We start from the raw sequence: 56,650 nt of genomic DNA on the forward strand, positions 1-56,650 counted from the left end.
AATCAAATTTCCAGCCGCATTCTTCATTAACTTGTACCTGTCGAACACTTTCTTTTTTAGGCCAGAACATGTTAAGGGCATTTCGTGATCCACAGCCTCATCCCCCCACTTCTTTCAAAAAAAGTTGAATTTTTTATACCACTGGAAACCTCTGGCTATAGGCCTACATAATGATAATGTTTATGTACCAAAAATTTCTTGCAGATTAATTCGTTTAGCGAAAATATCGTCAAATCTGAGTCGTTAATTCTGGTAAACCAGAACGAAATTACAACACTGGCCTATGGAGCAGTGTAATACACATAAATCATACATAACTCGCAAACGCAAAATCGGAATCAACTGAAATTTTGGATATAGGCCTAAAGCTTTTTTCGCTGATATCTACTGAAAAATATCATGAAAACAGGATGCTAGGATCACGAAATCCTCCTCAAGTTTTCCCCCACCAACTTTGAATAGTTGCATTCCCGGGAGTTGCATTGAAGCATATTATCACGAAATTCTCCTCAAGTTTTCCCCCATCAAACAATATCGAATACCAACTTTGAATAGTTGCATTGAAGCATATTATGAAGTCGTAAATGTTATGCGGGCCTGGTGAAAAGTTTCATCCTTCGGAGGCGAGGAGCATTCCGATTTCAATGAAAAGTTTTTGCAAGTGCGCCCTCATGTACCCCTCTCTGCGACTCCACACCACCACACCGCGTATATTGTTGCTAAGGCAACATTCAACTTATCCACTTGCTGACACCGCGGAGTCAATACAAAAGATCATTTCAACTTTCAAGTGGTATCTGGATACAGTTTATTGGCACATCCTTCATGTCCTTGTTTACGAAAACAACAACGGTGTAGAAGTGAAAAGACGAAAAATTGAAGTGAAAAAGGTAAGAAATATTAATTTCTGGTAGTTTTTACAACTTTAAAGATGTTGTTTGGTATAGAAATAGTTTGGTAACTAATTTGAAGGAGTAAAGTTTGTTGAAAGATGGAAATTTGAAGTCGGAAACAACTAAGTTTCAATGCACAGAATGGTCCCGGTGATGAAGATGGTCTACGACAAGATCATGAAGATTTTTGATGAAATAATCGTAAAATATACGTCGGTAGGTTTATTTTATATACAGGTGAATTTTTTGGCTAAAATTAATCTTTTTATTATATGAGCTGTTTTGGGGCACTTGTGCGGTAAGAACGCGTGTGGTATTATTAAATTCCAGAAATACGGTGGGGTCGAATTCCATGGTAACAAAAATATGGTCGAAAATTTTGTTTAAGGATAGGTAATATTACATTAAATCATGTTGCGATTGTATGAAGCTAGAAATGTCTGGAAAATTAAGTTATTTGCGGAAGAAAATGACCAATATATTAACGTTTATCTTCGCTTTGCATCGGGGCCTGAGATTGGAATTCCAGTTTCCTTTCTCACGAAGTAAAGGCTAAGAGTAAAATTGTACAATTGTGTTTGGGAGTGGCCTTCTCTCTTTTCTCTTTTTCCTAGCTATTTTCTTCCATTTCTTGCTTTGTTTATCAAAGCTATCTAGGCCAGCATGCATATATTAGCCTACACTGGCTATTCAGGCTTGTGCATTTGTATGAGCTTGGAACGGTCCATGGTTTTCCGTGGATTAGCATGTGTTCCTCACGGACCAACCTGGGTAAACAAACAAACAAACAAATAAGGCCTATAAGTTGCTGCATGATGTAAAACATTGACAAGACAACTCAACTTCCAACATATTTTGCTCCTTTGATACACATTTTAGATATTGTAACGAGATTGTATTGGATTAGTGTTTACAATCACAATGTGTCCAAAATAATGATCAAAATTTATTTTGATAAATCGAGAATTTTTAGACCTATGTCTATAAGCTACATGTACGTAGTATAGTATTGGTAACAACAACGAAAATATACAATGTTGTTTTGTTTTGTTGTAGGCCTATAATAGGTGTAAAGCCTAGGCCTACGTATGCATGATCGAGTCGATATTTGCCAATACAATATTTTGCCGATCGATACCATTAGGCAATAAGAAATTTATAATAATACAATGCGAACGTGTTTTAAATATAGCTGTATAAAATAATGTTTGGGTTTTAAATATAAATTTTCACGTGTATACTTCATTGCATCTTCTCTGATTAAATACAGGATTTTGATAATTATCCAACATGTTGTAAAAGGTGGTCAAGGTATTACAGTTTGGCACTAACAGTAATTTTGAATTATACATCGTGTATATATTACATGTGATATCAACAAGGTAAAATCCTTAACAAATATCACATTAGTAGATAATAATTAAAACCAAAGTTGGGAACGTGTTGAAGATATAAATCATGTGATAAGAGTTGCTAACTTTATTGCAACAAATTTAATCATTTCCTGTTTCCAAAGAAGATGCAGATCCAATTCTCTGCTATTTCTAGTAATAATCATGTGAAAAGGACGTGGAAAGAGTGCTTTAAAAAAGAAAAAATCTTTTTGGAGTGGTAAAATTTCATTATAAATCTGACATGAGACAGCTAGATTTTCACTTCAAAAGAGTTGGCTCCTTACAAAATGAACTTTTTTAATTCGCTCTTTCAATTCCGAGAGTAGGACTGTGAACCTGAGACGAATATACCTAAAGGTAGGTATATTCGTCTCAGTTGTGAACATTGATATCACAGGCTTCGGAAGCAACCAAGACACAACATAATTTGATGTTCTGAAAGAATTGAAATGGCCACGTTGAAGAAAGGCTAAACATAAATGGATATATCTTAAGTTTACACTATAATTCCATTATCCATATCAATTTCGATGTTATATTCAAATAGGATTGAGTATACTTTTGTACATTAATGTTTGCCTAAATAGGATTGAGTTAAACTTTTGCACATTTAATGTTTGCCTTAATCCAAGTTTCAACACTCTGCCTCATCATAGAGTAATTCTATAACAATAATAGGTAAATACATTTGAATAGACTGTAAATAAAGAAATCTATAGAGGCTTTTGGTTCTATTTATTTTCTACCCCACGTAGCTAGACGCAACTGTATCTAACAGACTAAACTTTGACTTTAAATGGTTCATGCTGAGCTACTACATGTACTTTTAATAGTTTGAACACCAGCTATGAACATTCATAATATCTATTAACAAATTACCGAGTTTGAAAACTTTTCGTGATAAAAACTCGAACGGTTGGTGATGCATAAAATTTGCAATTTGCATAGCTAATCATACACCGAGTTACGCTGCATATTTCACTTCATTTTTGTTTAATCTTAGCAAATTAAAGTCCAAAAAATGAGCAAATAATAGCATAAAATGTTAAAATACAAAAGTCAAATACTTCCTTAGTCTTTTGTAATCTCAGTCCAACAAACTGATCTTTGAAATGGCCCTAGCTGTTTTCAGTCGTCCCATTAAAAAAAAACGCTATCATTTATGAACCGCGAAAGACGGGTGACCGCTATACTATAGACCACTTGGCATTTGACGTCATTGCCCGGCAGTATGCGCGCGCATTATGGCAATTTTTATTGTTCTTTGCCCTGCAGTGTGCGTACGCATCGTAGTCTGCATGCACGTGCATAATCGCACGTGCATTTTAAATCGCCCGCCACATCTTAATACTAATTACGGCGTGTCCGTCCGTCCTCTGTCCGCGCGCTATCGCGTTCGCGTCCCGCGAGTTTCGCGTTCACGCGGTGCACTATCGCGTGCTCGCGCTGCACTATCGCGTGCTCGCGGTGCGCTATCGCGGAGTATCAACGGGAGTGTGCGCGGAGTACAGTCCGCGCATCGGAAAAGCATTACAGTGTGACTAACAGGTGCATCTCATCGGACCAATAATTATAGGCCTTATTTTCAACACATATTTCAATATTAAGATACCGAACACGTGCACACACCAAACACGTGCATGTAGGCCTATTTTTATGAGAACATGACTATTTCCGGAAGGCCTATGAACCGTTTTTGCGTTCACGTTTCTCGCGCCTGATTTCATTACTTTAGTAACGGCCTATATCCACGTCCAGATACTAAATTTCGGTTTCTCTAAATGTGGTAACAGGGCAGGGCTTGGAAGAGGCGAATGATTGGTTTCCAGATTATGGGTAGCCGAAGTAAGCATCACACCTTTAAAACAAACAGAGTTGATTAAGTTGTGTCTTGGGTCTTGATCATTGAGAGACGCATTTCTTAGTAGTTTAAAAAGTCAGGGCAGGTATGGGTAACGAGTTTGGGTAATTAGAAATAGGCCTATCACGAGAAGCGCCCGACCCGAGAACCGCGAAATCTAGTCTTAATACTATTTACAGAGTGTCCGTCCCCCAGACAAACGAGAACCTAGACCAATGACTTTGACTCGCGTGGTGAAGCCGACACTGCTTAGCAACGAATTTGACAAGGACGCATACCCGGACGCAAACAAGCAGACATGTTCGCGTCTATGGAACATGTTGCATTTGACGCGGCGATAACGGCGCAGTAATCACGCAAACGAGCGCGTCAAACATGTATGCGATATTTCTCCACGCCTAGTAACCCCGTCAATCCGTCAATATCACCTTGGATACGGGGCTTCACCTCCCGCTGTGGTAAAGGATGGGCAGTAATAGGTCTAGGTGGTATGTCTATGGTCCGTCCGTCCGTCCGTCCGCGCGCTATCGCGTTAGCGTCCACGCGATTCGCGTTCTCGGTCGGCAGCAGTTAGGTATATGCATAGACATACCACCTAGACCTGTAACTGCCCATCCCTAACCGTGGCAGTAGGTGAAGCCACGTATCCAAGGTGATTTTGGTCGGGTGGTCGGACGCGGAGAAATAAGCGTTCATGTCTGGAACGAAAAACGCGATCGTCTGCGTGATTGCTGCGCCGTTATCGCCCGCGTCAAATGCAACATGTTCTGTAGACGCGAACATGTCTGCTTGTTTGCGTCCGGGTTGCGTCCTTGTCAAAATCGTTGCTAAGCAGTGTTGACTTCACTACGCAAACCAAAGTTATAGGTCTAGGTTCTTGTTTGTCTGGGGGTATATGGGTAGGTCGGGTTACGCCAATTATCAAACAATTATAATAGTTGGGTTTTTTGCCCAAGCAATACTTTTAGTGATTTAATTTTAGAATCAAAGTTCAACCGGAAACGTAATAAATCATGTTCCACACTTTTCTACAAGAATAAAAAGATGAATGATCAGTTTGTTCTATGATTTATAACAGGTCTACTCTTAAGTTTCCGGGATTTTGATGATGCTTTGTTATTGTAGGGGCCTAAAATCTGGGTTAAAGTTTCTATTAACGATTTCATATTTTTCTTAACAGATTGCAAATCACCGGACAATAGTCACAATACTGAACCGATACAATGCGGAGTGAAGTGAATCTCCCCAGTATAAAGCAAATCCCTGCTCCAAAGGAAGGCAAGGACTTTCTTGCATCATCTCATTTCAAAATCGGCAACGATCGTCGTCTTCCAAAAGTGCAACCAAAAGAAGCACTTTTGCAAAAGACTATGGTGCGCACGGTTACTACGGTCGTGTAGCAGCTGCCCAGCCACCAGCACCTGCTGAGGTGATGCACCGTGATCAAGCCGAAGGAATAAGGGAGACAACAGAGACACAAGATAGCTATCAAGGAAGGACATTACCAAGAGTACCAAGATGTGTTGCTTTGACGAAAACGAACTTTAAAATGGACTCCGATGAGAGAGTGGACTCTTTTCATACAACGAATGCTACTCACTTTGCACCGAAACCTATGAGCAGAAGTTTACCTATAGACAACCCTATGAAAAGTTATGTACCTCAGGGTGATCCAATTAAAGAACGTATGCCATTGTCTGATTATATGGAGAACTTTTTAGGAATTGACACACATACGTTTAAAGTACACAAAGCACCCTGTATGCACACAGGTAAGAGATACTGATTCATTTATTTTTTTTGGTTGCCAAAGGTTTATATTTTTGCTAGATTTCACACATATTCCCTGTTTTTTCCCCAGTATTTTCCTGTTTTTCAATGTAATGTGTTGTCTGTTATACATTTCCACAGTCAATTTCTCTGAATCAAACTATTTGATTCACAAAACTTGAAACAAACTTGGCACTTTTTTGACATTTTTGTGAAACACCATTATTTTAGGCTTTGTAGAAATTTTTTACTTTGAGAAATGTGTAAACTATTTTAGTGTACTTTCCTTCCAATTTAACATTATGTTATTACAATAATTCATAAAGCCACAATAAAGCGAATCTGTACAAAGACTTCTTTATGTTGCTCAAATTTTCAAATGACATGATGTAATCAATACTACAAAATAAATCAAAAGATAAAATACTAATGATGAATAATATCAGTGGAAATATCAATAGAATAGCTATTTCATCACCACTGATATCAGCAATAAATAGCAATAATGATCAACGAAGTCAGTTGATCTTTTAGAAAAACATTGTAGATTATTACTTGAACTTAAGTTACTTCATCACCACTGCTATCAGCAGTAGATAGCAATAATGATCCATGATACCAGTCGGGATATCAGAAATAGCTAATTCACAGCTATTGCAAATACATGTACATGTATGATTTTGATGTGATTCTACTAATATTTTTTTCACTCCTTTTCATGCTAAAAAATGGCAAAGTTAAGTGACCTAAAACAGATAGCAGTTCACAGGGGGTGCTAATCAGATCTCATTTCAGTAGTGTAATGCATACTGCTATCTACTGCTGATACTAATCATTTATGTATTTCACCAACAGGTGGCCCGAAGACAATCAATGGTGATGATCGCACACACACTCAGTTTTCTACCTCAACAAATGACCAATTTCCTGGCAGATATCTTCCATATGTAGCAGTGAAACCAGATGTAAGTGTACAGATAATTTATCCTATGGCAAAGGAGTCTACATGCGCCATTAGGCGAACCTTTATGGTTGATATTAAGTAATAGAAACGTTAACCCTAATGATAAAAGTGTTTTGGGCCATCGGCAAGGAAAGAAGGAACGAAAAAAAGGAAAGAAGATGAAGTTGGAGCTTTCCACCGGATTTCGTTGATCCCATGACCCCTTCCGTGCTAAGCACTCCGATGTAAGTTGTAACTACAGCCTGGAACTACAGGTGTTTTGCTGGCCCGGCAAACGAAACCATGCATATTATGGCTTTGGATGATTGCGTCATAGTATCACATGGGATATACAGTGGTTTTGCTTTCTTAGATTTTGTAAGATAGAGTTTGGATTAAGTAATAATAATGAAAACAAAAAACATGTCTTATTGGAAATGTACTAAGAATTAGAAGTTACATCTTAATTTCATTTTGAAATAACAAGACATTCCTTGTCATATATTGAATTTTAAGTTCAACATGAAATCTGGTCCAATTGGTTAATATGTGTTAAAATCCATTGGGCTCATTTTGCTTTTGTTTAAGGAGTTGATACAGTATCCACCAAATAATGTAGGCCTACATGCAGCAGCCCAGACTATTCACAATTACAGGTTGTTGAATGTTATCATCAAAATATTTGCTCCAAAACTTGACATTATTACAAATCAGTCTTCCAGGCTATACAAATCAATAATTGTATTTTTTTAACCTGATCTTAATTTCCCTCTTTCAGCTTCTTGGATCTTGCATCCCCAAAGGTGACCAGGAGAAGTTGGTTCATAGAGACACTACCCAAAAACTTTCATATCCTAGACCAGGCAGTGAAAATTACAAATCATATCAGAGAGGAGATGCATTGACAAGAATAGGGGACACCAATTTCAAGATGGGTCATAGTAACAAGTATGACAAGTTTGGAACTACAGCAGGGGATTGTTATAGTGCAAAGATTAAACCAGGTAAATTAGTTTAAATTGAGATGAAATATCTAGGGAAATGATTTTAATCAGGTCACATATACTGTGGTTCTTAAAAGACTCACTCATTTTTACAGGTCACATGCATATGGACGGCATAGGGGTTTAGAATGGTGAAAGTTTTGTATCCCTCTCACTGCAAAGTGATGCATATACTGGCTGAGTTGAATCCTTACACATTAAATTTTGCCGCCGCACATATCAAACCGAAACCAAATCTTTAACAAAAAACATCTGGATGTCTCTACCTTAAAAACATTACTGTAATTTTCTACACTTAGTATGTGAGAGACCAATGATCTTAGGTCATTTTAGCATTTGTATTTGGTTCAAATAAGCATTTCATAGTTAATAATGATGAGTATGTTGTATTGTTATTTTGCAGTGTACAATAAAAGTATACCATATGATAGTAATGCCAGCAGCTTTCCTGAGGGTGATCGTCATCCAGATAGAGTCAGAGAACTTGTCACAACAACAAATTATGGAACATATCACAAAGGGGTAAGTATCTGCCACTTGACAATAAGTACAATTTGCACCCAAATATTTGCCTTTTGCAGTACAACTTTCAAAGTGGGGTGGAGAATTGCGATATCACATTACACTGACTTCATGTTTTTGACACACACTTTAAACTGCCTTGATTAAAAATATAAAAATAACTAAAAAACAAGAGTTTATACTTATTTTTCATTCGATGTGCACACATTACAGTATCACTATCATATGGTGTTTGTTTGTTTGTTTAAAAATATTAAAATAACTAAAAAACAAGATTTTTCATTTGAGGTGCACGCATTACAGTATCATAATTCATATGTGACCATCCAGCACAACTGAGCCCTTAAGTCGCCAATCATCATTTTTCAGATATTCAACCAAAATATTCTGCTTGAAATTAGCTTTAAAATGATGTATATCATGTATATAGTACTTGACATTTAAGTTGTGAAAAATCAATAAAACAGTCAATAAATCCTTTGTTTTCTATTGTTTATTGTTAAGTTCAATGGCACTGGCGACATCCGGGCTCAGTTGTGGTGGATGGTCACATATGGTGTTTGTTTAAAAAGTTGCTCCGTGCAGAGACTTTCTTGAATCCTGATGGGACCAGGCTTAAACAAAATGCTCAAGCCAGACTAATCAAAGGTCTACAGGAACATTTACAAATACAATGTATGACATTTTGACAACTTGATGACACTTATAAAATCCTAAACTGTTTTATGCAAACAAAAAGAATTATACTTAGTTCTCTGGGTTGATAGGATGAACACATTTTAATCATTACCCACAGCAGTCAGCGCCCATAAACACTGAAAAAATAATCAGACCTTAATACCTTTAGATTTGAATCGTCCATGACATACCTCTGTGGCTCAGCTGGTTAGAGCGGCACACTAGTATTACAAAGGTTGCCGGTTCGAATCCGGCCAGATGCACTGATTTTTTTATCCTAGTTTGTTCAAAAATACTAGGTTTACATTATAAAATTACAATATTAAACTTTTCTATTTCTCTTTCCCATTTACAGTTTCCTAGCAGCAGTTTTCACAACAAGATAGTAACAGGTGCCAACAAACTCACAAAGAGCCGTGTTACATTAGGCAATCCCAGTCAGGCAAATAGTTTCTATTCAACTACTCAGACAGATGCCTTTCCTATATTCAAGGTACCTGTGGAACGTGCTGGTGGTCATCCTGCTAGCAAAGTACCTATGGATTATTATACCGATAGTAAGTAATCAATATGTGTGATGGAATCAAGCAAAATGAGTTGGAGAGGAATGTACTTTGATGCCAACCTGACAGCCATTGGCTGATATCTTTGTATCGATTACTAAAAGTCTTTCAGTCTAGTCAAATTCAACTACATTCTGATCAGTTCGTAATAGGGGGACTCATAACATCGTGGAGTGATATAGAATGGCGTACACGCAGTACCTACGCCAACCGTGCTTTGCGGTTAGCGTGACTGATGTGCGCTTTTGTGAATTTACATGGGCATAAGTTGGGACTTTAATGACTCGCGCAGTAACAAAAACTTAATCATTCTCATCTATTAGGAGCTGATCATAGTATAACCTAGAATTATCCAAGTGTAACACACTTGTTGACCATTAGCGACTTTTGATCAAATGAGGGCATTGTCTAAGGATGGCAACATCCAAATAGAGAAAAAAGATTGCCAGAACAAAATTGTGATCGGTTACTGAGTTGCCATCCTTATACAATGCCCTCACGTGACCAAAAGTTGCCATAATAGTTCCACAATAAAAATCAATTGCAGTAAGAGTTGTTTCATAGCATTTCAAAATTGAAATGTCAGTCTGTAAAATGAACTTTACATACACAAACATATTTATGTCAACACTTCAAATCTTATTAATAACCCTTGATTTTGTTGTAATCCTCTTATTCCAGGTAAAGAAGGTGGTCTAAGAATGTCTACCACAAGAACTGATTTCCCATCATGGGAAGGAACATTCAAACACTCAATTAGCCAAGATGAATTAAACAAGGTAAGCATCTTATTTTATTGAAAAGGTCATTATTACTGAAATATTCTTTCCTCCTCCATTCATACCATAATAGCAAATGTGCTTACTATCAAGCGCTTTTGAAAACATGAAATTGTACCAAAGTCTGGCGCTTTACCAACTGAGCTAATGGGGTTGAGACAGACATTTGCAGGTTTACTTGTTGGTATATAACTATGTGTATCAATGATTTGCTCAAAACCCTTTACACTTTTGTGGATGAGGCTCTTCATATTTGCATGTTTTAAAAGCACTCAAAAGTAAGCACATATGCTAACTATCAAGTTTTTACGTATTCCAAGTAATCATTACTGAATCACTTTACAACTAATATGGGTCAAAATATTTGTGTTATGGACCCCCAAACAACATGCGGTATCGATTACACATATGTATAGATCATTCCTGTAATTGGCACCTTCCTGTCATTGATGGGGTGAACATCGATATCACATATTATAAAACTAAAGTGAGGTCAAGACAAGTATCACATGATTCTAAAATACAAAAATAATCTTGCGATACCCTTCTTTACCTCACTTTTGCTACCCTATAATATGCGACATCAATGTTCACTCCATCAACAACACAAAGGGGCCAATTTACCTGATTGAGCGTATTTCACAAAAACTGAAAATCAATTGTATGTTTGAGTTTACATGTGCCAAATCATACTTAACTTGATTGGAGGTTTTTGTGAAACAGGCCCCTGGTCTGATTCATTCAGTATACATCAGCTGTACTAGAATTGAGAAATAGGCATTGGTTTTCTCACTAAAGATTTCCTAGTTGTTCAGAGTTTAGTGCTGTGCATTGATCATATACGAGCATGATGCAGAAATGATAAACAATCATGCTGTTGGCTGATCAACAAATATGACAACAAGATGGTTGACCCATAATTGGTCATTTAGTACCAAGGGGCAGAGACTTCAACTCTTCTACCTACTTGATGATCACTATCGCATACAGGAACTCTGAACAATTTATAGGAAATTTGCTTCAGTAAATCAACATCTAGTTGCCTGCATAACTTTGAGGATTTTGAGCACATTAATTGTACATGCTTTAGATGATCACAACACAAAGTGTTTGCAACTGTAAGACTGATTGGATCATATCAGAGGTCTATTCACAAAAGCTTGACAAAACACAGGTTAATGCAAGCTTGATAGGCAGATCAAATTTAACATGGCTTATAGCCTTTGTTAAATAAGACCCAGGTTACTGTATTACTGTTCCTAGTATATTTAATTCTCTGACAAGACATGTAAGCCTACATATTGAAACCAACAAGTGCATCATAAGCAAGAACATTGTAAACTATGCACAAACCAAAAAGTTAAACCAATCGGACTACGCAATACTACGCAGCTGGTAGCTCAGGTTGGACCTTCTAGTACACACATGTATTGACACAATCCCAGACACCTGCCTAAGAATTAAATATACCAAGTATGTCTTTTGTCATTCACCATCCATTCGTGTACCCTTCTTCTTGTATCTTGCAGCTGAGGCAATCTAACTGGAGTCCGCCGCTTCACAACACCAGACACTTTGACACTACCAATGTGACTTCCTACTGTGCCAAGCAGGCAACACGCCATCAATATGATAGTGGAAGACTACAGAGAAGTTCTGTACCCATTGGAACGCTTACCATTTAATATGCCCTTCACATGTTTAGTATAGATAGACGGATCCTTATTTTTATATTAAAAAAAATTAAATATTATTTTATACGATTATTGCCACTTTGCCAGGATATAAAGTAATTACAACCAAGTGTATTAATAAATTCCATCTTGAGAGATGTCAGCTGCTGTTACACTGAATGAATTTCAGAAGCTTTTTCTCATTCAAGAAGATAAATTTGCTGGCGTAGTGCACGTTAGAATATGACCGTTGCTAGGTCAACTGGCTCGCGCTTTCTTTCTTACGAACCACTGATCGAAATGATCACAACACAAAGCCTATGGCATATCAAAATTCAGAACAGGTGTATGAGCCCAGGCTTGAACCAGTAACCATTCGTTACTAACGTGCACTACAGCAGCAATTAGATAATTAAAAATAGGAAGAATTAAATTTTAGCATTCATAATGAAACCAATAATTACCTACTTTTTACATATTTATGTATTTTGCTATCTTAAAGCCTGTTACATATATATGTGACACGATCTGCTCCACAGGGGCCAAAGGAGGCATTTTTGACAACTGAGTTACTATAATTATTATCTTGTTATTAAGGTATCATATACTGAAAACACCAAAGGTCTAGCATATTTGGTTCTAAAGTTATGAGGTTTTGTGATGTGTATTTTCTTATGTATTTTATTGTTTTTTACTCCATATTTTTGCCTTTATCTAAATTTCAAATTTGCCACCTTTGGCCCCCATGGACCAGATTGTGTCACATATTATAAAATGTAATTGACATTCATTTGAAAATTATAGTTCCACTGTTATAGTGATGCTTCAAAACCCAACTACTGGTCAACCACTGCACCCTGGTGATTGACCCTGGATTTTTTTGTTCAGAACAAAAGAATGTGGTTCGGCATTGTTGTCAGCGGTTGAGTTTTGAAGCCCATTCCTTACTTATCAAGGGCTCCTATTCATAAATTCAATGAAAACCAGTCAACAGTAGAGTTGGCTTCCTTGAGAGAGTAACATCAGTGCGCGCATGTTATTTAATAGCATGCATCAACACAAAGTACTGATGTCAATCTCTCAAGGAAGACATATGGACTATTCAGACTTCAGAGGTGCGTAAAAGTTCCTCTTTTCAGCTGATTTCCTCTTTTTTTGTTACCAAATTAATGTGTTTTCTTTTATTTTCAGCCCATATTTGGCATTTTTACCCGATTTGACTGTTTATCAGCTTTTTCGCAATTGTCCTCTTATTTTGGTCTGTGGCCTCTCACACCCCTGACTATTGTTATAGTAGAGTTATTTTTCAAAGAATCTTATCCATGCAAGCTGTAATTAGCCATAAAATTGAATTACAATCTCTAAATTATCTCATCAGGTTTCTCAACTTCTTTACACAAAACTTCCAGTAATTAGTCAAAACAACTTGTGACTACTTACTACTTCGGTAGATTCTTCATTACTTTTATGATGGATCTAGTCACAAAGCTTCATTTAATCTGTTCATAATTTGAACGCACAGACTAAAATCCTGCCATTTTGTATCAATTATGTATTATAGTTTTTAATATATTTTGTTAAAACTCAAATTAATGTTTGTCGTAAATACACAGCAGTGCTGTGGAGTGTGAAATAAAATATAATATGTTTTTCATTCAAAATAAGAACTTGTTCTTTTCATTTCATGTTTGTCATTTATTTTTACAATAGTGCACTTGATTGTATTAAAACATTTCTTGATTTCCATAAATCAAAATATTTCTTACTGGACAGGATGGCCCTTTCATTATACAGACAGCAAAAAAAATATCCTGAACAAAGACAATATATGAAGAGCTTCGATTCAAAACCCCTTATATCCACTTGAGCAATTTCGAGAACACATCAAAAAATCATCACAAAAATCACTGATATAAGGAGGTTTTCAACAAAAGCAGTTTTTGGTGGGATGCTCAGCCTACCCAAGCATCCCGCCAAAATCTGCTTTTGTTGAAAACGCCCACATATCAGTGATTTTTTTTTGATGATTTTTTTATGTTTTCTCAAAAGTGGATGTAAGGGGTTTTGAAACAAAGCTCTTCATATGTCAAAATTAAATCCAGCGGTCAATTATACTTGTAACCTTTAGCTCTATAGATTTAAGACCTCAGTTGTTGAAGTTGGTTGAGAATTAAAGAAACAGTGATCAAAAACCCCAGGAAGGAGCAAAATCAAAAGTTGCATTTTATGGTTCTAACCCATGGAAGACAAGGTGCTAAGTTCTCTTGTTCAAAAACACTGTGTGCAAATCGATAGGGTATCTAATGGAGCAAATTGGCAACTTCTGAATTTGCATCTTCCATGGGAATTTTATTTGGATCACCATGTCTTCATTTCTTGACAATTTTTGACTATTGAAGTCTGAAATCAGAGCTTAAAAATGCAGCTATTGGCTGCACCGGTTCTAATTATGACATACCGTAAAACCTCGTCTACAAGCATATATGTGACATGATCAAGGGGAAATGAATCGCATATCGGCAATTTTCAATTTTACATCATTTTATGAATGCTACATTTGGATGCAAACCCCATCAAAATTGGACATCTGGTTACCAAGTTACATGTATGAGTAATTTATCAATGGCTGAAAACAATATAAAACAAAAGAATTTGAACACTGTTTTTGCCAATATCTCAAAAACAATAATTAGCGACATCCGACTCATTCCTCTTGATCATGTCACATATACATGTATGGTGTTTTTGATGAAAGCTAAATTAATACGAAACAGCTGTAAATATGCCAATACAATACTTGTATTTATACGCTGGTATCGGTAATTTATTTGCTCAAACTTTATGTTTTAATTTAGTTGATGGATGGCGCCTGGATAAATTCAGCTTTTATCAAAAACACTATATGGTTGTAGACGAGGTTTTACGGTATATGTCTTTGTTTAGGATATACAGGCTTAAACATAAGTACATAACTGGTACCTTAATTTGTTTGCTGCCTCTATTAGTGCCTATTCTGATCATACTACATTTTAAAGGAGTATTTCGTGATCCTAGCATCCTCTATTTATGCCATTTTTCATTAGATATCCACGAAAAAAACCTATTCCCAAAATTTCAATTGATTCCGATTTTGCGTTAAGCATGAGTTATGCATGATTATGTGTATTACACTGCTCCATAGACAATGCGTTGTAATTTCGTTCTGGTGCACCAGAACGAAATTCAAATTTCACGATATCTTTGCTAAGCGAATTAATCTGCAAGAAATATTTTGTACATAAACATAATGTAGCCAGAGGTTTCCAGTGATATAAAAATCTCAACTTTTTTTGAGAAAAGTGGGGGGATGAGGCTGTGGATCACGAAATGCCCTTTAACAGTTTCTTACCAACTTTCACAGAATTAATTGCTTAAATGTTACAAATTAAATCAGAAAAGGTTTCACATAAATTGGTATTTATAAGGTGCATTTTTGTAAACCTCCATAAAAACCACCAACTTCCAATCATGTTCATAATTAATTATATAACACATCACAAAATGTAATTGCCCCTTTATTAGGGCTCATATTGAAATACCCTACCACGTTTTCACACAGAAAGAAGGCAGGATTCCCCTCGCTAAGCGCCCGCCTCAGGAAAGCTTCGGTCATAAAGCGGATGGATTATATGCATCAGTGATACACCCTGCCCAGGATTTTAACAAAAGAAGGCTAGCACAGGAAAGCTGCAGGATGGTGCACACCTTCCTGTGTAAGGGAATTTCAATATGAGCCCTTATGAGTTATTTTTAAAAAATATATCAAGTATCATATATGTATTACATTTTAAAATCGAGTTATTGTCTCATAATAAAGGGGTGATTACTTTTTGTTCTTGTGATGTGTTTCAGTAATGATTCATCTAATACTGTTTATAATATGAACTATCTTCAATATTAAAATCAATATAAAAATATATTTTCACCAATTTCCACTATAGCTAAAATAATAGTTTCTCGATTATGAGAGCTCAATAGGCACGCAAAGACAATTGCGTCGGCGTACAACGCCTACCACACAGGCTTTGGGTAGCGCTTCATTTCCTGTGCGTGCTCAACTGATCGCGCTATTGTGTCATTCCACTAAACTTGCGACATTACGCAGTGCACGCAGCACATCCATACTCTCATGATCGAGAAACTATTATTTTAGCTATAGTCTTGATATTTTTGCAATTTATACACTACTTTTTGTCATGCGTTGACTTAATGATTCATTTAAAACTGTTTATATCAAATATGTTCAAAATATCAAAATCAATATAAAAAAATATTTTCACCAATCTCTTCTAGTTTTTGGATATTCTTTCATTTACACATTCTATAAGGCTATTCAACTCTTTATCTAAGGTATGTTTATCACCATTGTTATGGAGAGTGAAGTCCCAGCTTATTCCTGTATCCAAGTCACATTCAGATTCAGCATCATCAACACCTGCAATATAACGAATGAAAAAACGTAGCAAATAAATTTAACCCAACAAGTAGGCCCTACATGTAGCAAAAAAAATAAAAATAAAATATGGTCACAGGAATGTACTTTAACCCCATGAGAACTACCTGCCCATTGGCCAAAAAGAAGTTTTTATTATCAATTGGCCCAATCAGCAACATTGTTAGAATAATTTTACCACACAAAAAAAGCTCCATTTTGATTGGTGATTAAAGTGAAAATATCATGTAATTGACCAATCAGAGGCAATGTTAGATCGGCAGGTAGTGCTCAGAGGGTTAAAACCAGCCTGACTGCAAAAGATTGGTAATTTTGTTGTTGGGCTGGAAAAAATGCAAATTACATGCCAGACAATTTTGCTTGTACTGTCCACAGATAAGTTTAATAGATGAGTAATAAACCTCTAGAGTATAACATTTAGTTTTTAAAATGTTTGGACCCGGTAGAGTCTATTTCAGTAAACCTTTAACCCTTCTTAACTCAAGTAACCGATTGTAAGTTACAAATACCCTTTGACTAGACGTAACATTACAAAGGGTCCCTGTAGTAAATCCCTATTATTTACAAAGGGCATTTCAGTAACAAAGCATTTGTGAGTGTAAATTTAAAATGGACTCCAAGTTACCTTTAGTAAAAACATATCCTCGGCATTCCCTCACTTTTAACTTGGCTTCAACTCTGACTGTCAAAGTCTCTTTTGTAAAGTGTTCCTTAAAATATTTGACATCGGTTTGTCTCCTTGCATCACTTATGATCCACACTTTGAAAGACGCCGGTACGTCGGTAGTGGTTAGTTGACAGAAGTACCCTGGATCTTGGTTGCGCTTCTCCTCACCCCACTTGATCATATCGGCTCTGTATTTCTCTTTGTATTCTGTGGCATCTAGTAGCTTATCAAGCTTCAAATTGTGATCCTGTTACAGTAAGAATATAAAAAAAATGAAATAATGATACATTTCATCAAATTAAACAAGGAGAAATCTTTGTAGATATCTTTTCACTGACATTAACAATGACACACAGTCTATCCCCAAATTAAGCAAACAAACCAAACGGAGGATAAAAAAGCCCTTTGAACAAAACTAGTTTATTTCGCAACAGCAATTTCTGATCCTACCTAACCACAGCTATCAAAGTTGCACTTATTTATCTGACAGCATAGTTCAGACAGGCTATTCACTTTCACTTTAAAAAAACCCTGAAATTGATGAGAAAAAAACCTGAATAAGAGCAAGAATTTTGCTTGAAAAGTCCCCAAATGGGCTAAAAATAATTAAAATAACACTGACATATTGACTGGCATCTCTTATTGAAATAATTACCTTGGCATATTGGGCTTTCAAAGGTCCTGATAATCTTAGTATGGTGCATACATCTTGCCCAATCCTGCAAAATAAAAAAGATGTTATTTTAATTCATGAAACGAGATGGGGTTCAATATACTTGTTCATGACGAAGCGATTAAAAAACAGCCCTCGTACAAATGTATATGTGCTTTTTGCTATTGCAAATCATGTTCCACATAAAAGTATGGGTTATCTTATATTTTATAAGTATAGCAAATACCCTATAACTTATAAGCCCTATGTATTGTTGTTCCTCAATTCGCACATCATTTTCAGTTTCTAGACAATTTTTCCAAAAATGTTAAAAATTACTTGCACTTTTCCCAACTTTTGGCAATATAACTAGAGCCCTAACTGCCTCTTACAACCTGCATAAGCAGCCACTGACAGCCAGTGATGTATGGCTAAACGTGAAATACACACCATATATATGCGTTGCTAATCACATAGTGCCCTAGTACTGGCAATGAATTCCCAGCACCCATTAGCATCCCATGCACAGCTCCCACATGTGTCAAATTTGTGATTTGCAGCACCTTATTTTCAGGCTCTGTAGCATGCAAATTTGGCTTGTCCCAAGTTTTACAGTGGGGACCTAATATAACATGATACTATAAAACATACTTTCATTTCACAATGTGTACACTTTATGTTGGTACTAATACTATACAATGCAGTAATTAATGGCATTTTCTTAAATCTGCATGCAAAGTTTATATTTTCTTTCTAATCATCATCAATACCAGACCTAATTACCTTTGTTGAAGAATATCTGTAACAAAGTCTTTCCCTGACTTCCGCTTTCCACTGAATAGTAATACTACACTTGGTTGTTCTGAAGATTCTTTATCTTGCTGGGAGCTCTTAGGCTTTTTGATGAGGTCAGTAGCTTTTTCTTCATTATCACCACTTGATTTTCTTTTCTGTGATTTTTTAACTTCTTCCATGATTAATAAAAAAAATTAATGTACCTGGAGGGTATTGAAAGAAAAAGAATGAAAATCAAACAAATGAACAATCTTCCACTGAATCAGGGGTAGCGCTAGAACTAAACACTCGAGTGTCCGCAGGGACCCCCGAACTTGCAAAAAATTAAAAAGTAGGGGGTCCGGAGTAGAGTTTAGTGAGTCCCAGTTGCACAAATGCAGCATAAATAGTATATCTGCAATAGCGCTAGATTGAAAAACTGGGGGTCTGCAGGGACCCCTGAACTTGCAGAAAATTTAAAAACAGAGGGTCCCAACTTTATTTTGGTGGGTCCGGGACCCCAAAAAGCAACTTAGCGCTACCCTTGCACTGAATACACTAAGATTATGAGTATATTTCTATTTTATGTGGATCCAAAATTATGGCGATGAAATCAGCACAGGTATCACACAAGAAACACTGAAGATTACAAGATCTATCTAAACACCGAGTTTGCTAAAAAAACCCAATAAGAACTGTCAAGCCAAAAAAAAGGAAAGAAAAAGAGGCCTACTTCTTCAGGGACAGACAACAAAATGGTAGTGAACTTGCTTCCATTGAGTTAAGACACAGCTTATTTTGCTCCGAGTTTGCTGTCTTGTTTGCTACTGAGTTCGTTTTGAACTTGCCTTCAGAAATTTGACTTGAATTTGTTTTTAAACTACAGCATGTAGTTTTCATTGTTTGCTCCTATATTTTGTTGTCTGTCCCTGAAGAAGAGCAGTTTATCTGAGTGAAGGTTGTTTTTTATCTGTTTGGTTTTGTTTGTCTGCTATGTACATCGATTTTCATCACTACTTTTGTACTGCTTTCCTTAAACTTCTGTGGCCCCTGGAATTCACAAATTGGCCAATTTTTGGCAATCACACTTTGTCTATTTTTGTGCCTACATTGGTTGTTTGGTTTATCGTGTCTGTTTATATGATTGCAGTGTCAGTGTACAGTGATTTGTTCTAGTGCACTTTTGACCTTTTGTATTCCCATTGATTGTTTTTTGTTGTTGTTGCAGGTTTAGCACTTCTGTGGGCCTTGGAACTGGTAATTTTTGGCTATCAAACTTTGTCTACTTCTTTTCTACATGTCTAATACTATTATGCCTACATTTGATTTGTTATTTTGCCCCCCCCCCCTGTATACTGTTAAAGTTAAGTAGTCTGTATTTTATTTTACTTGTTTCTCACATGAAGTTGGTGTATCTTAAGTGCTCTTCTTCTTTCCTGTTGTTCATATTCAAGGTATATCCTCTTGATCCTTGATGTGTTTTGTGTCCTATTGGATTCACACATGGACATGAATGATGGACATGATCCATGGATCAGTTATTGATATCAGTATACCCACTTTTTAAGCTTACCTAATTTGTTGAATTTCACCTGTTGGATATGAATGCAAATGGTGAGTATCAGTTTTATGTCTAAAATACTACAACATAATGCGAAAATACAGTTGGGTAAATGAAAATAAACACAATAAATACCTTATTGTTGACAAAACTTGTTGCAGACGGAGAACGTCGTCTGCCACAGGTCCCTGTCATAGCAATAAACTGAATCTCGACCTACTCCCCTAAAATCCTCACACGCTTTGCGCATGTGCGAGTACTAGTCTGTGTTCAAGACTTTGCGTGTATTCATGATGTGTGATGTATTGACCAGGCGAGCACATTATATTATTTGCCGTGCTCAGGGGCGGATTTAGGAGGGGGGGGGCGAGATCACTCGGTAGCCTACAACTTATTATAACAAGTGTGCTAAAATCATGAAAAATAAACTGTTACTTTTATGATAAAAGAAAAATGTCTATAGGCCCCTATCCATAGAAATATTAATGCTTTATGCAATCAACTATCAATCATCATAATAATTGTCATAATGCCGTGAGTTGGTTATAGGCCTATGCCCGGGCCTATGCCTAGCCCTAGCTTAGGCTCTTTAAGATTTTTTAAAAGGGCGCGATGACTGTTAATTAGGTAGGCCTATTAATTATTAATTTTAATTAAAAATAATAAGTAATTAAAATTACTTATTATTTTCTTTATTTTGAAACGAGTGGTCACATCCCAATATCAACGGTAGGCCTACATTTTGGCACTGCATGCTGCAGATATATAATTATTGCGATTTATATGGTTGATTTTATAGGTCTACATTGATATCTAATATAATGCAGGGGTGTTTCAGTATCATAGTTAAGAAGTAAAAAAAAATGTAGCAAATTAATATAGGCCTATGTCATTTTGAGAAAATGACAAATAAAGATCAAATAGGCCCCTAGGCCTAATTAAATATTTTGCAATTCTCATTTTTGGACGCGGGAATTATTAGGCTAAATAAATAAGAAATAAGTAAATAAATAAACATGTTTCACGTCTCCCCTGGCTTTCTTTTTTGAGGTTTCTTCGATTTATAAGCCTATATTATTATTTTTTTGAAATTCAGTTTAATATACCGGTAGGCTAACTTTTCAAAACATATCTAGGCCCTATAGGCCTATGTCTAGGAAGTTGAGATGCTTTCTATAGCCTAGCTAATATAGGTCTACAAGAAACATTTTTGGAAGATTTTGTGATAATTAAAGAGGTCTTACCGATACCTCTCAGAAAAACAAATAAAAGGCTTACTCCTTTTTCCAGGCATTAGGCCTGTTGTCAGTGCAGTGGCGGCGCCAGGAATTATTAAAGTGAATTTCAGGGGGAGGGGCACAAAATAAACAAATTTTGAGCAAAATTGCCGCAAAAAGTGGAAACTTTCATAATTTTGAGTTTTTACTGGGTATTTACCAGCAATTTTGCGATAAAAAATAAAAACTCCCCTCTTCCTCCTCTTTTTTTCAAAAACCCGGATGTGAAACATGTTTGTTTATTTTGTTTGTTTAGGCCTATAATTTTGTTTATTTATTTGTTTATAAGTTTGTTTATTTGTTTATTTAAAACTTTGTTGTTATTTGTTTATCTTTGTTATTAATTTTGTTTATTTGCCTGTATTTTGTTTGTTTTTAAGTTTGTTTGTTTATAAGTTTGTATTAATTTGTTTAAAACTTTATTCATAATTTCTTTGTTTGTTGATCTTTTTGTTAAGGGAAGGGGTATGAACGTTTGGACAGTATTTATTGTGGGACATTAGAGCACATCAGACATATCGAATTGCATTCTGAATACGAAGGATATCCTTCTGATATCAAATAATTTTGATTTTTTTTAAATTCGCAATGTAATACACATTTTATGGCAAATCATTAAAAATTGATATTTTTGATATTTAACAGTACTCGAAGTAAACTTTATAAATCTGATGATTTATACTTAACGTGTATGTAGGTGGGATGAAAAGCCGACGATCAATTGAAAAGTTTGACCTTTCGTATTGAAGATATGGATTTTTTCCCCACCCCCCCCCAAAAAATTAGGTCTTTTGGGGAAAAAATCCATATCTTCAATATGAAAGGTCAACATTTTCAATTGATCGTCGGCTTTTCCTCCCACTACATACAATTTAAGAATATATCATTAAATTTATATAATTTACTTCGAGTACTAATATATCAAAAATTTGAAAAATATCAAATTTTGATGTTTTGTCATAAAATTTGTATTATATCGTGATTTTCAAAAATGAAAATTATTTGATATCAGAAAGACATGCTTCGCATTCAGAATGCAATTCGATACGTCTGAGGTGCTCTCATGTCCCATAAAAAAATACTGTCGAAACGCTCAAAACGCTCATTCCAGATCCCTTAATTATATTGTTTATTTGTTTGTTTATAAGTTTGCTTATTTGTTTCTTTGCTTATCTTTTGTTTATTTGTCTGTATTTTGTTCAAAGTGTAAGTGTTTATTTATTTATTTGTTTATAAGTTTGTTGATTTGTTTATAACTTTATTGTTAATATGTTTGTTTATCTTTTTGTTAATTATATTGTATATTTGTTTGTTTATTTGTTTTTTGCTTGTTTGTTTATTTGTCTGTATTTTGTTTAAGTTGCAAGTTTGTTTGTTTGCTTAATTGTTTATATTTTGTTTATTATTTTGTTTATTTGTTTGTTTAAAAGTTGTTTATCTTTTTGTTAATTATATTGTTTATTTATAGGTTTATTTATTTATTTGTTATTTATGTTAGTTACCTTGTTTATTTGTTTATTTATTGTTTGTTGATTTGTTTGTTTATTATTTTGTTGATTTTTTGCACATTTGTTTATTCGATTATTTGTTTGTTTATAATTATGTTTGTTAATTTGTTTATTATTTATACGTTTGTTTGTTTATAAGGTTTTAAATTTATATATCTATGTATTTGTTTGTTTATAGTTACTTCCAGAGTGGTGCAAAGCGTTTTCATTTAATAAATTAATAATTGCTAACTGCTGCTTTCCTATTTGTTTGTTTGCTTGCCTATTTGTTTGTTTGCTTGCCTATTTGTTTGTTTGCTTGCCTATTTGTTTGTTTACTTGCCTATTTGTTTGTTTACTTGCCTATTTGTTTGTTTACTTGCCCATTTGTTTGTTTACTTGCCTATTTGTTTGTTTACTTGCCTATTTGTTTGTTTACTTGCCTATTTGTTTGTTTACTTGCTTATTTATTTGTTTACTTGCCTATTTGTTTGTTTACTTGCCTATTTGTTTGTTTGCTTACATGCCTATTTGTTTGTTTGCTTACTTGCCTACTTGCCTGTTTACTTGTTTGCCTACTAGCCTGTTTTCTTGTTTACTTATTCGCCTACTTGCCTGTTTACTTGTTTACTTGTTTGCCTACTTGCCTGTTTACTTATTTGCCTACTTGCCTGTTTACTTGTTTGTTTGTTTACTTGCCTGTTTACTTGTTTGTTTACTTGCCTGTTTACTTGTTTACTTGTTTACCTACTTGCCTGTTTACTTGTTTACTTGTTTACTTGTTTGCCTACTTGCCTGTTTACCACCTTTTACCTGTTTGCCTACTAGCCTGTTTACCTGTTTACTTGTTTATTTACTTGCCCTTTTACTTGTTTACTTGTTTGTTTACTTGCCTGTTTACTTGTTTACTTGTTTGTTAACTTGCCTGTTTGCTTGTTTACTTGTTTGCCTACTTGTCTGTTTACTTGTTTACTTGTTTGTTTACTTGCCTGTTTACTTCTTTACTTGCCTGTTTACTTGTTTGTTTACTTGCCTGTTTACTTGTTTGTTTACTTACCATTTTACTTGTTTACTTGTTTGCCTACTTGCCTGTTTACTTGTTTGCTTGTTTGCCTACTTGCCTGTTTAGGCCTACTTGTTTGCCTATTTGCATATTTACTTGTTTACTTGTTTGTTTACTTGCCCGTTTACTTGTTTATTTACTTGCATTTTTACTTGTTTACTTGTTTGCCTACTTGCCTGTTTACTTGTTTGCCTACTTGCCTGTTTACTTGTTTGCCTACTTGCCTGTTTACTTGTTTACTTGTTTGTTTACTTGCCTGTTTACTTGTTTGTTTACTTGCCTGTTTACTTGTTTACTTGTTTGTTTACTTGCCTTTTTACTTGTTTACTTGTTTGTTTACTTGCCTGTTTACTTGTTTACTTGTTTGTTTACTTGCATGTTTACTTGTTTGCTAGTGCCTGTTTGTTTGTTTACTTGTTTGTTTACTTGTTTACCTGTTTGTTTAATTGTTTGTTTACTTGTTTGTTTGTTTACTTGTTTGTTTACTTGTTTGTTTGTTTACTTATTTACCTTTTTACTTATTTACTTAGTTGTTTACTTGTTTATTTATTTATTTATTTAATTAATTAATTATTTAAAAGTATATATTTATGAGTGAAATGAATGATTGAGTAAGACGGGAATTGAGTGAGTGAGTGAGTGAGTGAGTGCGTGAGTGGGTGGTTTGATTAGCTTATAAATGATTGATTGGTTGATAAAATTATTGAAATGTTGATTATGTTAATTGATATGTTGATTGATTGATTGAATGGCTGAGTAAGTGATGATCTATATTGATCGCATGAGTGATTGAATGAGTTCTGAAATATTACTTGATAATAGTAATTGTTTGTTTGACATGATCAGTGAACTAATGAGATATATAGATGAGTGAGCAAGTGAGTATTAATAATTGAATGATTGGATGATGATTGCTTGATTGAATGATTGAAATTTTGATTGAACAGGTGGGTAATTCAGTGAATAAATGGGTGAGCGAGTAATTTGGTCGATTGATTGATTTATTGATCGGTTCATTGATTGCTTGATTCGTTGATTGCTTTTAAGCAATCAACGAATCATTAAAATGGTTTAATTGCTCGATTGCTTGATTGTGTGAGTGAGTGAGACTGGTGGGGTTGATGAGTGAGTGATGAGTGACTGACTGTGTGCCAAGTGAATGATACTGAAGTAGTCGAGTGTGAGCTCAATTGTGAGTAAGTTTATGAGTCATAAGAAATGAGCTAGTGAGTGAGTAAGTGAGAGGGTGAGTAAGAGGTGAATGAGCGAGGCGAGGGAGACATGAGGGGGTGAGTGTATGAGGGGTGGGGGTGTGGATGAATGAGTGAGGGAGGGAAGGAGTCACGAGTGAGGGAGGGAGGTAGTAAGTGAATTAGCGAGTGGTAAGAGGGAGGGAGGGAGGGAGGGAGGGAGGAATGACTGAGTGAGTGATGATAGACAAACAAGTTATAGGATCTAGGCCTACATTGATGTATTTATTTGTTTAATCATTTATATATTTAATTATTTATGTAGGCGTATGTATTTATTTATCAAATTATTTGTTTATTTATTTATTTATTTATTTATTTATTTATTTATTTATTTATTTATTTATTTATTTATTTATTCACTTGGAGAAAGATGACTTTCAAATTAATAAATATATAAATAAGTTAATAATTTTATTTATTTATTTATCTACCTATTTATTTATTTATTTATTTATAGGCCTATTGAATGTAGAGTCGATTGACTCCACGGGTAGAGTCAACTGACTCTCTTGTGACAGTCAGTTTAATCAATTTTGAGAGTCAGTGCTAGTTTACTCCACTTTGAGAGTCACTTTACTCCATTCTGGCTATCAGTGTTGTTATCAGACGAGTCAAGTTGGCGTATATATATCTGTCGATAAGTAAACAAACAAGTAAACAAACAACAAGTAAACAAACAAGTAAACAAACAAGTAAACAAACAAGTAAACAAATTAACAAACAAGTAAACTAACAAAGAAGTAAACAAAGAAGTAAACAAAGAAGTAAACAAACAATTAAACAAACAAGCAAACAAACAAGTAAGCTAACAAACAAGTAAACAAACAAGTAAACAAATAAGTAAACAAACAAGTAAACAAACAAGTAAACAAATAAGTAAACAAACAAGTAAACAAATTAACAAACAAGTAAACTAACAAAGAAGTAAACAAACAAGTAAACAAACAAGTAAACAAACAATTAAACAAACAAGCAAACAAACAAGTAAACTAACAAACAAGTAAACAAATAAGTAAACAAACAAGTAAACAAATTTACAAACAAGTAAACTAACAAAGAAGTAAACAAACAAGTAAACAAACAAGTAAACAAACAAGTAAACAAACAATTAAACAAACAAGCAAACAAACAAGTAAACAAATAAGTAAACAAACAAGTAAACAAATAAGTAAACAAACAAGTAAACAAACAAGTAAACAAATTAACAAACAAACTAACAAAGAAGTAAACAAACAAGTAAACAAATAAGTAAACAAACAATTAAACAAACAAGCAAACAAACAAGTAAACTAACAAACAAGTAAACAAACAAGTAAACAAATTTACAAACAAGTAAACTAACAAAGAAGTAAACAAACAAGTAAACAAACAAGTAAACAAACAAGTAAACAAACAATTAAACAAACAATTAAACAAACAAGCAAACAAACAAGTAAACAAACAAGTAAACAAATAAGTAAACAAACAAGTAAACTAACAAACAAGTAAACAAATAAGTAAACAAATAAGTAAACAAACAAGTAAACAAACAAACAAGTAAACAAACAAGTAAACAAACAAGTAAACAAACAATTAAACAAACAAAAAACAAGTAAACAAACAATTAAACAAACAAGCAAACAAACAAGTAAGCTAACAAACAAGTAAACAAATAAGTAAACAAACAAGTAAACAAACTAACTAACAAGTGAACAAACAAGTAAACAACAAGTAAACAAACAAGTCAACAAACAAGTTAACAAACAAGTAAACAAACGAGTAAACAAACAAGTAAACAAACAAGTAAACAAAGAAGTAAACAAATAAGTAAACAAACTAGTAAACTAACAAACAACTAAACAAATAAGTAAACAAATAAGTAAACAAACAAGTAAACAAACAAACAAGTAAACAAACAAGTAAACAAACAAGTAAACAAACAATTAAACAGACAAGCAAACAAACAAGTAAACAAACAATTAAACAAACAAGCAAACAAACAAGTAAGCTAACAAACAAGTAAACAAATAAGTAAACAAACAAGTAAACAAACTAACTAACAAGTGAACAAACAAGTAAACGACAAGTAAACAAACAAGTAAACAAACAAGTTAACAAACAAGTAAACAAACGAGTAAACAAACAAGTAAACAAACAAGTAAACAAACAAGTAAACTAACAAAGAAGTAAACAAACAAGTAAACAAACAAACAAGTAAACAAACAAACAAGTAAACAAACAAGCAAACAAACAAACAAGTGAACAAACAAGTAAACAAGTAAACAAACAAGTCAACAAACAAGTTAACAAACAAGTAAACAAACGAGTAAACAAACAAGTAAACAAACAAGTAAACAAACAAGTAAACTAACAAAGAAGTAAACAAACAAGTAAACAAACAAACAAGTAAACAAACAAACAAGTAAACAAACAAACAAACAAACAAACAAACAAGTGAACAAACAAGTAAACAAGTAAACAAACAAGTAAACAAACAATTAAACAGACAAGCAAACAAACAAGTAAACAAACAATTAAACAAACAAGCAAACAAACAAGTAAGCTAACAAACAAGTAAACAAATAAGTAAACAAACAAGTAAACAAACTAACTAACAAGTGAACAAACAAGTAAACAACAAGTAAACAAACAAGTCAACAAACAAGTTAACAAACAAGTAAACAAACGAGTAAACAAACAAGTAAACAAACAAGTAAACAAAGAAGTAAACAAATAAGTAAACAAACTAGTAAACTAACAAACAACTAAACAAATAAGTAAACAAATAAGTAAACAAACAAGTAAACAAACAAACAAGTAAACAAACAAGTAAACAAACAAGTAAACAAACAATTAAACAGACAAGCAAACAAACAAGTAAACAAACAATTAAACAAACAAGCAAACAAACAAGTAAGCTAACAAACAAGTAAACAAATAAGTAAACAAACAAGTAAACAAACTAACTAACAAGTGAACAAACAAGTAAACGACAAGTAAACAAACAAGTAAACAAACAAGTTAACAAACAAGTAAACAAACGAGTAAACAAACAAGTAAACAAACAAGTAAACAAACAAGTAAACTAACAAAGAAGTAAACAAACAAGTAAACAAACAAACAAGTAAACAAACAAGCAAACAAACAAACAAGTGAACAAACAAGTAAACAAGTAAACAAACAAGTCAACAAACAAGTTAACAAACAAGTAAACAAACGAGTAAACAAACAAGTAAACAAACAAGTAAACAAACAAGTAAACTAACAAAGAAGTAAACAAACAAGTAAACAAACAAACAAGTAAACAAACAAACAAGTAAACAAACAAACAAGCAAACAAACAAACAAGTGAACAAACAAGTAAACAAGTAAACAAACAAGTCAACAAACAAGTAAACAAACAAGTAAACAAACAAGTAAACTAACAAAGAAGTAAACAAAGAAGTAAACAAACAAACAAGCAAACAAACAAGTAGGCCTAAACAAACAAACAAACAAGTAAACAAACAAGTTAACAAACAAGTTAACAAACAAACAAGTAAACAAACAAACAAACAAGTAAACAAACAAACAAACAAGCAAACAAAGAAACAAGTGAACAAGCAGACAAACAAACAAACAAACAAGTAAACAAACAAACAAATAAATAAGCAAACAAATAAATAAGCAAATAAATAAGCAAATAAATAAAATAGGCAAGCAGCGGTTATCAATTAATTTATTAAATGAAAACGATTTACACCACTCTGGAAGTAACTATAAACAAATAAACAAACAAACAAATACATAGATAAATAAAACCTTATAAACAAATAAACAAACAAATTAACATACATAATTATAAACAAACAAATGAACGAATAAACAAATATGCAAAAAATCAACAAAATAATCAACAAAATAATAAACAAACAATAAATAAACAAACTTATGAAAATAAACAAATAAACTTATTAATTTAATAACAAAAATAACAAATAAATAAATAAACTTATAAATAAACAATATAATTAACAAAAAGATAAACAAATTAACAAACCTTTAAACAAACAAACAAAATAGTAAACAAAAGATAAACCAACAAAATAAACAACCTTTAAACAAACAAATAAATAATATAATTAACGAAAAGATAAACAAACATATTAACAATAAAGTTATAAACAAATCAACAAACTTATATAATCAAATAAATAAATATAGAAATAAATAAATAAATGATTAATTGATTAATACATAAATAAACAAATAAATAAATAAATGAGCAAAAAAGCAAGCAAGCAGCCGTTATCAATTAACTTATTAAATGAAAACGATTAAATAAAGAAATAAATAGATAAAAAATCATTAATTGATAAATAAATACAGAATATATACAATCAATTAATTGATAAACAAATACATAAATAAATAAATAAATAAATAAATACGAGGAGGTATCAAAAAGTTTTAGAAATCGCCCAGAAGTGAAAGAGCTATATCAATGAAATTTTGTCCGTGCAATTACTGGTCCTTATGTACATTATGGTCCAAAAATGGTCTCATAGGTATGTTTACTTTTTTTACAGGTGGCACTAGATGCCAATAACCTGCTGCCCCAGTTAATGCGCATAAACTGCAAGATTGAAAAAATTGAGGCAAGCAGCATTATTAAGATCCTGCTTTTGAAGGGTTGCAGTACCTAGAAAATTGATGATGAAATGAAAGTTATCTTCGGTGGTGATTGTGATATGTCACTGTCGCTTTTTGGAAAAGGTATTTTATTTCATCACAGATTTTCTGGGCACTGTAACCCTTAAAATGGAACTTAATCATGCTGCATGCCTCAATTTTCTCCATTTTGCTGGTTATGCGGTTACATAGACAGGTAGTGACATCTAGCTCCTGTAAAAAAAAGTAAACATACTTATGAGACCATTTTTGCACCATAGTGTACATAAGGACCAGTGATTGCACTGACAAAATTTCATTGATATAGCTCTTTCACTTCTGGGCGATTTCTAAAACTTTTTGATACCCCCTCGTAAATAAATAAATCCAAGTAAGGTAGATCATCCACAGTAAAGTGCTCAACCAAGAAGGGAGCTGGAATACATTTAAAATAGACTTGGTGATTTATTAAAGCATTATTTACAATAATTGTTTCATGCAGGCCAGCCGAAGCCGACCTACACTCATCAGAATAAATAAATAAATAAAAATAAGGCCGTGTAAAATTAATATTTTGGTTCTCGTCCCTCCCTCCTCAATTTCTGGGATTTGTCAGATTTTTTTTTTTTTTTTTTTTTAGATTTTTCAATTTTTTAGACTTTGGAATGATTTATGAAATCTTCATACATATAAATAAGTTTATTAGAGAACAAGCATCACTTCCAAGTCTTTTTGTGGTACTCTAGGGGTTTATCCTCCAGAATCTCACATTTGAAAAAAAAAAGGGCCTCATCGTTTCCTCGAGCACTGTTGGAGAAGACCGAAAACTACTGACAATGCTAATTTTACATTGGAAAAAAAAAAACACCTCCCTCCCTCATCAATTCATGAAAATCCTCTGGACGAGAACCAAAACATTAATTTTATACGGCCTAAGCCTGATAAATAAAGAAAACAATTCATCCTATATAAATAAACAATTTAATTGATAAATAAATAAATTAATTAATTAATGAATTAAAAAATAAAAATAAATAAATAGGGTAGCTGCAGGTAATATGGGACAGCAGGTAATATGGGACAGGCTGTTTTCATTTAACAAAAAGTAGCTTAGAGAAGGTAAACACTTTAAGTTAATTTGTTAAGTGTTTAGAGACATCAATTGTGCTTCTAGAAATGCAGTTTTGGAGTCTGTGTATCAAACTCTTGGAAATCAATGCCAAAAAGAGTGAAATTGCCCAAAAAAAATTATGTCGTTTTTTTGGCCTGATATAAAATCAATGACGTCACATTTTATGATTGTGTATCCGAAAACTCTGGTACTGAGGGGGCATTTGTCATTTTTTATGATCTTTAGGTGATGGGTTAAGCTTATCAGCAGGTAAAATTCCACTGACAAGTGGCACTTTCCTTTTATAAATGATTATTTTCTCTGATTTTCAACTGAATGGGTGCAGGTAATATGGGACACATAGGAAATTGTGTGCATTGTCAATGCGAAAAGCAAAACTATTTAGAAAATTGAATTTTCTTGTAGAACTTTGCATTTAACATTCAAAATCATGTAACAAAAATGTTTTTAGAACAAAAGAGTGATTTTCTGAACTTTTTGATTTTCACCATAGAGATAACACAGTGTCCCATATTACCTGCACATGCAGGTAATATGGGACACTTGACGATGACGTCATTTTGACGTCATAGCGTCCAAACAAACATAAAAACAAGGTAACATTGCCAGTTTTATTAATCTTAAAGGACAGGTTGTTCATCATAACAATCTCTTGTGGGCATATCTTCTTTAGTTTTTATGCAAATAAGCTAAACGTCCTTAATGGTCCCATATTACCTGCAGGTACCCTAGATAAATAAATAGGCCTAAATACCAAACCAATAGCCTACCAAAAATACCTACGGTACTGCACAAGTTTCAAAGAATATTGTTTTCATTTAGGGCCTATGCATAATTTTGACTAATAATAACTTGAATAGTAAATACTAAAAAAGCCTATAAATAGGGAGATATCATTTTTATTTGCGTAAATGCAATCCAGTTGATAGGCCTACCTTCTCGCTTCGTTTTATTAAAAAAAATAATATTATAAGATATTATTATTTCATCTTCAATCACGCATATTAAAACTAAAAAGAAGCATTTTATTCTGGGATTTTATTTCGATTATTAATATTATAAATCCAGGCAGGAAGATCCAGGGTTGTATCATGGCCGGTAGGTTTACATGGTAATAATTGTGGCCATAAATGTTGTATACTGGCTACAACATCAACATCAAACTAGATCTGGTTACAGATCTGGACCTAGCCGGGGCCGGAAATGCCAGTCTTAACTTAAAGTTTGACCTTTGACCGGCTATTATGGACATCTCACACCAATGGTGCATCACTGTAGCATGTAGGGGCTTTATCTGTGTTCCATATAGGCTGAGATACAGCTACTTTTCCGTAATTTAAAAACAAAAATGCAAATTTGACGTTTTGACCTCCTTAATGACCTTTGACCCAAATATAAAAAAAACCTCATATACACCAAGAAAATGCATTGTTACAATTTAAAAAAAAAAAATCTACTATGCTTAGTTATGGAGATAAAAATTCTTAAAGTTATTTAGCTTAAAACCGGAAATGACGTCTAAATGACCTTTGACCAAAAAAATAAAAATACCGTACATACATCGGGTAACACTAATGCATATATGAAGTTTATGTCACTCTGGTCTGGTTACGTTTGAGATAAAAAAATGAAAATATTTGATGATTTTTGGTTTTTGACCGGAAGCGACCCCTTAATGACCTTTGACCCCAAAACTGTAGACACCCCAAAGACCCTGGTTAGTAACAATGCATGTGTGCTAATGACAACACTCTGCTATGTAATTTGTAACAACAGTGATTTTTTGAATATTTTTAGCTTTCAGACCGGAAATGACCCCTTAATGACCTTTTGACCCAAAATCGGAGAATAACTTTTGTGTACCTGTAATAGCCGATGCATATGTGTAAGTGACATTATCGTACTATGTAATTTGTGGCAGAAGAAGCATTTTAAAGATATTTTGTTTTATACCGGAAATGAACCCTTAATGACCTTTGACCCCAAATTTGTGAATATCCTATAGACACTGGATATAGCCGATGCATATGTGCAAGTGACGTCATTGTAGGATGTAACATGTAGGAGAAGAAGCATTTTGAAATTTGTTGCCAGAAGAAAGAAGACGAAGAAAGATCCGATAGCATCACAAGACCTAGCCGGTGTCCCGGCTAGGTAACTAAATTCCCCGCGAAATGCAGGCAATGTAGCAACGTTACGCGATTCGTGATTTATTTATAGACTGCATGCACCGCGCGCTAGACTTGTGAAATTGATCGTACTTGTGCCGTGTGCAAATTTAGGGGAGTAGGTCGAGATTCAGTTTATTGCCCTGTCATACGCGTATACGATCAGCTGTTTAAATGATTGCCAGTCTGTTTACTTCGAGGGCAGCAGCAGGCTCCCAAAAACCATTTGCAAAAAATCAAAAAATGATGTACACATGCACCGCGTGAAGAAAGGAAGATTTTTTTTTTTGGGGGGGGGCAGGGCATCAGTTGAACAACCGCATATAGTGTCTGTAGAAAAGTTGTAGCCTTGGGCTCAAATTTATAGGCCATTGCAAAACTACAACACCAGCCCATAAATTGAATCATTCCTAGAAGGCCCAGGGAAAAGTCAATTTTATTTATTATGGGTATCAGCTCTGGAAGTCCTGACCAAAAAGATCAAGCAGATTAAAGGGGCATTTCGTGATCCACAGCCTCATCCCCCCCAAATTTCTAAAAAAAAGTTGAGATTTTTATATAAACCTCCGGCTACATAATGTTTATGTACAAAATATTTCTTGCAGATTAATTCATTTAGCAAAGATATCGTGAAATTTGAATTTCGTTCTGGTGCACCAGAACCAGGGGGGCATTAGGGGGGGCAAAGTGAATTTCAGGGGGGGGCAAAATCAACAAAGTTTGCGCAAAATTACCAAAGTGGAACTTTTCGTAATTTTGGGTTTTTTCTGGGGGCAACAGGGGGGCAATAGTTCTGACTGGGGGGCATTTGCCCCCCCCATGCCCCCCGTGGCGCCGCCACTGACCAGAACGAAATTACAACGCATTGTCTATGGAGCAGTGTAATACACAATAATCATGCATAACTCGCGAACGCAAAATCGGAATCAACTGAAATTTTGGGAATAGGTTTTTTTTCGTGGATATCTACTGAAAAATGACATAAATAGAGGATGTTGGGATCACGAAATACTCCTAAATGAGCTTTCCAAAATAAAAAAAGTTTTTATCTGATCAAGCCTTAACGTGGACGGACACGGTGCAATTTTCCATTAATTCGATTTGATTTGATTGGCAGGTTCAGCATGTTTAAAAATAAATATAGGCCTATATTACTAACTTTATTTGCACGTATACGTACATGTAGGCCTACAGATATAAATACTTGAACGCACATGTCACATTCAAAAATTTCGACATAATGAGCTAGACACCATGCCAAGGATACCCGCAAGGATAGCGGCTTTAAAAATTATTTCCAGGGGTCCTATATAATTACATCATAATGGTAATAATTACAAGATTTTGGTAAAAAAACACCAAAATTAAAAAAACCCAGAAAAACAAAACAAAAACAACCAGACATTCATTTGGTTTTACCGTGAGATCTCTCTTCTCTCTTAATGTATTTCAGTGAAATTAAATTAATAGTTTCATTTTTGATTTTATAATATAGGTTTTTTTTACGGTCCAATGGGCCTAATTTGATTTTTGTAAAAATCTGTGGTATATTTTTATATCCTTTCTAAGTTGCAAAAGACCCAATTTTGTTTCTTAGTGTGCAGGTGTCAAGTGTTCAAAATTAAGTTAGGGTGTTATTTTTTCCAAATGAGTTAAAGTGTCAAATTCAAGACTGCTTTTTTTGCTTTAATCGGAGAATTTTGAAATTTGACCTCCGTAAAGAAGGTCATTGACTTATTTTAAATAGAAATGGTCGATGAAATACCAAAATCATGCCAGACTCGACTATGAGCTACCAAACATAAGTGAAACTTTTTTATCGTTTGCATAGGACTAATGTCTTATGCTTTTATTAGGAAAAACACACAAACAAACAAACAAACAAATAATCATTGTATCACTGGCAACCCCTTACAAAAAAGGAGGTATTGCAGCAAAAGGTTTACAACATACATACATTGTTTTACGGTACATAATTTACAAGGTATAATAGTCTGAAAAAACGCTTTGCCCAGAATACATAAAAGAATATTAAAAGTCAATACCCCATTTTTTTAAGATGTTGAGACAGTTTCCCGTTCTTTTTGGCAATTAAATACTCCACTTTCCTGTTTGTAACCAAAACTGATTTTAAGGCCACAAATTTTGGGACTACATTTTGGAACTTTAATACATGTATGTAAAATTTACAACATAAAAATAAGAAAGACAGAATTGAGTCACTATGAATTCCAAACATATATACAATCAAAATAGCTAAAATCATAATGGAGGGTCGGGTAGTCCAAATTGGACGAACTAGATACCACCTCACAAAATACATGAAAAGTATCAGGCACTTTGATACAAAAATTACAAAGCGGGGAGTCTTCTCCCAATTGAATAGGAACTCAGGAAAGCTATAGTGCATTACGAATATGGATATCCTCCCACCCGGTCCTCATCTTGACAAAGTCACTGAAAAGATTAAACATGAGTGAAACTACTAAATACAGCAACAGTAAAAGAAAAACCGCAGTGTTAGTGAAATTTGGAATGAATAAAAATATTCTCTTGATCACTAAAAGAAGAGTTATATGTTTATATATCTTTTTAATTGTATATTAAATTAATTTTTCAAATAAACAGAATAATTTATTTCAATCTATAGAATTGTCATTATGATAAAATATTACTTTTAAAAGAGCTATATTTTTTATTCAACAGCAGAACGTTATTATTTTAGGTAACAAATTATTACACAAACACGAAATCAAAGTTCAAAAGTTTGATACTGATCATGCAATATCAGAAATCTATTTCCGGAGATGACGATGTCAAGTTGATCAGCCTCCTTTCGTTTGAAAATCTTGAACCAGAAGGCCATAAATAGTTCTGGAAAGTGTAAAGTAAGTGCTATTTTGCATAATTTTGATTTTAAGACTAGAGTGCATGATATCGACAAGGAAGTATAGCACTAGCATGTCCATGATGACTAGATTACGGTACTCTTTAGCTCGAGATACCCGAAAGTAAATCATTTACATTTCATTGGCATTCATGCATTCATGCATTGCATTCATGCATTTGCATGAACACTTTGCAGTGCAGCCCAGCCATGCCAGCCATGGCATGCTATTGCATGATTGGCAAAATAATGAAATGGAAACGTTTTAAAAATATCTCATGATCTCTAAATTCTCGATCATGATGAGAGCCAACTAGGGTATGCACAGATATTTGCGTCAAGCATTACTATAAACTAAGGCAGCGACATACTTCATGACTTTACGGCGCAAGCATGATGTACATGTATGTATCATAATGTATGCATATATGTATGCCACATATTTTGAGAATTTACCATCCATACTATTAGTATTAGTTTATTACTATAGAAAAATTATCAAATTTGTGTACATCGTGGAACATACTCTTTGCGTGGCTGTGCGTAGTAAGCAGTTGTACATGTACGCAGATAGGTATGTTCATAAAATTTTGAAGTTCAATATTTTTAGCTGAAAGTTCTTTCATTTGAAAGAGAATCAAATTACCTAAACAATAAGGGGTCAATCATGTTTCTAGTACATATACTTTTGAAGTTACAGACAAAAATAGTGTCACCAAATTGTCCAAAATTTTGTGTGTGAAATTGTGACAGCAGGCACATGTACAATGTACACTACTGTATGTGACCCCAGATGACCTCCTATTCTTTACTGTAAGAAAGCTGTTTTGGATGGTCTTGATTTGCACACAAATTGCTTTTGAGCTTTTACGATCGTCCAGTTGGTGGAACATAGATTGCACTATGTGATAGCTTTAATCCATTATTATGGCAGTACCAACATAAGTCAACATCACTTAGGTTTTGGTTGTCAAAATCAATTTTTAGTAATTTTTTCCATTGAGCCCCACAGTAAAGCCATTTTTGGACTGTACAGGCACATTCCACTTACCTATGGACGAATAGCGCCACCTACAGTGTGTGATGTGAGCCTGACTAACGCAGATAGCCTCGCTAATATGGACGCCAGTAGAGTAGCATTGTACGCAGCGTGTAGTTAGCATGATTAGTCGCGAGTAACAAGCGTGAGTTGAATGTTCCATGATGTTCACGAATTTAATATTTTTTCTATAGATACTTCAAGTTCAACAATGTTCAATACTTGGTCCTGTGATTGTGTTGTTCATGTACATTTAAACATTGTGTAACATTGTTCCACGAGAAGTGCGCTGAATCGCTGACGCAACAGTATGTTACCATAGTACGCAGATGCAGAAGGTACATCACTACATCCTCTCATGATCGTGAATGAAATATTTTGCCTTATCACTGCTTATAGAACATCTTCAGAGTTTTATTAAACAATGGATAACGCAAACCAGTTGAAACCACTTCCGTGGACATTTGCTCGAGAAGTCTAGCCAAAAATTTGCTCACCGATATAGCTTCACATTCTAGGCTGGAGACTATATTGCATTCAAAATCCAGTCGGATTCGCTGAAGCATGACACTGTGTAAAGCAATGGAAGTTCAGAAGTAAACACAGCCGATCACAACAGGCGATTGCATCAAAAATGGTGCTAAAATGACACTTCAGCAAAATTTTAGACTGTCCAGATTTGGTAAATCTTGCTCAAAAGATACAGTTGACTCATCAAAATAACTTTCATCCAAATTTCAACATTAACAGAATAAATAACCTTCAGTGCAAAGAATTGCACTGCTGTCTGACCGAAAAACCATAGCAAAGTAGGCTACTCTAGCATCGAATGCGTAACTAATGTGTGCAAATTCTAAGCTAATAGAGTTCTCGAGCAAGTGGACCAGTGTTCGATTTACCACCTGCATACCTGCACCAGTGCATGTAACATTCCCTCTGTGCATGCAGCTTTTCACTACCTGCCTGCACGCGTGCATGTACGATTTTAGCGCTAGCGATATGACAAGGCAATATACAAAAGTAAACAAGCAGTCAGTCCGATTTGGAAAAACCCAATCTATTTTTAGCGCAATATCCTGACTTCATTAGAAGGGCTGGCGCCGTCGCGCAATTGACAATTCCCGATACCCCTATCACGTGAGAACTGTCACTTTTTTTCATTGACTTCCCTAGTCTCCTACACAGCCAGTTTGCGTCGGTCTGATACTTGTCGATCCTAACGAACATTCGAGATAGCCACATACAGTCTGGTCCGAGACTATGACTTCCCTTAGAGGGGCTAGCGTAATGTGACGTCATCCACCAATTCCTGATACCCTCGCACATGTAGAAGCTGTCATTTTCATTTCATTGAAAAAAGAACCGAATTTAAACCGTGGGAAATATTTGTTTACGTGCGGAAAATAATCATAATAATGTCCAGCAAAAAAGGAAATAGCTCAAAAAACACTTGCATCATTCTGGAAATCGTGCACCTTGTCGGCGACTAGTTCTAGAACAGATGAAGCCACAGCATCCAGTATTTTGGCTAAGAAATCGGCGAGTGATCGGCATAAAAATGACAATGACAGTGGAGCGGGGAATATTATTACAAGCTTAAGGGGGTACTACACCCCTACCCAATTTTGTGCCTATTTGTGCAGTTTTCTCCAAAATTATAGCGCATTGGGGACAAGTAAGATATGTATACATATTATAGGGGCAAGGACTACAACTACTGCACTGGAAATTTTATTTCAGCACAGACAACAGTTGTGGAGTTATATACAGTCATAAATGAGGGAAAACCAATATTTGATCAATAAATCAATAACTACTTGCTTTGAGTTGCTGAATTTTCAGTACAGTAGTTGTAGTCCTTGCCCCTATAATATACATACCTAACTTGTCATCAATCTGTTATAATTTTTTAGAAAAATGCAAAAATAGGCACAAAATTTGCCAGGGGTGTAGTACCTCCTTAACTGACAATGATCGTGATTCAATGTGATTTTATGTTTGCTTTAATTTTGGTGCATGCACACTTTTTGCTGTGCATGTAGAAATTTTGGGCTACATGCACCAGTGCAGGTAGGAAAAAATTTGTAAATCGGACACTGAAGTGGACATCAAACATTTATAGCCTATAGATTCAAGACATTGTCTGTCAATCGTACTCCGTTGCAATGTCATGAATATCATGAATGACTGGTGTACAGCCACCCACGTGTTAATAAGGAGCTTTCATTAATTGCCAGTGTACAATGTTGTTAAAAGGCTGCTCTAGCGGCATGTTAGGGGTCAATGTGGCCGCACATCCCCATCACCCATTTTTAGTTAGTGGCCCCCCTTTGACTTCTTTCACAAATATACTGTCTGGTGTCGTTACATGATGAGCTATCATTCCATTCGTCTCTTTCTTTATACAAATGTAATTTGTTTCAATGCATCCTTGTTTCTCAGCATGGTTGTTTGGTTCCCTATTATTCCACCGTAGCAAGTAGCAAGCAATGTTGCCGTCCAACCAACGTTTTGAATTCGGTTGATGATAGTTAGGCCCCTGGGCCAGTCCAATCCTTGTCCCCTCTGCCAGACTCACTTGATAATGTAAAAAATGAAGTTGTTTTCAGAAAGAAAGTTTATTCGGACCAAATATGCAGAATTTTGTATACAACGGTGTCGGGCAGTTGTCCATGAAACTTGATTCCTATGCAATCTGAAATGAAAGAACCATATAAAATGAAGATGTTTTATAAATACAAAGCAACTTGGAAACAAATCTTCTTTTAGAATGCAGGTCCCAGCAAAAACAATCCCCTCAAATGCCCCCTGCATTGCGCAGGCATGTTGCAATGGCATCTTTATGGTCATATAACTTTCACATATTTTCTGTTCAATGTACACATGCATTTAACCAAATGTTTTCAAAAATACAACTACTACCGAAGCAAAAAATGTTGCACCCTTGAAGCAAGTTTTCAACCAAAACTTTACCCCTTTACTTACATGTATATTCAATTTATAAATATCTAGAAAAACTACCCTAAATAAGTTGATCAAGTTTAAAAAAGTTCCTTTATTTTAACCCCTTCGTGTATTTATCTGGTCGCTAAATAAAAACACACACCCTTTTTCACTTTTGTAAAAAAGAAGTCAGAATCAATTTGATACAAAAACCCACACAGCATAAATTAATTTATGCTATGGAAGGGTCTGGGTTGCAGTGAGTGCAATATACATATATCTAACCATTTCAGGTCTTATCAATTGGGAACCCAAAAATTTGGCATCCAGTGCAAGGGAGGTGGGGGCCCAAAGATTTTTTGGCAGACCAAGGGTGGGGCAAACAATTTTTGGTGGGCCAAGAGGGAGGGGGGGGGGAAGTGATTTTTGGCAGGCCGAGGGGGAGGCAAGCATTTCCATTTTATTACCTTAACATGCTAGAACTTCAAACCGCATACTGATGTGACCATTCCAAGCTGTTGGACGGATCCTTATGAATGACGCACGGACGGGGGACGGAAACAAAACAAGAACTGCTCTATGTTGATCGGTACTTCCATCAAACACCTACAAAAAACAACCAAGTTATATTAAGTAATTATTTCATACTTCAGCACGACAGCACCTCTCATGAAAATTATTTCTATTAATTATTCACCAATTACACATGTAATATATGGATTAGTTTAAAATATTGACTGATTCAGGATGGTGGAAATATCAGTTCTGACTCCTGAGTGATTGAAGACACGGTATGGAGGCCTGCAGCAAAGGAGTGGTAACTTCCACTATCACCTGATATAGTCATATTAATTTTGTTTCGCCTTGTTATGATGTGGTCTTCGACCTTGGCGCATGAAATTAATGAGGTGTGAAAAACTGAATATGGCTCAAAATTAGAAAATTTGACCTTTCACCTCCATTTTCTTCTTGCGCCAACAAGCTCCCATCACTTTTGCATTTGCTTCTAGATATTTAGTTTATCCATTTCGGCTTGCTTTATTCATGGGTGCTTAATGGCGCAATGAGTTTAAAGCCACAGAAAACGGCACATGGGCGCTTTTTACTAATATTTTAAATTTGATTATTACAATGCGCCAATAGTAACCCATTTTTTTGTGTCATTGTAATGATACTCATAGAAAGATTCAAAAACTGTTTTCTTTTCACTGGGCCAACTTTGATGCACAATTTTCTAGTGGCTGCTTAAGGGCTGGGGTATGAGCGTTTGGACAGTATTTATTGTGGGACATTAGAGCACATCAGACATATCGAATTGCATTCTGAATACGAAGAATGTCATTCTGATATCAAATAATTTTGAATTTTTGAAATTAGCAATTTAATACACATTTTATGGCAAATCATTAAAATTGATATTTTGATATTTAACAGTACTTGAAGTAAACTTTATAAATCTGATGATTTATACTTAAAGTGTATGTAGGTGGGTTGAAAAGCCGACGATCAATTGAAAATTTTGACCTTTCGTATTGAAGATATGGATTTTTTTCCCAAAACACAAAAAAAATTAGGTCTTTTGGAAAAAAAATCCATATCTTCAATATGAAAGGTCAAAATTTTCAATTGACCGTCGGCTTTTTCCTCCTGCTACATACACTTTAAGAATATATCATTAGATTTATATAATTTACTTCGAGGACTGTTATATATCAAAAATTAAAAATATCAAATTTTTATAATTTGTCATAAAATTTGTATTATATTGTGATTTTCAAAAATGAAAATTATTTGATATCAGAAAGACATGCTTCAGATTCAGAATACAATTCGATAGGTCTGAGGTGCTCTTAAGTGTCACAAAAAATACTGTCGAAACGCAATAAACGCTCATTTTAGATCCCTTAATTGAGATACCAACAATATTTATGGGGCCGAAATTTCAATTTTTTTTTTCAGGGGGTAGTTTCTGGGACTGATCCTATTTCTTTTTACAGAAAATCCATGACACACTTGAATCACAAAGTCCCAATTCGGTTTTCATTATTCTTACTGACAATGGCTGTTAAAAGAAAGAATGCTTAATCAGTGGAAGAGATCAGGGATGCCTGATTAGTGGTTGATTGTAAATACTATAAGAGACCTATATGTGCGCTAAAGAATTTTTTTCAATGCACAGGATATATATCATTATCTTAACAAATAAAAGTCCTTACTTTATCTGTCTGAGTGTTTGGAGTCGGCACATACGCCCAAGAATTCCCATCTTTACTGTGCTGAACTTTGAATTTAGTCACCCACTGTTCCGCTTCCACACGTCCTTGAATCATTACTCCAGTAACCCATGTTTCTCCTGCCAACTCGGCTTGGATCCATTGGTTGATATCATTTGTTTGGGCGCTCCACGACCCGGTAGTGCCTGTCTTTACTGGGCGGTTCAGACGAGCATTACCAGCCCCGTTGTATACAGCGTGAGCGAATTCAGTGGAAGCCTTGAGTTGACCGTCTGTAATTCGTCCATCCGCAACTCCAGCGCTGTCTTGGCAGATATTAACTGTTATGATAATAATTGTTTCGGTTTTAATAAGTTTGTAAGTTAGTTACTCGTTTTACTATTTTGTCAGTGTTAAAACTCATGTAGACGCTTTGCTGTATCAAATTATCTTCAAATACATTTTAAAAATAACCTTATCAGACAGTGTTCATTGTTTTATTTTCCCCTGCCAAAAGAAAGAGTTGCTTGATATTTTTTAATTTTACAGACCTGAACTTAGGCAATGAGGCATTGTTGAGAAATGAGAATGTTGGTGGACACTGGACAGCTTGTTAGATTTACAAACCATGGTTAGGTGATTAATGGTTCGGCTGGAATGGGCTCATCTCCTAGCTTAGCAAAATTAATTTATGTTATATTAGTTTCCTGAAAATGTAATGTTTTTCAAGCACCATGTTTAAAATTTGTTTGCTTTCAATAGTGTTACCACAAAAGTTTGGATCAACCATCGGAAATCCAATGTGGAAAATTCAACTTCAAGAAACAGTCAATGGTCCCAGGTAAAATCTTTAACAGAGTAACCACCCAGTGCAGTGGTGTGAGCAAAGGGGGGGAGTCAAAACCACCCCTCCCTTTGAAAACCTGAGACACCACTGACCCAGTCTGTCAATGCAAAATACCCTACCACAACAAAAAGGCACGATGAAAATGTCAATTATTTCTACTCCTTGCCGTCACAGTCCCGGGTTGCCGTCACAGTCCTGGGGTAAAACTCGCAATGCCTTTGACAATTTGGCAGTTGGAAGTGTGAATTGTGAAATTAATTTCGACAGAACCTTGATACACAACAACTCTATTTTAATCGTATTAAGAGGGGACAAACATTACATTAAAAAAAATAGCAAAGCTAAATCATGATAATAATTATGTGCTTCTTATCCTCTTTCTTGGTTTTCGTTTCATCAAACTTGGCTGGCTAGAACAACATATCTTACCATTGCAACCAAGAAGTTCAAAACGCATGCTGATGTGTCCGCTGAAGGCTGTAGGGACTATTCTGATGTAAGATGCTGTAATTGGCGTAGGAAAAAGATTGCTGACAACCGTATCTTGATCAGTATTCCCATCAAATATCTGTGGTATGAAAGGAATAGAAGGATTTCAATATCAATACAAAGAAATGCCTTTACTGCTATACTAACACATAAGTAATAACATTCATGCCGGAGTAAAGGCTATTCCATTTGAAATCCACACTACCCCTGTGGAAGATTTAGCTAAAGTCTGCCATAGAGGGAGTATCAATTTTGAATAGAATAGACAATTGGGGAACTTCCATTTGAAATACTCACTCCAGTTGTGGAAGATATAAGTAAAGCCATAATATACAGGACTTACAGGAGGAGTATGGGTTTCAAATTGATTAACCCTGACCAATTACATTTGAAAAACATACTCCCCTGTGGAAGATATTTCCAAAATCTTCCACAGGAGTAATGTGGATTTCAACTGGAATAGCCCAATGCTCATATGTCGAAGTGCTCATCTGTTTTTCTTGGTGTTACAAATGAAAATAAAACTCACCATTTCACCCTGATTGTTTGTTTGCTGCACAAGCGTCCAATAGATCCCGTCATTACTGTATTGAACTTTGAACTTGGTCACCCATTGTGGGCAACAATCATGTCGTCCTTGAATTAACACGCCGGTAACCCATGTTGGGCTGCCCAGAGCTGCCTGGATCCATTGGTTGCCGTCACTGGTCTGGGCGCTCCATGATCCAGTAGTACCCGTCTGTTCAACGCGGTTCAGACGAGCATTGTTAGCCCCGTGGTAGACACTGTGAGCATATTCGGTGGAAGCTGTAAGCTGGCTGTCACTTATACCACCATCCTCTACACCCAGACGGTTTTGGCAAGTAGTTTGACCTAGTATTTAAATAGTAATAATTTACAAGAATAACATTACTTTTAAACTTGATAAAGTTCTGTTTGAATCAGTGTTCGAAATAAGCACTTATCCTCTTGTCCTCTTGTGCAAAAATCACTAGGGACAACCATATTGAGCTATGTACTTATCCCCTGGACAACCACTATATTTTACCTCTACAATATGACACATTTTGGGGATAACCAAAATGTTTAGAGGACAAGCAGAATTTATGCTTTAGTTGTCCTCGGGACAACCTTCATATTTTCCTTATTTCGGACACTGGTTTGAATCATTTACTTTTGCTCCTGTGTTTAGTCAATCAGAGGGCTACCTCTGTTACCATGACAATTAGGGCATAATTAAATATATAGTATATATTTTTCTTCAAAAATATGGTGTGGGCCACAAGGAAACAATATCGGCTAATATTTTGATGAAGTTGTGAAAAACTTTCAAATTGCCTCTTTAAATTAATATGATTTCATGGCTGTTGCATATATAGAAACCTGCGGGTACGGGTACCGGACATTAATACAGGTATGGGTAATAAAGGACAGAAAACACAATAAACGGCAAGTCAAGGGTTTTTTTGAAAAGTGTTCCCAGACCAATGCAAACTATTTTAATGTGTTGATATACATGAATTCTTTCAATAAAAAGTGAAAAAAAGATAACTTTTTGCCATGACCTGTTAATATGACACTTTTTAATGCCAGAAATTGTGTGTAATGCATAGGAAACCAAAAACATTTTTTAATTTAATTGTAAAAGATAATTGGGATAAGTAGTAAGGTTTATAATGTAGCAAATGAATACAACTAATCACAATGTTCATAACTTTCCATTATTTTTGTCCAATTTAGATTGGCATTCAAAAAATGATGTGCAATGGTGACATGTCAAGGACGGAAAATGCTCATTTGTCACATTAGCAGTTGCTTCATTTGCAATTTTGATTAACTCCTGAGTAAAAATGACTTTTTGCAATAATTTAATAGCTTTAGAAACATGTTGCAATTGTTTTTAATGAATTATATGGAATAGAAGCCATGATAACCATAACCATTTGACCCATGGTTTCATTAGTTTCCCAAAAAACTTACAGTGCTATGGTGACAAAAGTTGGATATAATTTGTTACTTTGTGCATGTTGTTTACTTTCAGTATGTTATTGAACCATGTTTGTGTATATTCCAAAACAACAACTAAACTGTCTTTTTGATCAAGATGGTGTTTGTAGATACTGTATTTGTTGCATTTAAATCCTAAAGAACCCAAATTATGCTATCAAGACCGAGTTTTGGATGTATTTCTCATTGTTTGTATGTAACTATCATCACTATTATTAATATCATGCAGAATTCTTATTTATTTATCTTTCAAATTAATATGTCTTTAAAATTTATTGCAACTTTGTATATATTCTTTGATTTTAAAGAAATTTGGCTGCCTACAATTCCCAAAATTGTGTTATGGTGACAAGATTTTGGACATATCTTGGATGTATTGTACAAAATAGACCTTTTCTTTTAGTAATAATCTATATTATTGACAAGAACAAGTAATTTTAATATCCATTCACATCATCAGACTCATGGCTGGACGACGCTGCAGACAAAATGCTGTCCAAAAAAATGTCAGCACAGTTTCCGTCACAGGAATTGTCACATTAGCATAAATGTATGTCCAAAAGAGATGTAATGATAGCACTATTTTGGTCAGTTTCTGTCCTAACATTAGTCACGCGCGTATGAATTTTGTATTCAGTCACCCTGTCTCATTAAAATGAAATGCAGGTACACCATATCATGTGTACATAATACTGATATCAGTCACGTGTGATCACATAACTTTTCGACCAGATTTTTTCACCAGTTGCACATATTTCAACCCTAAACATTGCACCAGTTTGTGCTATTGTTACAAATTATAATTCATAAAAATATTGACGGACAGATTTGAGTTTCTGAGTAGGCAAAGGTTGTACATATCTTGGCTGCCTTCTCTTGATATTTTGTTTCATCTACCTCACGCTATGTTGGAAAAGACCGTCTTGTTCAAATCTTGCAACCGGTTACATTTCTCGCGAGAAATAAAAAGTGCTATAGTTACGGAATTATTTGGACGGACATCACCATAGCAAAATTAAAATCATATTTTCATCTTTGATAATAATAAACACACATATTCTAACATACTGGTGTATGAGAAAATGTACAAATTGTACAAAAAATGTGAAGAAAAGGTTTTAAAACTATTTGAGGATCTCCAAAGCATCTAATATTTTTTCTGCTAATGTTACAAGTGTCCTAGACAGTTGGTGTCACCATAGCATCATCAATTTTGTAGCTGTCCATCAGCCAAACCAGACCACCTCATAAATCAAAAATAGCTTTTTAACCACTGCCAGAATGTTTATTTATTATATGCATGATGCACATTTCATAACTTTGACATTATAACCCAACTTACGATGCTAAAAGCCGAGTAGTTTTTAAATGTTAACTTTGTCCGTCCATTTGGACGGACAAATTTGGACTTAAAGCTCCATAAAATTGACAAAATATTTCAGAATTAACTGAAATTATTTCCAATATGTAAATACATGTATATGTATTTAATAAACATTACTAGGCTATTTCAGTCGCTGAGAAATATTTGGACTGCACTTGGCCATATTGCTATGGTGATTTGCCATTTATTGTGTTTTCTGTCGAAGGCATATGAGTATGCGTGCAGGTATGACTGGGGTACGAAGCCATATTACGGTCATGGGTACGAAGCTGTGAGTACAGGTACAGAAATTTGTACTCGAGTCTGTGTACGGGTATGCCTACTATTATAACTAATTGCTCAGGGCATGAAGTACATGGTAATAAGCATTTTCGTTACCTGTTGTTTGCAGAAATGCTCTCATTGCAAACATCAGCATGAATAGTGAAGTGGATCGAAGCTGAATTGACGTCATTGTGGATGATACTTTTTTTCGTTCCGTTGATTCTGCAATATTATGCACACAAATCAAAATGTTAGATCTTTGCTAGATAGAGCCATAAAAAGTGGGTAATGGTGAATCCAATGGATGAGGACATTAAACACATCAAGGATCAATAAATGATACATATGAAACTAAGCGGATACCTTGAATATGAACAATTGGAAAGAAAAAGAGCAAAGTATACCAACTTGACGTGGGGAAACAAGTAAAATACAGACTAGACAGTACGCAGGGGGGACAAAAACAGCAAATGTAGGCATAGAGGGTTGATGATTTTTTTGATTTAAAAAAAAATCAAAACAATCGGATTTATTTGATTTAAATCAATTTTTTTATTTAAATCGATTAAAAAAAAATTAATTCCAAGAACTGCTACATGTATACCCCATAATAAATTCAAAAGAGACCAGTGGAATGCTAGAAATATTGTCACAGACCAGGGGTTTTGAGAGATGAATAAAAGTCCGACTTATGACGAAGTCGGACAATTCCCTGGCCGTGGGTAGGAGAAGCGGTGGGAAAATCTGATAATATTGAGTAACCGAAACAAAATAAAATACAATTGAAACGATAAATATAGAATAACAAACAAAATTATTTAATTCATTAAAGTTCTTTTTTTTTCTCTCATATATTGCACATAATTAATATTTTTATTTCATGATATTTTATTTTATTGATTTGCAAATGTTTTAATATAAGCGAACTTTTAAAAATATATTTGTTTGTTTTATTCATAATTATTTATTTCTTAACATTTAGAAAACAAAGACATAATGTTGGCATCAAATATATTTTAAAAATTAAATGGGCCAAAAATACAAATGAAACCCCGACTTGACCAAAGAAAGCAAAACTAACTAAATAAATCCTAAATTAATTATTATAACTTAATCTACTGACGGAAACCTAACCTACAAGCTTAAAAATTAATTTAAATAAAGCACAGGCCTTTGCACATTAATATTTCACAATTAACCAATCACGAAACCACAACAAAGCAATAAATGGGCGGGGTTTATCTACAAATCTAAAGCCCCCCCCCAAAAAAATTTGCAACTGAACTTATTTTTGGTGCAGGCACAATCCGCGGGCGGCAGAAACGGGCGGTGCTCTTTATACAGATAGGCGCCCAGCCACCAGTATCTACCGAACGTGCAAACAAATAAACAAAAGCTGAATCAGCAACAAAAGCTGAAAAGCTAAATACACATTCAGCGTATTTTACTGAACAAAATTCAGCGTGTATCACTGAAAATTTCAGCATGCATAACAGAACAAAAATCAGCATGTGTCGCTGAATTATTCAGCGTAAAAATTCAGCATAAATGTACTGAACTTTTTTTTTTAATTGAGACAAAAATATAATAAAGGCCTATCAATTATGAAAATCATCACCAAGTCCAATTTCCTACAAGTGTAGGCTTAAAGGACAAGGTGATAAATAATAAAGGCCTAAATTAATAATGAACCCAAGACCAAGTCCGATTTCCTACAAGTGTAGGCTTAAAGGACAAGGTAATAAATAAAGTACGACAAGGAATGGGTTTTGTGAAAAGGAAGCGGTGACGTTCCAATTACCTGAAAGGGAAGGTAAAAATGTCAACTTCCAAAAAATGCATTCAGAAAAACAAATAAAATTTCAATTACAAGCAAGCTTATCGTGCAAAACAAGTCTGAAAGGGGATCACCCGGAGTTCAAGACTCCTTTTAAAGGTGATGCACACAACTTTTCATGCAGAAGTTTCTGCCAACCAAATTTTAATATCAATGAATTATGAAGAAAAAAACCCAACATAGTTAGGCCTAATTAAATTTTCGTAATTAACGAAAAGATTTTGCAACTAAATTTCATGTCTCGAGAAAACAAAACTGCATACCAAAAGATCTCAAAATATCACAATCAGTTATCACTATCAAACATATCCAAAACTTTTCTTCAAATCATCACAAAACAATTTTTGCAAAGGCCTGAAATTATTGCCAAAGTATTCTACACTTAATTAAATTCCGTCATCCCTAAAATTACTAACCTAAGAAAAACACTAAATAAATACCCTAAATCATTTTTATGCAATCTCCGGTCAAGAAAGGGTTTACAGTTTAAAAAGTTATTTTTTTTTTACGATGCCAACATTACTCACATTCATCAGCTTTCATACATCCATTTACATCCAAAAATCCTGCAGGAAAAAAATTTGCCCTCACACTCCCAGGTATATCCATCTCGTTCAGTCATCAGCTCACATCCTCCCCAACTAAACAGTGTTGCCAAAACTTTTCAGCGTCAAGGCGCTGGCGCGCATTGAGTCGCCAGGCATGTAAAGGATTCTCAAGTAGCCCAATTTTTAAGCTTTCAAAAAAGTGCCCAATACCGGATATTTGGGCGGATTTACCCAATTTAGAACATAAAACACCCAATTGGGCGGAAAAGCACTTGACTTTAAAACTTCCGGTACTTACTGGGAAGTTACTGACCGATCAATAAATGGTCACAAAACCCATTGTAATTTCCATTTAGAGCTTCAAAGACTCAAAACCTTTATAAATCGGCTAAATTGAAAGGAAAATACATCAAATGACTGTCGCTGCCTGAGACTGGCAAAAGTAACCCAATTTTAGACAAGTAGCGGCATGCTTTTTTTGAGTAGCGACAAGTGATTGCCAAGTAGCCCAATTATGCGCCTAAGGCGCAAGCGCGTTAACATCACTGCAACTAAAAAGAAACATGCATCAAACTCCTAAACAAAATAATCCTTTCAAAATCAATACACAGGCAAACAAAAGAGACAATACAGAAAATGCAAGATGCACCAATCACAGAGAGGAGAAGCAGTGAAGTGAATCAAGAGTGAATAATAAAGTAAAACAAGTGTTAAACAAAAAGATGAAATTGAAAGGAGCTGAAAGGTAAAAGGTCAGAAAGTTTCAGATAAAGATTCATAACTTTAGAATCAAGTATGCTAGACCTTTGGTGTTTTCGGTAAATTATAGCCTATTGTATGTATAATGTAATAATTACAGTAACCCAATTTTCAAAAATGCCTCCTTTGGCCCCCATGGACCAGATCGTGTCACATTATGTTAAGAAATGAAGTATATTCTAGCAGTACTTCTTTTCTTATCATAAATAATGCACTGCTTGTCTTGAGTAACTGAAATTCCAGTGTAGTAACTGGATTACTTGCCCCTATAATATATACATAACTTTTGTTTACCAGTGTGTTATTATTTTTTGAGAAAAATGCAAAAATAGTCACAAATTTATCAAGGGGTGTAGTACCACCTTAAATTAAAATAATATAAACTATAACATACCTTACGAACTGTAATCAAGTTGACTGTAGACAGGAGTCCAGTTTGAAATGCGCAAAATTGAAGTGGCTTCAAACTGAAGATATGTACCCAAAGTTTAACTGTTATTGTGGCCTCAGAATGAAGTTGAGTGTGAACTGTCCAAGTGGTTGTTCCTTCAATACTGAAATGTTTTCTATTCATCAGTTACATTTATATACACTTTTGAAACATAACAACAAGGACATAGATCAGAATCTTTCAGATTTTTGGAAAACCCCTATTTAATACTCCCTGGGGTCATTGGTCATTTCATAGTATCCAGGATCATTTGATTATTGTGTTCAAGTGTCTTAGCCATAATGCACCATCATATTTATTTTCTCAATTTTCTTATATGCAATCTCTTCATACTCATGGTACTAGAAGCCAAACTTTCAATTCTCTTGTCATTCCAAAATGGAACATAAATCCTGGTAAGAGAACTTTTCACTACAGATCATGTTATGCTTGGAATAGACTCCCCAAGACATCCGTGGAAACTTTGATTCTATGACCGTCATACTTTTAAAAACTGTATTTCAAAATTGTGATTTGACTTAATTATTTGATTTATTGAATTCCACAAATTTATATAATTTTTTTTGTCTTTTATTCGCTATTTGATTGTAAAACTTGTACAATGTTATCTATTCTGTATAATGTAATTATTACTTGACCTGATGTACAATGTAAATACTGTATTTAAGTAACTTTTGCTTCCATGCATTGCTTTTAATTGTTATCAACTTCTTTTATTATATTGTGTGCTGTAAATTGTCACTCAGGGCCCCCTTGGAGATCAGTACCAGTTACTGAAGGGGCTACCCTGGTTAAAGAAAGAATAAATAAAAAAATTGAGCCTACAAAATGTAGCTTAAATTCTACTTTTCTCCTTTTTCCAAGTCAACAGGACGCAGGGATAAAGACTTGACTACTGTGACACATGAGATCTTGGAAAAACCCCTCATGAGTCAGTGGTTAATAGGTCAACATATTATGCTTAAAACTTGTTAGACTTGTTTCAAGTCCTTTGGCATCCATAGTTAGTGAATGTTAAATTCATGGAAGCTTTGCCACATCTTCCAAAAATTTCTATTTCTTTCCAAAGTTTTGAAGTTATCTATTCTTTCAAAATAATTATTTACCATCATAATATTTTGTAACCATTTATTTGACATTTGAATTGCTAGACAGTGGACTTTCATACTTTTACCCCCGGGTTTTACCCCAGGCATACTGTGCACTGCAGGGGTAGTGTTTGAGCAAAAAAACCCACCTTGCCCACAAGGTATACTTCCTCCCTAGCTCATGTTCCTACACAAAAATTCTGACCCGACTAAAAATCTGAGGGAGTCCAGTAAATGATACTTCGACCATAGGTCTTAAGAAGAGCATGAATAGAGAAAAAGTAAGGAGGAAGACTTGAGCAAGGCTAAAAACTTGTGTGTGTTGTACTGTAGTCTATTGCTCCGATGGTGCAGTAGCTCCACTTTCCCATCAAGGGATTGTAGCTAGGGACTCTCAGATACCTATGCAGGCCCTTGCAGGGGTAGTATTCCAAATGCTATTCATGGGGCATCATGGTTTGCGTATCATAGGGCTAGTTCTATATTTACCCAAATTATCCTGGCAAATCTCTAATTACCTTAGATATTTGAAATATCTAAACCGGGTATCTAAATTCCTTAAAGAGGCATTTCTTGCTAAAAACACACACCTTTCTCACTTTTTTTGGTCATCTATATAATAATACGCTATTCTCTGTCTGCGCCTCTGTTTGTCTGTGACTGCTAATGTGAGGCCGCCGTAGGTCATACGGGACTCAAACTTGGTGGGTGGGTGCAGCTTGGTATGAGGAAGAACAAGTTTATATTTTTTTAAGGTCAAAGGTCAAGGACGGGGTCAAGTTCAATTGAAGTCTAATTTCAAATTGCCCCTATGGAGCTCAAACTTGGTGGGTGGGTGGACCTTGGACTAACAAACAAAAGTTTCCACGGTGACCTTTTCATCATACCTACGGTTAAGAGGTCATAGGTCAGGAAAGGTAAAATTTCAAATTGCCCTATGGAGCTCAAACATCGTGGGTGGGTGGACTTTGGACTAACAAACAAAAGTTTCCATGGTGACCTTTCCATCATACCTATGGTTAAGAGGTCATAGGTCAAGAAAGGTAACAATTTCAAATTGCTCCTATGGAGCTCAAACTTGGTGGGTGGATGGACCTTGGACTAACAAGCAAAAGTTTCCACGGTGACCTTTTCGTCATACCTACGGTTAAGAGGTCATAGGTCAAGAAAGGTAACAATTTCAAATTGCTCCCATTGAGCTCAAACTTGGTGGGTGGGTGAACCTTGGACTAACAAACAAAAGTTTCCACAGTGATCTTTTTCACAGACCTACGGTTAAGAGGTCATAGGTCAAGAAATGTCAAAATTTTCAATTGTCCCTATGGATCTCAAACTTGGTAGGTGGGTGGAGCTTGGACTAACAAACAAAAGTTTCCACGGTGACATTTTCAAGTCAGACCTACGGTTAAGAGGTCATAGGTCAAGAAAGGTCAAAATTTCAAATTGCCCCTCGAACTTGGTGGGTATGTGGAAATTGGACTAACAAACAAAAGTTCCATTGTGACCTTTTTGTCAGCCCTACGGTTGAGAGGTCATAGTTCATAGGTCAAAAAACAAAGATTTCATTGGCGCTCAAACTTGGTCGGTGGGTGTAACTTTGGCCAAGGAAGCCCAGGTTTGAGATCTGCAAAAGCCAATAACTATGACAGCCGAGAACCGCAAAATACGGGTAACCGCCTAGTACTGTATATATTTCTTGATTAAAATTGCAGCTTAATTTGTTTAGCAAGTGGCCTATGGAGCAGTGTAATACACATAACCATGCCATAACTCGCAAACGCAACTTAGATATCTTGAATATTATCAAGGCTACATGTATAATGGATTTTTTTTCCAGATATTTGGATATTTAGGATAATTTGGATATTTTAGATAATTTTGATATTATAGGCCTACTGTATCCCCCTTTTTCTACAGGCCAATTTTGGTATTGTTTTTTTTTTTCAAAATTTTCCAAAAAATAACCCAATTTTATTTTATTTTTGCCTTGCTGTAGCCAAATAACTTTCGAATTTGCCAACAAAATTGGCAATTTGCATTAAACTTGGCTGAAAATTTTGACTGTTGGTATAGCGATGAGTCCAAATTTCTTGGATATTAAAGATATATTGCTGAAGTAATTGATAAGCAAAAGTGATGCATGAGGGGAATGAAAAAGGCTCAAATTAGCCGCCAGGGGTGACAAATTTGATAGCTTTTGAGCCCTTTCCATTCCCAGCATGCGTCACATTTGCTTATCGATCGTTATCTGCAATATACCTTACTAGGCGGTTACCCGTATTTCGCGGTTCTCGGCTGTCATAGTTATTGGCTTTGCAGATCTCAAACCTGGGCTTCCTTGGCCAAAGTTACACCCACCGACCAAGTTTGAGCTCCATAAGCAATTTGAAATCTTTGTGTTTTGACCTATGACCTCTCCACCATAGGTGACAAAAAAGGTCACAATGGAACTTTTGTTTGTTAGTCCAATTTCCACCTACCCACCAAGTATGAGCTCCATAGGCAATTTGAAATTTTTAACTTTTGACCTTTGACCTCTTAACCGTGAGGTCTGAAGAAAAGATCACCGTGGAAACTTTTGTTTGTTAGTCCAAGGTCCACCCACCCACCAAGTTTGAGTTCCAGAGGGGCAATTTGAAATTTTGACCTTTCTTGACCTATGACCTCTTAACCGTAGGGTCTGACTTAAAAGGTCACCGTGGAAACTTTTGTTTGTTAGTCCAAGGTCCACCCACCTACCAAGTTTGAGATCCATAGGGCAATTGAAAATTTTGACATTTCTTGACCTATGACCTCTTAACCGTGAGGTCTGACTAAAAAATCACCGTGGAAACTTTTGTTTGTTAGTCCAAGGTCCGCCCACCCACCAAGTTTGAGCTCAATGGGAGCACTTTGAAATTGTTACCTTTCTTGACCTATGACCTCTTAACCGTAGGTATGACTTAAAAGGTCACCGTGGAAACTTTTTGCTTGTTAGTCCCAGGTCCACCCACCCACCAAGTTTGAGCTCCATAGGAGCAATTTGAAATTGTTACCTTTCTTGACCTATGACCTCTTAACCATAGGTATGATGAAAAGGTCACTGTGGAAACTTTTGTTTGTTAGTCCAAGGTCCACCCACCCACGATGTTTGAGCTCCATAGGGGCAATTTGAAATTTTTACCTTTCTTGACCTATGACCTCTTAACCCTAGGTATGATGAAAAGGTCACTGTGGAAACTTTTGTTTGTTAGTCAAAGGTCCACCCACCCACCAAGTTTGAGCTCCATAGGGGCAATTTGAATTTGTTACGTTTCTTGACCTATGACCTCTTAACCGTAGGTCTGACAAAGAGGTCACCATGGAAACTTTTGTTTGTTAGTCCAAGGTCCACCCACCCACCAAGTTTGAGCTCCATATGGGCAATTTGAAATTAGACTTCAATTGAACTTGACCCCGCCCAGGACCTTTGACCATAAAACATATAAACTCGTTCTTTCTCATACCAAGCTGCACCCACCCACCAAGTTCGAGCCCCGTATGACCTACGGTGGCCTCACACACCTTTGACCTTAAAAAATATAAACTCGTTCTTCCTCATACCAAGCTGCACCCACCCACCAAGTTCGAGCCCCGTATGACCTACGGTGGCCTCACATTAGCAGTCACAGACAGACAGATCTACAGACAGAGAGACAGAGAATAGCGTATTATTATATAGATGGTTCCACTTGCATATCCCTACCCAAACCAAACTTGAGTATCCCCCATAAAAACCAGGGTTCTGATAGGGTAAAAATAATGCCAATACTTGTTTAGGGTAGGAAATTGCACTCGTTTGAGACCACAGATCTGTGTTCAGACCCACAGGTTCAGACCTACCAAATACATGTTTATGGTGGTGCTATTTGAAATGCGTTCCAATATTTGTGTGTACAGTCACTCATATTAAATGGTCAATGACCAGTGACCTTCCCCGGGGAAAAACTTTTCCTTGATGTTGCTAATGCTATGTACCTGCTTTCTCAGAATATGATTGACATCCTGTTAGAGCGAGTATTTCTGCAGACATTCTCAATGTTAATGTTGTTAGTGCTGTTGTTGTTTTGTATTTTAAAACTATATGAAACTTAAATAAACACTTTGAAACCAATATAATATTATATATAAAACCATTTTAGTTTTATATACACACATAGTCTCACTCTTCTACTTTAACTAGGAAAGTTTTTGTATGCAATGATTGCAATCAAACTAAAACAAAACAGAGCAATTGTTGTTTATTTTTATTTTTTAGTTCTGTTAGGAATTTTAGGGGGATGTGTCCCCTACATGCATGCCCCTCCTTAAAGCCATAATGTACGATCTTATAATGTGAAATTGGTTAATTTTTTTTTCAAACTTGATTTTTTTGCATATTTGTAACGTTTACATATGTCCCAACTTGCACCGAAAATAATGGAATCGGCCAAATTTGTTGTCTTTGTAGGTCAACAGAGCAAAGTTCGACATATTATCATAATTAAAAAAATTAAGATAATATGTCCTGCATGTTAAATGGCCAAAATAACAAGTGGGGTTTCTTTCACTTTACCTTGGTATTTCAACTTAAAATGGCAGCTATTACTAATATTATTTTAACATTTTGAATAAAGAATAAAAATAAATAAAATTTGACGG

General features: G+C 34.9%; 3 protein-coding genes across 3 annotated transcripts; 1 reads left to right on the top strand and 2 right to left on the bottom strand.

The window, feature by feature from the left end:
* The first annotated feature begins 710 nt into the window (after positions 1-710).
* On the top strand, positions 711-13,587 carry LOC140159089 (uncharacterized). The gene is given in 9 exon segments (XM_072182432.1): positions 711-890; positions 5,329-5,474; positions 5,477-5,920; positions 6,774-6,883; positions 7,640-7,865; positions 8,269-8,387; positions 9,421-9,622; positions 10,310-10,407; positions 11,937-13,587. Coding segments are annotated over 8 exon segments (1,458 nt in total). The 5' UTR covers positions 711-890; positions 5,329-5,371; the 3' UTR covers positions 12,093-13,587.
* On the bottom strand, positions 13,331-20,425 carry LOC140159090 (phosphomevalonate kinase-like). The gene is made up of 5 exons (XM_072182433.1): positions 20,362-20,425; positions 18,675-18,889; positions 17,895-17,958; positions 17,198-17,486; positions 13,331-16,554 (listed from the first exon to the last, which is right to left on the bottom strand). The coding sequence occupies exons 2-5, from the start codon at positions 18,863-18,865 to the stop codon at positions 16,409-16,411; spliced, it is 690 nt and encodes a 229-aa protein (XP_072038534.1). The 5' UTR covers positions 18,866-18,889; positions 20,362-20,425; the 3' UTR covers positions 13,331-16,408.
* An 18,130-nt stretch (positions 20,426-38,555) lies between these two features.
* On the bottom strand, positions 38,556-50,993 carry LOC140159091 (lactadherin-like). Its single transcript, XM_072182434.1, has 7 exons — positions 50,847-50,993; positions 47,423-47,530; positions 44,183-44,526; positions 43,594-43,732; positions 42,321-42,658; positions 40,572-40,710; positions 38,556-39,856 (listed from the first exon to the last, which is right to left on the bottom strand). Exons 2-6 carry the CDS (start codon positions 47,496-47,498, stop codon positions 40,573-40,575), a joined length of 1,035 nt encoding a protein of 344 aa, XP_072038535.1. The 5' UTR covers positions 47,499-47,530; positions 50,847-50,993; the 3' UTR covers positions 38,556-39,856; position 40,572.
* Between the last annotated feature and the right edge of the window lie 5,657 nt (positions 50,994-56,650).

Source organism: Amphiura filiformis, chromosome 8, assembly GCF_039555335.1.
Source record: "Amphiura filiformis chromosome 8, Afil_fr2py, whole genome shotgun sequence".
Lineage (NCBI taxonomy): Eukaryota > Metazoa > Echinodermata > Ophiuroidea > Amphilepidida > Amphiuridae > Amphiura > Amphiura filiformis.

Excerpts from the sequence above, each read along its gene's own strand:
- LOC140159090 (XM_072182433.1), bottom strand. The coding sequence starts at position 18,865 with ATGGAAGAAGTTAAAAAATCACAGAAAAGAAAATCAAGTGGTGATAAT. Across the intron at positions 17,959-18,674 it reads ACAGATATTCTTCAACAAAG|GATTGGGCAAGATGTATGCA; the intron begins GTAATTAGGTCT and ends TTTATTTTGCAG. Across the intron at positions 17,487-17,894 it reads TGAAAGCCCAATATGCCAAG|GATCACAATTTGAAGCTTGA; the intron begins GTAATTATTTCA and ends TTACTGTAACAG.
- LOC140159091 (XM_072182434.1), bottom strand. The coding sequence starts at position 47,498 with ATGACGTCAATTCAGCTTCGATCCACTTCACTATTCATGCTGATGTTT. Across the intron at positions 42,659-43,593 it reads TGAACTTCTTGGTTGCAATG|TTAATATCTGCCAAGACAGC; the intron begins GTAAGATATGTT and ends TTATCATAACAG. Across the intron at positions 40,711-42,320 it reads CAAACACTCAGACAGATAAA|GTGTTTGATGGAAGTACCGA; the intron begins GTAAGGACTTTT and ends TGTTTTTTGTAG.